The 72,089-nt window shown below is 39.0% G+C and overlaps 3 protein-coding genes and 1 pseudogene across 3 annotated transcripts in view; 1 reads left to right on the top strand and 3 right to left on the bottom strand.

The window, feature by feature from the left end:
- Positions 1 to 3,406, bottom strand: part of LOC142543329 (dihydroorotate dehydrogenase (quinone), mitochondrial-like) — a 4,147-nt gene extending 741 nt beyond the window's left edge. Inside the window, exons 1-5 of the mRNA XM_075650526.1 lie at positions 3,205 to 3,406; positions 809 to 2,829; positions 703 to 733; positions 256 to 393; positions 17 to 54 (exon numbers count right to left, since the gene is read on the bottom strand). Of these exons, the coding sequence (XP_075506641.1) occupies positions 17 to 54; positions 256 to 393; positions 703 to 733; positions 809 to 945 (344 nt within the window). The 5' untranslated portion in view covers positions 946 to 2,829; positions 3,205 to 3,406. The remainder of the gene's footprint in view (positions 1 to 16; positions 55 to 255; positions 394 to 702; positions 734 to 808; positions 2,830 to 3,204) is intronic.
- A 320-nt stretch (positions 3,407 to 3,726) lies between these two features.
- LOC142541663 (epoxide hydrolase 2-like) lies at positions 3,727 to 4,958 on the bottom strand (annotated as a pseudogene).
- An 18,006-nt stretch (positions 4,959 to 22,964) lies between these two features.
- LOC142542023 (uncharacterized) lies at positions 22,965 to 23,282 on the top strand. Its single transcript, XM_075648470.1, has one exon. It carries the CDS (start codon positions 22,965 to 22,967, stop codon positions 23,280 to 23,282), a length of 318 nt encoding a protein of 105 aa, XP_075504585.1.
- Positions 23,283 to 49,796: 26,514 nt separating this feature from the next.
- Positions 49,797 to 50,694, bottom strand: LOC142541662 (uncharacterized). The gene is made up of 2 exons (XM_075648139.1): positions 50,530 to 50,694; positions 49,797 to 50,428 (listed from the first exon to the last, which is right to left on the bottom strand). The coding sequence occupies exons 1-2, from the start codon at positions 50,614 to 50,616 to the stop codon at positions 50,012 to 50,014; spliced, it is 504 nt and encodes a 167-aa protein (XP_075504254.1). The 5' UTR covers positions 50,617 to 50,694; the 3' UTR covers positions 49,797 to 50,011.
- Between the last annotated feature and the right edge of the window lie 21,395 nt (positions 50,695 to 72,089).

Raw genomic sequence — 72,089 nt, 5'->3', positions numbered from 1 at the left:
TAAAAACTGATCTTACTTGCAAATGCCTCCACAGCCAATCAAAGGAATCTTTCCCTAAATGCAGTATTGATTAAAAGTGCTGCACAAGTGTCTAAATAAGCATCTTATGCTAAATATATGCACAAGAAAATGACTAGAGAAGATGGAGCTTGGGTAAAGGGAAAAATGATAACAGATTCAGCAGCAAGAAAGTTTTCATTGACCAGGAAATAATAACTGAAGAATTTTGCTGTCAGGTTTGCAAATACTGATTACCTTTGTAAGAATATACATTTCTTTGAGCATATTGGAAGAAAAATCAAAAAGCGGCTTCCCACTCAACCCACCAGTTTCCTCAGGAACAGGATTGTTGCTTATAGTCTTGGGTCTTTTAATGGTGGTGTTTGATATGCTCTGCAAGTATCAAATAAACAAAATGGTCACAAATTCTGGCGCCTCACAATCTTGCTACAAAAATAGGTGGAAAATCGGAATTTAGTTTAGTCGGCTATTGTTGATATCATCCAAATCATTAGCTAAAATACAAATTAAATAACTGCAAGAAAAAAAGTGTGCCTCGATTCTCAATTTTGGATAGATGGAAATTTAAGGGATGACAATTCAAACTTTAATTGTTATAGATATATCATTTTGATGCAGATAATACTAATTATTGCCAAAAATTGGCAAAATATATTATAATTCATAGCGAGAGAAACATACCATTCCATCTACTCGAAGAGCAAGAGCAACCTACATACACAGAGGGCATATATTTAGAGCCCATAACTCTATATTAAATCGCCTGGAAACATGACACGTCCAAAACCGTGCAATATCTTCAAGATCTTGTTTTGACAAATCTGGATCAATTTTTACAAGCAATGGGGGTGGCCCTTCCTCACCCCATTGCATTTCGTCACGAAACCCCTGAACCTGGTAAAATATATTTGAACTTTGAAACATACCATGAAAGCTGTTTTACTTCAAAACTAAGAGTAGGGTGAGAATGAGCGTAAATAAGATCAGAGCATGAAAATTAACCTGATGCATAATCCTAAACTATTGTGTAAAGTAAATCTATATTCAAGCTAAAAGCGTGCATTAAATAAAGTTTGGATATCTAAATTCAAGCCACAAATATTAAATTTATGAGCTGAATTACCTGTTTCCATGACAAATAGGGAAAGACTGCATATATACAATCTCAAGTTTGATGCAAAGCTCATAATATGAGTACAAGAATTATGTTTAGACACATGTAAAAAGCCCTAGAAATTTCTGGGCCACAATCAGAATCTTCGACCACATGAAAAACCATTGTTCATCTGTTTAATCACATATACAACAAAAGATCTGCCCTGCCATTTACCAATCAAGTAGCAGAAGGGCAGAGGCAAGGCCTTTGGTATCCCTTCAAGTGATGTTTTGGGGCCTGGCAGTTTCTACCCGATAGGCTTTTTCTAAAGTTGTTCTTTGTTCATGGTTCTCAATCTTGGTATTAAACTGTATTTCCGTGACAATAATATGCAGGGAATATTTTGGGGCACATCACTCCAACTCGAAGATATCCCCAGATCCTCAAAAAAATTTGTTAGCTACCTTGAAATAAGATGATGAAACAAATTCAACAATAATCTAGGATGTCGGCATCAGGTGGCCTGTCCTTAGAGGCTTAGACCTGTTAGTAAACAGTTGAATAGATTGCATCAGTTCGCCGATGCAGATAAGAACTCATTTAAAGCCTTTGTCATTTAATTATAAAGTAAACAAGTTATGCGTGGTTCAGATTTCAGAAGGTGGATAGATAAAGTTTGGAAGAGAAGCAGAAATGCCATTCGCTTATATGTCACGACTTTAGAGCACAAAACCAAAAAAAAAACAGCTTAGTCTAAGTTTTCCACGGAACATAATGGCAGCAGGTATCATTTTCCCGGATGATCATTTTCCTTGCAGGGACCAAGTTTTCCTCTGAAAAAATATTTACATGTTAACAATAATTTCCTTTATCCGCTAGGCTCCTACAAAAATGATCTTAAATGGGACATTGATGGACCGAATTCTCAGCGGCGTATGTTACTACTTATTTCTGGATTTCATTATCTGGTGGTGTTAGTCAACATAAACTTGAAGGACTCATTAAGTTAGCCTCACATAAAACAGAATAAGGATAATCTAAGTCAGCCTTATCATCCAAATTGTGGCATACGAGAATTGAACAGCTAGGGGGTTGGAAACATTTAAATCATTAATTCATTTTGCAAATGCCAGAAACTATATTGAAAACATGCATCTTCCACAGAATTCAATCATGAAACCAGAAAGTTGCTTCATCCACAGTACTCGCATATGCAAATCCACCTATCAGCAAGCCTATAGTAGCTCCAGTAAACAACCAACCCTGCAGTTCAAGTGCAACAATCTTAGCATGTAGGAGCCAAAAGAACATGATCAATGTACCCGTGGTCAGAATCCAGCACTAAAAGATCTATTTGAAAGTCCAAGTGTTAAACCAGAACATGAAAATCTATGCCGCGAGATTTATAAAAATATAACATTTAAGTCATAAGAGTTCATTTCACATAAAAGCATCATAGAAAGGTCACAACTGCTCATTTCCTCTAGTGGAAATCAACTGCAAAAGGTAGTGGCTCATTGATCATTGTATGTTAATATTAGGCATCAAACAAGCTTGTCAGCCATAGTATGAAAAAATGCAAAACCTAAACACAAAAAACAAAGCACTAAATTATTCTTCCCCTCTCAAGAAAAAGGGAAGCTCATACCACTAGCTTCTGAAGTTTCATTTTTCAACGTTCAAAATATTATTACAGCCACACACGTTCCAAGCTAAATTTAAGCAACACCACTTCCCATCACGAGATAAAACAAACTCATTTTACATCATTCTACACACGGGCTTTTCAAATTTCATCAAAAGATCACATCACATCTGCAGAAGAAATACTACATTAACACGTAACAATTGGATAGGATGGGAAAAAATATATCTTCTTGGAAAAATGAGGAACCTTTTTCGTGTTAGAGGCGGCGAAGGCTGAGCAGTTAAATTACCATTTAACTGAATATTGTTCGAAAATACATAATGAAAACTTTAGAAACTATGCATTAATAAAATGTTTAACCAAAATATTTATATATTAAATGTATTATAAAATCAAAATATAAGTTAGAAGGGGTCAAATATTAGTTAGATTTCATTACAAAAATTGGCCCTAATTTGACATGAGTGATGCTAGATTTGCAGCTAAATTTGTATAACAATTCTTGCGACAACAAAAATTCAATACAAAAATTAAATTTATCAAAATCTAATTATAAATTCAATAAAAAAAATCTCATGATAGAATAGCAAAATCTTGTAATATAATTGTTGTAAATATCGTTGTACGATATATTTATTGTATAATTAACATTATTCATTTGACATATACCAATTGAGCCGGTTCGCGAACAATTTATTATTTAATAAAAAATTCATAAAGCACGATATTTTTTATTTTTATTATTATTTCACAACTAACAATTTCTCATTGGTAAGAGGGTCATAAAGCACAATTTCTTAATCAAATCGCTCACACAAAATTCGACAATCCGGCTTGATTATCAAATCATATCATGTTAACGACTTACTGCAAACGGGGATCTATTCTCATGTGCAGCCAGACCAGTGAAAGATGTGAAGTTTGAAACAAAAATGTAGTGGGGTGATTTCATGAACTCAACACTTCGATGAAAAACTCCTACTTTATTTCACCAAGTCAAAGTTACAAATGATTATATTATTATAATAAAGGCTTACACAAATATATAGCATATACTATCATGTTTAGAACTGCTTAAGAAAAGTGTAAATGTGTTCATTGATCTCATCTGGCCTTTCTTGATTCACAAAGTGAGCAGCACCTTCAATCACCACAGTTTCCTGCAACAACGGCACGTCGCTCTTGAACCCACCTCCATGTATATGATCTTTGGTCCCCGGCATATGATAGGCCAAGTCTAATTCCCCTACAATGAACTTTGCCGGGACATGTACTCGAGCCCCTGTCCATGGGGCATTCAGTTTCCAATTTCTGCAATTTTCAGTACCAAGCAAGATATATTAGTGCGCTAGACAATGCCCAAAAGTCTTACATCCATACATACAAATAAGTTCATGGCACAAGATCGGGGGTATTGGGATAGGGTGAAGACACACGTACATGCCAATAGCGCGGTAGTAATTCACTCCACCAGTGAATCCAGTCTGCTCGAATTTGCTAACGTATTAGAGTAACTCGTCTTCTGATAACCAGGGTGCTCTTTTAGTATTGTAGTATAATATTTTATCTTTCGGAAAACGCAATGGACCTGGATTGCGGTATGAAAGGATATACTTCATACTTGACAACTTCTTTAACCCCAACACTAGCAAACTCAGCTTCTATATCCCCGGCTTCTTGAAATATTGTTAAATTTAGCCGATTCACAGATGATATCTAAAGTTGAACAAACAAATTTGATGTGAAGATGATACCTGAAATCTTATGATATAATGGTCATCACCCATCATACGAAACAACTCCATCAAATTCATCCGAGGACCCCTAGGAATATAAGCAACGCTCATGTTCACCAAAGCTTTGACCCTGTCGGGCCGGTACAAACACAAATGCCAAGCAATGTAAGCACCCAGTCATGCCCAACAACAAACACGTCTCCTTCATTTGGAGCAATAGCCTCAAGAAGCGAAACCAAGTCACCCACAAGATGGGGGATGGTAAACTTGGAAGGGTCATCAAGGGGTGCCCCGGTGGTATCCCCGTAACCCCTCATGCCCGGCGCCACCGTGCGGAAGCCGCGCGCAGCCATGTACAGCATTTGGTGGCGCCATGAGTACCATAACTCGGGGAAACCGTGCACGAAAAGAACTGAAGGGCCTTCACCCAATTCAGCTACGTGCATCTTCAGGTCATTAATGGTATTATCATGTACGGATCCTTAAAGCATATATATAAATTAACTTATTATAATATGAGATATTAATATAAAAATAATTAACAAAATAACCTTGATATTTTTTTTTTTAAAAAAATTATTGTTCTTGGCGTATTCGAAACAGGAGAGTTAATTTTTAAAAAAGAAGTTTAATCAATATCATTTTTCAAAATTTATATATTATTTAAATTAAAATATAACCTGTGTAATATAAGATAAGTTTCACTTAGATTCAAAATCTGCATTTTAAAACTATTTTTAATATATTTTAAATGTACTTTCGAAATTGAATTTTATTAAATAAAAGAATTGATAAAATAAATTTATCACTTTTACGAGTTATTTGCACCAAACCTCCTTTGAAATATCGAAAATTTATATTTATTCACTGTGAAAGTTAAATAGATATCCTAGATATTAAAATTTATGAGTTATTTGCACTCTGATATCTTTTAAAAAAAATTAGACTGTGCTTAAATCTCTATATATATTTACAGAAAAAAATAGAATTGATTCGAATATCTATAACCCCTTGTGAAAAAAATTGGGATGGGCTACAGCCTAGGACGGACCTATCAGGTCCGTCCCTGGGTATTATCTCATGCTCAATCTTCTCCATGACACTGAATGGTGAAGGAAATTGGAAAAAAGGCACTTAAATAAAGAAGTCTTCGTACTCTTGGTATCTAAAATCTAGGCAGCTTTTACTTTCCTGGCCAGCAACCTTCGGAAGTCAACAACAAATGAACAACGTTCGACGGTGGAAGCTGAAGAATATGACAGCAGAAGTGACGTGGCTGTTTATAAATTGGGCCCAGCCTAAAAGAGTTGAGGGCCAATTAACTGTGTGTTCGTCCGCCCCGGTTGTACTTGGATTCCGGTCCCTTGTTCTTCATGTACACATTGAACTATTAATTAATTAATGAATTTTTACCAATTTTCCTTGAAAATTATACATACATATATGTAAACTTGAACTGTTACACAATGAAAAAAAAATGGCGGTAACATTTATTTGACATGAATGTAACGTACGATAGGTTTCAAACTTGAGAATTTTCAATTTATGAAAAACTCATATGGATCGGGTCAATCTGTATCACGGATATAGATATCGTCCTATGGAAACTCCGGGCTCACCTCATGCTCTAAATTCTTGGATGGACAATGGATCACTCATATTTTTATGTTATAAAAAGCTATTTATATTGTTTGGGCTAAAAATAATTAATTATGGAAGCCCAATTTAATTACAAGCCCAATTAAATTATGGGCCCGTCAAATGAACGGCCTAATTTCTATCAAGACCAACCAACCACAAAGCGCTGATGATGGAACAGATCGTGATAAAGTCGTGGGAAAGATCATGGGTTCACGGGGAAGTGGAGAAGAACCGTATATGCGCTGGGAAGAAAAAGACATCGGCAGACAACTCTCTAGACACAACTCAACTCAGCAAAAACTTGCAAAATACTCTCTGCTAAAAATTCAATAATCAAGCATTAGTTTTCAAGCTTTCCAGTAATTGTTCTAGCATTAATTAATTGTTCTAGCATTCTAGATCTTCTCGTTTTAGACTTCAGCAACAATTTATTATATTTTTCATGTCTTTGATGAATTCCTACAGTTTTGTAAATTCAAAATCATACTAGGGGTTTATTTCCATCAATTTCCAATAGTTTTCTTCGTTTTGGCTTTATATTTGTTTTAGGAGATTAGAACCGACGGTCAAATTTAGAGTTCACGTCGCTTGAATATTTAGAAGTTAGATTTTATCATTTTCACACAAGTTGGTGCAACTTCGCACCTGACACGCTTGCAAATATCAATATTGTGCAAACATATTTTTGGCACGCCCGGTGGGACCGCACTATGCCGCCAAGAAGAAAAGAAAACGTCAGTCAGGAGAGCGGGGAGTCTCTGGCTAATCAAGAGAGAACTCAGGTTCCACAGCCAGAGCAACATACTGTTGAACCACATGCTGAAGAAGTAGATCTGCAGATTCCTACTACGTACGATCAAGTCTCGAACAGGGTGATAGAAGAATTGATTGCTATAAAAATTGAGGAGATCTCACTGGCCTTGTCTAAGGCAATGGCTGACTGTTTGAAGACCATTTTGTGTAAACCGAGTCAGTCTCTTCGAGGAGAGAAAAATACCACTGTCAAAGAGGCTGATCAGGGAAGCAACCAAGTTCATGAATCTGATCAGGGAGTAGGAAACTCAAGGGCCGGTGATCCCCGCCGCCCAGAGTTTACTCTCCCAAATCATCCAGAAAGAAGGTATACACCATCTCACAAGAGAGAAGAAACCTTAGGAGAAAGATCCCAGCCATATCCACGTGCTCATGGAGTGGGGAGCTCGAAACAACTAGTTACTCAAGTGTACAGCGTGACAAATCCTCTATACCAACCAGGAGCTTATGATGACATATCGCACATGGATTATCAAGGAGTGGATGGGGACTTCCCAGGAGGTAATATTGGTTTAAATGCAGGGTTTCAAGCTCGGGGGGCAAATCACTACCATTACTCACTCCCAGCTCGAAACATTCACGTGGTTGATCCAGAAATGGTGAGAGAGGCTGTTCAAGAGCTATATGGGCCGGCCTTGAGGCAGATAGGCTGCCCAGAATTCCACAAACCCTATCCAGATTACATAGACTTGAATAACCCATATCCAAGGGGTTATAGAGTTCATGATTTCAGCCTTTTCTGTGGGGAGGACGGCCAATCAAGCATGGAATATATAGCCAGATTCACCATCCATTGCGGCGAATTAGCCAACTTGAAGAACTTCAACAATCTAAAGTTACGGCTATTCCCAAATTCCCTCACTAGGACTGCATTTGCTTGGTATGCCTCACTCCCCAGAAATTCAGTGATGAATTGGAAAGAGATGTAAAGACAATTTCACATTCAATTCTATAGAACAGAGCCAGAAGTGTGTATTGACGATTTATCCAGAGTCACCCAAAAGAAAGGAGAATCTGTAGAGTCTTTTATCAACATGTTCAAAAAGATGAAGAATATGTGCAAAGTGTTCCTACCGGAGACCGAGATGTGAAGATGGCACAAAAGGGGCTGGATTTTGAATTAAGGAAGAAGTTCCAAGATATGGAGTTCAGGGATTTCTTTGAACTTGCTGCCAAAGTTGCTGAATACGAAGAACTATTGCGGGAAGAGTCATACAAGAAGAAAACTGCTATGGGGTCTTATTATCAGGAGGTGGAAGATGTGGCATTGGCAGAAATTCGATCAGCTGGTTCTTGCACAGTTCCCCTACTAAAAAAGAAGCCAGCAGAACTTGAAAAAAAGAACAGCTCCCAACTCTCCAAAGACATACAATATACATTTGATGTGTCAAAGACCGAGGAAGTTTTCGATTTCTTGGTAAAAGAAAAATTCATCACCTTTCCACCTGATCACAGGATTCCACCCACAGAAGAGCTGAAAGGACGAGAGTATTGTAAGTATCACAACTCCTACAATCATGCTACTAAATCTTGTTGGGCGTTCAAGAACATTTTGCAGGACAGGATTAACAAGGGAGTCGTGAAGTTTCCTAACAAACAGGAGTCTATGGTGGTGGATGATGATCCTTTTCCCCCAGTAGCTTTGGTCAATGTGAATGTGACAGATTTGAGGGATCTCCTCAATGAGAAAAGAAGCCGATCCTTTGCAGTGAAAGAGCGAATAATCAAGAAATGCTGGATCCCAAAGGGTCAACTGTATGAAGTTACTGGAAGGTATAATACCGACCGACTAAGAACATTTCAGCAGGGTTTAACTAGGAATGTTGGCGAAACCGTGGCCTCTAGGCCGATGAACCAACATTTTCTTGAAAGATCAGTGCGTGAGAATCAAAAGTTCAGAGGGGAATCATCTCATGATCAGCACCAAAGGTACTCGGACATGAGAAATACATATGAAGTTGAGTCACGAAGGGTGGAAATAAGGAAAGTATCAGCTGATCAAGGTAGAGAGCGGCGTGCATATGAAATCTCAAAAGGAAAAATGATTGAGAGCAGGGGAGCAAATCCCAGATACGTCCTTCCAGCTAGAGGGGAGTTCAGTGAGTCCTGGGGAGTGGCCCAACACAAAAAGTTCCCTAGGCCACTGACTAGGACTCAGAAGAGACGGCTGTAGAGAGAAAGAGCTATTGCAAGGAGAGAAGAGTAAGCTAAATTGAGAATGGAACCCACAATTGACAGTCCAGTAATCAAAGATCAGGTGGGGAGTAAGTCCAAGTTTGGAAGATCGGCTACTGAGGATAAGTTCGTAGACGATGATGATGATTTGTTAAGTGAGGAGGATGATCAAAGAGGAAAAACAATCAATTTTTGCGTGGGAGAGTTTCACATCACTGTGGATTGTGCCACAGGAGTGGTGATACTAGCCGAGAGATTTAAAATGATGGAAGAAGAGGATGGGGAGTTGATGCCCAAGGAATCAGTGCAAAAGAAAGAGCATGCAAATAAAATCCCTGAAGGGAGTTCAAGAGTGTTTATAAAGGAAGACCACCCAAATAAGCCTAAACAAGTGATACTTAAGAAACCTACACCGGCCATGACCAAGCACATAAGGCCGTTGTACATCAAAGCCCACGTGAATGAGAAGCCAGTGTCTAGGGTCTTGATTAACAATGGCTCAGTTGTGAATGTTCTTCCAGTAAGGATGTTAAGAAATCTGGGCAAAACTGAAGAAGATTTGATCCCTACTGAGGTTTCTGTTGCCACGTTTACCGGGGAAACCCCCAAGACAATTGGAGTACTCCCGGCTGATGTTACTGTAGGGAGCATGTCTTCTTTATGTGCATTTTTTGTGGTAAACTCTTCCGCCAACTTCCAAGCGTTGTTGGGCAGAGATTGGATCCATGCAAACCAGTGCATCCTATCCTCAATGCACCAACTATTGTTATTTTGGAAAGGGGACAATGTGCAGGTTGTAGAAGCGGATGGACATCCGTTTCAAACAAGTGCAAGTGCAGTGGAGGCCAGATATTACAACGGGGATTTTGGGCCTATCAAAATTCGTGGCAATAGCAAGAAAGAAAGCCACTGTACATGCAAACACCAACTCCAAGCTCGGTGTTGGAAAGAATCCTCAAGCCTACTGTTATCGTGCCGCCTAGGCCGATAATTCAACTGCTGATTGAGGAGATTGATGATTGAAACAAATCAAAAGGGAAAAGAGGTAGCTGCAACCTCTATATGGAAGGCGCATGTGCAGCAAGTACTGGACAAATTAGAAGAAGAGGAAGAATGGGACACCTATGGAACTGAGGTTGTCCAAGAAGAAGAATACGAAGAGGATGAACTCCAAGTTGATGAATTTTTGATGACGCCATCTCAAATGGAAGATGGCCAACACGAAGTACAAGACCCGTTGGAAGAAATTAACTTGGGGGAGCTTGAGAATCCAAAAGTAGTGTTTGGGCAAAAATAATTTAATTAGAAGCCCAATTCAATTAGCAGTTAAATTATAAAGCCCAATTTAATGCTGAAGCCCAATTAAATTATATAAGCCCATAACGGATTAAATCATATCAATTCAAACCGATCACAACATGGGAGGAAAGAACTGGAGATCGTGAGAAAGTATTGGGAAAGATCATGGGCTCATGGGGGAGTGGAAAGAAACTGCACAGGCGCTGGGAAGAAAAAGACATCGGCGGAGACACAAAAGGACTCTACACACAACTCAACTCAGATAAAACTTGCAAAATACTCTCTATTAAATTTCAATCTACAATCAATAGTTTTCAAGCTTTCCAGTACATTTCTAGCATTTTACGCCTTCTCATTTTAGATTTCAACAATAAGTTATTATATTTTTCATGTTTTGATGAATTCCTACAGTTTTGTAAATTCAAAATCATGTCAGGGGTTTATTTGCATCGATTCACAATAGTTTTCTTTATTTTGGCATTGCATTTGTTTTAGAAGACTAGAACTGACGGTCGAATTTAGAATTCAAGTCGCTTGAATTTTTAGAAGTTAGATTTTTATCATTTTCACACAAATCGGTGCATTTTCGCACCTGGCACACCCGCAATCTCAAATATTGTGCAAACATATTTTTGGCACGCCCAGTGGGACCATCACTATATCGCCAAGAAGAAAAGAAAACGTCAATCAAGGGGATGGCGAGTCTCAACCAAGCCAGGAAGAGGTTCACGTTCCACTAACAGAGCAGCCGGCCGCTGAAAAGCCGACCAGGGAGTTGGATTTGCATCCAAGTAATGTTCCAGAGATGTATGCTCATATTTCAAACCGTTTGGTTAAAGAATTGACTGCGATGAAAATTGAAGAAATATCACAAGCACTGTCCAAGGCTGTGTCTGATTGCTTGAAGACAGTATTGGGTAAATCGAACCAGTCAACCAACAAAGAGCAGAACATAAGTGAAAAAGAAGGGAACCAAGGAAGCAACCAAGTCCAGGGAAATAACAACGTCCATGAATTTGACCATGGAGTTGGAAACTTAAGGGCTGGCGATCCTCGCCTCCCGGAGTTTACTCTCCCAAATCAGCCTGAAAGAATGTATACACCACCTCACAAGAGAGAAGAAACCTTAGGAGGGAGAGCTCAGCCATATCCACGTACTCATGGAGTGGGGAGCTCGAAGCAACCAGTTACTCAAGTGTTCAGCGTGACCAATCCTCTGTACCAACTGGGAGCTTATGACGACATATCACACATGGATTATCCAGGAGGAGATGGAGGTTTCCCAGGAGGTAATATTGGTTTAAATGCCCGGTTTTAAGCTCGGGGGGAAAATCATTACCATCACCAACTCCCAGCTCGGAACATCCACGGGATTGATCCAGAGATAGTGAGAGAAACTGTTTAAGAGCTGTATGGGCTGGCTTTGAGACAAATAGGCCGCTCAGAGTTCCACAAACCATACCCGGACTACATAGACGTGAATAACCCGTACCCAAGGGGTTATAGAGTTCATGATTTCAGTTTATTCTCTGGGGAGGACGGCCAGTCCAGCTTGGAATACATAGCCAGGTTTACCATTCAGTACGGAGAATTAGTCAACTTGGAGAACTTCAACAATCTAAAGTTGCGGCTATTCCCGAATTCCCTCATTGGGACTGCATTTGCTTGGTATGCCTCAATCCCCAGAAATTCAGTGATGAGTTGGCAAGAGATGGAAAGACAATTTCACATTCAATTCTATAGAACAGAGCCAGAAGTGTGTATTACCGATTTATCCAGAGTCACCCAAAAGAAAGGAGAATCTGTAGAGTCTTTTATCGACATGTTCAAAAAGATGAAGAATAGGTACAAGGTGTTCCTACCGGAGATCGAGTTCGTGAAGATGGCACAAAAGGGGCTGGATTTTGAATTAAGGAAGAAGTTCCAAGGTATGGAGTTCACGGATTTCTTTGAACTTGCTGCCAAAGTTGCTGAATACGAAGAACTATTGCGGGAAGAGTCATATAAGAAGAAAACTGCTATGGGGTCTTATTATCAGGAGGTGGAAGATGTGGCATTGGCAAAAATTCGATCAGCTGGTTCTTGCACAGTTCCCCTACTAAAAAAAAAGCCAGCAGAACTTGAAAAAAATAACAACTCCCAACTCCTCAAAGACATACAGTATACATTTGATGTGTCAAAGACCGAGGAAGTTTTCGATTTCTTGGTAAAAAAAATTCATCACCTTTCCACATGATCACTGGATTCCACCTACAGAAGAGCTGAAAGGACGAGAGTATTGTAAGTATCACAACTCCTACAATCATGCTACTAAATCTTGTTGGGCGTTCAAGAACATTTTGCAGGACATGATTAACAAGGGATTCGTGAAGTTTCCTAACAAACAGGAGTCTATGGCGGTGGATGATGATCCTTTTCCCCCAGTAGCTTTGGTCCATGTGAATGTGACAGATTTGAGGGATCTTCTCAATGAGAAAAGAAGCCGATCCTTTGTAGTGAAAGAGCTGATAGTCAAGAAACGCTGGATCCCAAAGGGTCAACTGTATGAAGTTACTGGAATGTATAATACCGATCGACTAAGAACATTTCAGCAGCATTTAACTAGGAATGTTGGAGAATACGCGGCCTCTAGGCCGAGGAACCAACATTTCCTTGAAAGATCAGTGCGTGAGAATCAAAAGTTTAGAGGGGAATCATCTCATGATCAGCACCAAAGGTACTCGGACAGGAGAAATACATATGAAGTTGAGTCACGAAGGGTGGAAATCAGGAAAGTATCAGCTGATCAAGACAGAGAGCGGCATGCATATGAAATCTCAAAAGGAAAAATGATTGAGAGCAGGAGAGCAAAGCCCAGATACGTCCTTCCAGCTAGAGGGGAGTTCAGTGAGTCCTGGGGAGTGGCCCAACACAAAAAGTTCCCCAGGCCACCGACTAGAACTCAGAAGAGACGGCTGTTGAGAGAAAGAGCTATTGCAAGAAGAGAAGATTCAGCTAAATTGAGAAAGGAACCCACAATTGACAGTCCAATAATCAGAGATCAGGTGGGGAGTAAGTCCAAGTTTGGAAGATCGGCTACTGAGGATAAGTTCGTAGACGATGATGATGATATGTTAAGTGAGGAGGATGATCAAAGAGGAAAAACAATCAATTTTTGCGTGGGAGAGTTTCACATCACTGTGGATTGTGCCACAGGAGTGGTGATACTACCCGAGAGATTTAAAATGATGGAAGAAGAGGATGGGGAGTTGATGCCCAAGGAATCAGTGCAAAAGAAAGAGCATGCTAATAAACTCCCTGAAGGGAGTTCAAGAGTGTTTATAAAGAAAGATCACCCAAATAAGCCTAACCAAGTGATACTTGAGAAACCTACACCGGCCATGACCAAGCACATAAGACCGTTGTACATCAAAGCCCATGTCAATGGGAAACCAGTTTCTAGGGTCTTGTTTGACAATGGCTCAGCTGTGAATGTTCTTCCAGCAAGGATGTTAAGAAATCTGGGCAAAAATGAAGAAGATTTGATCCCTACTGAGGTTTCTGTTGCCACGTTTACCGGGAAAACCACCAAGACAATTGGAGTACTCCCCGCTGATGTTACTGTAGGGAGCATGTCTTCTTTATGTGCATTTTTTGTGGTGAACTCCTCCGCCAACTTCCAAGCGTTGTTAGGCAGAGATTGGATCCATGCAAACCAGTGCATCCCATCCTCAATGCACCAACTGTTATTATTTTTTAAAGGAGATGATGTGGAGGTTGTAGAAGCGGATGGACAGCCGTTCCAAACAAGTGCAAGTGCAGTGGAGGCCAGATATTACAATGGGGATTTTGGGCCCATCAAAATCCGTAGCAATAGCAAGAAAGAAAATCCATTGTACATGCAAACACCAACTCCAAGCTCGGTGTTGGAAAGAATCCTCAAGCCTACTGTTACCGTGCCACCTAGGCCGATAATTCAACCGCTGATTGAGGAGATTGATGATTGATTTGAACAAAAAAAAAAAAGAGGTAGATGCAACCTCTATATGGAAGGCACATGTGCAGCAAGTACTGAACAAATTAGAAGATGAGGAACCATGGGACACCTATGGAATTGAGGTCGTCCAAGAAGAGGAATACGAAGATGATGAACTCCAAGTTGATGAATTATTGATGGCGCCATCTCAAATGGAGGATGGCCAACACGAAGTACAATACCCGTTGGAAGAAATTAACTTGGGGGAGCTTGAAAATCCAAAAGTAGTATATGTGAGTAAGCTACTGGAAGAGCAGTTGAAGCAAGATTTAATCAATATGCTGAATGAATACAAAGATTGTTTTGCTTGGAGTTATGATGACATGCCAGGGTTGGACCAAAAATTGGTCGAACACCGACTTCCACTCAAAGAAGGTTTCAAACCATTTCAACAGTCATCTCGTCGCATGTCAAAAGAAGTCGAGTTGAAAGTGAAAGAAGAAGTTGAGAAATTGTTAAAGGCCAAATTTATAAAACCAATCAGATATACCGAATGACTTTCGAATATTGTGCCAGTCATGAAAAATAATGGCAAGGTCAAAATATGCATCGACTTCCGAGACTTGAACTGTGCAACTCCCAAAGATGTATATGTGATGCCAATACCTGATATGTTGATTGATTCCATGGCTAGGCATGAGTTGTTATCCTTCATGGATGGATTCTCAGGCTACAATCAGATCAAAATAGCAGAAACTGACACTCACAAAACTGCATTCAGATGTCCAGGAGCTGTTGGTACGTTTGCATGGCTTGTTATGCCGTTCGGGCTAAAAACCGTAGGAGCCACGTATCAAAGGGCTATGAACTCGATCTTTCATGATATGATAGGACATCATATTGAAGTGTATATAGACGATATTGTTGTGAAATCCAAACAAGCTGCTGATCACATTGAACACTTGAGGAAAAGCTTCCAACGAATGAGGCAACATGAGTTAAAGTTAAATCCATTGAAATGTGCCTTTGGTGTGAAAGCGGGAAACTTTTTGGGATTTCTTGTACATCAGAGGGGAGTTGAAGTGGATAAAAACAAAGCCAAAGCTATTATAGAATCAAATCTGCCTAGAAACAAGAAAGAGTTGCAATGTTTCCTTGGGCAAGTGAATTACTTGAGGCGTTTTATTTCTAACCTTGCACGGAAGACGAAGGAGTTTTCACAGTTGTTGAAGCTCAAAGACAGCGGGGAGTTCAAATGGGAAGAGTCGCATCGGAAAGCTTTTGATGTGATCAAGAGATATTTATCTAACCCACCTGTTCTTATGCTTCCCAGGTATGGAATGCCCCTTAAATTATACATATCTGCTGCTCATGAATCAATTGGATGTCTACTAGTTCAAAATAATCATGAAAGAAATGAACAAGCCATCTATTATTTGAGTAGATTCCTTACTCCAGTAGAGGTGAAATACTTTGTAATTGAGAAGCTGTGCTTAACATTATAATATGCTTGTACTAAGTTAAGACATTATTTGATTCAATCAAGAGTGTTTGTGGTAGCTAAATCCGATTTGATTAAATATATGCTCAATAGACCCATTCTCTCCGGACGGATTGATAAATGGTCTTTAGCATTGGCCGAGTTTACATTGACCTACTACCCCCAAAAATCAGTAAAAGGCCAAGCTATAGCCGATTTTTTAGCTGACCATCCTTCACTTGATGAGTTTATTGGAGAGCAGGTTGGTTTTCCAGTTTGTGGAGTGGAAGTTCGATGGATCAAGTACAGAAACAACAGCTGGAGCTGGTATTGTGATCACCTCCCCAAGAGGTGTGAAAACCACTCCATCTTTTAATTTGGGTTTCTCATGCACCAACAATCAGGCGGAATACGAAGCATTGGTCATTGGATTGGAAATTCTGAAAGATTTAGGGGCGAAAGAATTGTTAATATCAGGGGATTCTCAGCTGGTACTCAAACAGCTATAAGGGGAGTTCAAATGCACAAGTTTGTCATTGGCTCCGTATTATACCGCGGCATCCCAACTCCTAGATGATTTTGAAGAAGTGTCGTTAGTACACGTCCAAAGACAAGAAAATTGGGAGGCAGACGAATTGGCACAAGTTGCTTCAGGATTGAAGATGCCTCCAGAACTTACACACAGACTAGTGTTGATTCAGAAGAAAAACCACCCTTCAATTCAGCAAAGAAGGATTCAGGTAGACACGTTCAACTTGGATATAAACTTAGCTGGTGACTGGAGGGATGACATGAAACAGGTGCTAGAATCAACCGGGAGAGATATTCCACATGGTTTGAAAATGAGGGCTCTTAATTACGTCTTAGTGGAGGGAGATTTGTACAGGAAAGGTCTAGATGGTCTGCTCCTTAGATGCATAAGTTTCCCAGAAGCATTGGAGATCATGAAGCAAGTTCACGAGGGAGTGTGTGGAGCACATAAGTCTGGAGTGAAGATGAGATGGTTGATAAGGACGTATGGCTACTATTGGCCGTTCGTCCTGAAAGATTGCATCAAATATTCTAAGGGATGCCAGCCATGTCAGAAACATGGAAACATCCAAAGAATTCTGACGGATGAGCTTCACAGCGTTGTCAAACCATGGCCGTTCAAGGGCTGAGCCATGGACTTAATAGGGAAAATCTACCCCGCATCATCTAAAGGCCACTCGTTCATCCTTGTGGCCACAGATTTTTTCACCAAATGGGTAGAAGCAGTACCTTTGAAGAAAGCGTAACAAGGGGATGTCATTAACTTTTTGAAAGAGAATATTATTCATAGGTTTGGAATTCCAGAGTCGCTAACCTCAGATCAGGGAACTATGTTCACGTGCTCAGATATGAGGGACTTTGCAGAAGACTATGGAATCAAATTGACAAACTCGTCCCCTCACTACCCACAGTCCAACGGGCAAGCCGAAGCGTCAAATAAAGTGTTGATAAAGATTTTAAAGAAGATGATGGAAGAGAATCCCAGAGATTGGCCAAGGCTATTATCAGAAACTTTGTGGGCGTACAGAACATCCAAGAGGACTGCCACTGGAGTGAGCCCTTTTTCCCTTACCTTTGGCCATGATGCAGTGCTCCCATTGGAGATTATGGTGCCATCAATGCGAGTGACAAGGCAAAATGAACTCTCCCTTGAACATTATAATGAAGCAATGATCATGGAGTTAGAAGAACTGGATGAGCTGAGAATCCAAGCGGACAATGCTCTGCTATTACAGAAACAGAAAGTTGCGAGAATTTACAACAAAAGAGTTAACAAGAAAAGCTTCCATGAAGGGGAAGTAGTGTGGAAGGTCATACTGCTTGTAGGAACAAAAGATAGACGGAAATGCATATTGGCTATCAAGTCTATATGGCCATCCACACAAAAGATGCATAAATGACAAGTATCTCAAGCCTTATTTTCCAAGTATGAGGGAGGAAATGGAAAAAGCTAGCGAGTGAAGCAAACACGAAGGCTGATATTCAGTGGGGAGTTTGCCTCGGGGCCACTTTTGTATATATTTAGTTCCTTATTTCAAGATGTCATGTGAGGTAGGCCTTAGGGCCACTGAAATAAATATATGTTGTTTATGATTCAACAAAAAAATTGATCGGAGAAAGTGGGAAGTAAGCCACTTTCATTATTTTGAGGGCCCTTTGTTTCAATAAGGAGTCGGCCTTATGGCCACTTATTATATATGAATTCGATGGATATTTCCAATGTTTTTATGGTACGAGAAATCATGATGAATTAGACCATACCGCCATTATATAAATTGGTTGTTTGCATGTGCAGTGACAGACCCGTGAAGTAGGCCTTGAGGCCACTTAGAATACGGCAGGAAAGAAACACACTGAGCGGGGAGTTGAGCTCACCGAGCAGACGACGAGTAATAAATGAAGAACAGAAGAGAACAAGGGCGTTATGCGAACCCCAAAAAGACCCAGAAGTTGACTTTGAAAGAAAAATAGGCTAACCAGCCATTTTTATACGTTTTAGCTTCATGTTGTAGAAGTTTATTTGAAGTAGGCCTTAGGGCCACTATTGTAAATATTTGTTGGTTATAAAATAAAAACGATCAATTCAAGTTGGCCAGGAGGCCACTTTTATCATATTGAATTCATTTTGTTTCAATAAGAGATCAAGGGAGGAAATAATCGCGAGCGGGGAGTTTTAAGCCAACCTATGGTTTTGATTGAAGCTATTGAAATGCGTTGGGTTAAGTGGATTAAGAACGAATAGAAACTCCTTCCCAACATCCAATCCACGACATCACATGCAAACCCACTTTCATTCCACATCCATCACCCAACAACCACAACACCAAACCAACAGTCAACAAATCAAAAGCGGAGTCACCGCATGCAAGAACAGTAAATACACGTGTATGCGGGAAAGGGGTCCGACTGAAGTGCAAATGCATATACGTGTATGTGGGAAAGGGGTCCGACTAAAGTGCAAATGCATATACGTGTATGCGGGAAAGGGGTTCGACTGAAGTGCAAATTCATATACTGTGTATGCGGGAAAGGGGTCCGACTGAAGTGCAATGCATGATGTTAAGGACGAGAGAGTTGTCTTGAGTGAATGCAGTATATAACAGCACGTAATAACACATAAGAGTTGAGAAATACATGTGCTTCAAAAGACGTCGAGGCTGGAATATCGAATACACCGGAAAACTGAGGCCAACCCATGGCCAATCCATGCTACCTGCTAAGAATAAGCATGCCAATGTACTCGAAAAGAATGAACTAGCAAAAGAAGAAACATGGGAATAGCAGCCGAGATGGAATTAGAATCAGTAGATTGCTTGGGGTCAAAGACCACTGCATGCACGCAAGAAATATTCAGAAAACCAATTGCTACTGATGTATAGCACAGGGCCAAACAATGGCCACTTTACCGCACCTACAAAGCAAAGGCTAATGAATGGCCTAACAATACCAAATCCATAATTCCCCACAGAAACCCGACATCAAAAGAGTTAGCCCAATTACATAGATAAACCAATTGTCCATCATTTGGTTTCTCGGATACAAAATCATACAAAGCAGGAAATAGAATTGCAAGTCAATCAAAACGACAAACAATATTCAAGGAATCGAGAAACACTAAACGAAATTCGAGAAGAGGAAAAGAAGATACCCATGGCGTTGGAGAGTGAAATTGGTCGCCCTGATAAATCCACGGAAGCCGCTGCAGCAACTGGGGAAGTCGGCACGGGCATGATTTGCGTGGGATGAGCAGAGGCGCCTAGAGGAGAGTCTAAAGTTGATATAGCGGCCGCCAAGTGATAACCCGAGCCGAGCGGGGCGCTCGCCTTTGCCGAGGGAAACTGACCGGCGCCTATTTGAGAGACCATCGACGATTCAGAGACAGCAAGGAACGGATTGGGGCCAGAAGCGGAGCCGGCGAATGCGACGAACGATGAAGTGGGGACGGCAGTGGAGACACGCGAAGCGTCCGCGGTGTTCGATTCAGTTGGGCGCGCCGAAGATGATTCCTGAGCCATCGTGAAATCTTCAGCAACCACAGTGTAGGGGAGATGACGGCGGAGGCGAGACGAACAGATTCCAAGTAACAGCGTGCTTCCTCACTAACAGCGGAGAACAATCGAACGAAGAGCAGGGAGCGCCGAAGGGGAAGAAGAAAAAGAGGGCCGAATGTTTTTTTGTTTTGGATTTGAATATGAAGGAGGGAAGTCCAAGGGATAGTGAAAAAGCCAAGCAAGAATTGGTCTGGGCCCAAAAATTACAAAATCATTTCACAAGAAGTACTCGCGGGCCGCGCCAAATAGATGAATTAAACTTGGATACCTACAAGCATTTTGGCCCAATGGGCCAATGCTTGCGGGGGGCAATTGTTTGGGAAAAAATAATTTAATTAGAAGCCCAATTCAATTATCAGTTAAATTATAAAGCCCAATTTAATGCTGAAGCCCAATTAAATTATATAAGCCCATAACGGATTAATTCTTATCAATTCAAACCGATCACAACATGGGAGGAAAGAAATGGAGATCGTGAGAAAGTAGTGGGAAAGATCATAGGCTCATGGGAGAGTGGAAAAAAACTGCACAGGCGCTGGGAAGAAAAAGACATCGGCGGTGACACAAAAGGACTCTACACACAACTCAACTCAGCAAAAACTTGCAAAATACTATCTACTAAATTTCAATCTTCAATCAATAGTTTTCAAGCTTTCCAGTACATTTCTAGCATTTTACGTCTCTCATTTTAGATTTCAGCAATAAGTTATTATATTTTTCATGTTTTGATGAATTCCTACAGTTTTGTAAATTCAAAATCATGTCAGGGGTTTATTTGCATCGATTCACAATAGTTTTCTTTATTTTTGCATTGCATTTGTTTTAGGAGATTAGAACTGACGGACGAATTTAGAATTCACATCGCTTGAATTTTTAGAAGTTAAATTTTTATCATTTTCACACAAATCGGTGCATTTTCGCACCTGGCACGCCCGCAATCTCAAATATTGTGCAAACAAGTAGTATATGTAAGTAAGCTACTGGAAGAGTAGTTGAAGCAAGAGTTAATCAATATGCTGAAAGAATACAAAGACTATTTTGCATGGAGTTATGATGACATGCCAGGGTTGGACCGGAAATTGGTCGAACACCGACTTTCACTCAAAGAAGGCTTCAAACCATTTCAACAGCCATCTCGTCGCATGTCAAAAGAAGTTGAGTTGAAAGTGAAAGAAGAAGTCGAGAAATTGTTAAAGGCCAAGTTTATAAAACCAATCAGATATACCGAATGGCTTTCGAACATTGTGCCAGTCATGAAAAAAAATGGCAAGGTTAGAATATGCATTGACTTCCGAGACTTGAATTGTGCAACTCCCAAAGATGTCTATGTGATGCCGATACCTGATATGTTGTTTGATTCCGTGGCTAGGCATGAGTTGTTATATTTCATGAATGGGTTCTCGGGCTACAACCAGATCAAAATAGCAGAAAGGGACACTCAAAAAACTGCATTCAGATGCCCAGGAGCTGTTGGTACGTTTGAATGGCTTGTTATGCCATTCGGGCTAAAAAATGCAGGAGCCACGTATCAAAGGGCTATGAACTCGATTTTTCATGATATGATAGGACATCATGTTGAAGTGTATATAGACGATATTGCTGTGAAATCCAAACAAGCTGTTGATCACATTGAACACTTGAGGAAAAGCTTCCAACGAATGAGGCAACATGAGTTAAAGTTAAATCCATTGAAATGTGCCTTTGGTGTGAAAGCGGGAAACTTTTTGGGATTTCTTGTACATCAGAGGAGAGTTGAAGTGGATAAAAACAAAGCCAAAGCTATTATGGAAGCAAATCCGCCTAGGAACAAGAAAGAGTTACAACGCTTCCTGGGACAAGTGAATTACTTGAGGCGTTTTATTTCTAACCTTGCAAGGAAGACGAAGGAGTTTTCAATGTTTTTGAAGCTCAAAGACAGCAGGGAGTTCAAATGGGAAGAGTCGCATCGAAAAGCTTTTGATGTGATCAAGAGATATTTATCTAACCCACATGTTCTTATGCCTCCCTGGTATGGAATGCCCCTTAAAATATACATCTCTGTTGCTCATGAATCAATTGGATGTCTACTAGTTCAAAATAATCATGAAGGAAATGAACAAGCCATCTATTATTTGTGTAGATTCCTCACTCCAGTAGAGGTGAAATACTCTGTAATTGAAAAGCTGTGCTTAACTTTGTATTATTCTTGTATTAAGTTAGGACATTATTTTGATTCAATCAAGAGCGTTTGTGGTAGCTAAAACCGATTTGATTAAATATATGCTCAATAGACCCATCCTCTCCGGGCAGATTGGTAAATGGTCTTTAGCATTGGCCGAGTTTACATTGACCTACTACCTCCAAAAGTCAGTAAAGGGCCAAGCTATCGCCGATTTTTTAGCTGATCACCCTTCACTTGATGAGTTTATTAGAGAACATGTTGGATTTCCGGTTTGTGGAGTGGGAGTTCAGTCCTGGGAGTTGAAGTTTGATGGATCAAGTACAGAAACAGCAGCCGGAGCTGGTATTGTGATCACCTCCCCAAGAGGTGTGAAAACCACTCCATCTTTTAATTTGGGTTTCTCATGCACCAACAATCAGGCAGAATACGAGGCATTGGTCATTGGATTGGAAATTCTGAAAGATTTAGGGGCGAAAGAATTGTTAATATCAGGGGATTCTCAGCTGGTACTCAAACAGCTATCAGGGGAGTTCAAATGCACAAGTTTGTCATTGGCTCCATATTATACCGCGGCATCCCAACTCCTAGATGATTTTGAAGAAGTGTCGTTAGTACACGTCCCAAGACAAGAAAATTGGGAGGCGGATGAATTGGCACAATTTTCTTCAGGATTGAAGATGCCTCCAGAACTTACACACAGACTAGTGTTGATTCAGAAGAAAAACCACCCTTCAATTCAGAAAAGAAGGATTCAGGTAGACACGTTCAACTTGGATATAAACTTAGCTGGTGACTGGAGGGATGACATGAAATAGGTGCTAAAATCAACCGGGAGAGATATTTCACATGGTTTGAAAATGAGGGCTCTTAATTACGTCTTAGTGGAGGGAGATTTGTACAGGAAAGGTCTAGATGGTCTGCTCCTTAGATGCATAAGCTTCCCAGAAGCATTGGAGATCATGAAGCAAGTTCACAAGGGAGTGTGTGGAGCACATCAGTCTGGAGTGAAGATGAGATGGTTGATAAGGACGTATGGCTACTATTGGCCGTTCGTCCTGAAAGATTGCATCAAATATTCTAAGGGATGCCAGCCATGTCAGAAACATGGAAACATCCAAAGAATTCTGACGGATGAGCTTCACAGCGTTGTCAAACCATGGCTGTTCAAGGGCTGAGCCATGGACTTAATAGGGAAAATCTACCCCGCATCATCTAAAGGCCACTCGTTCATCCTTGTGGCCACAGATTTTTTCACCAAATGGGTAGAAGCAGTACCTTTGAAGAAAACGGAACAAGGGGATGTCATTAACTTTTTGAAAGAGAATATTATTCATAGGTTTGGAATTCCAGAGTCACTAACCACAGATCAGAGAACTATGTTCACGGACTCAGATATGAGGGAATTTGCAGAAGACTATGGAATCAAATTGATAAACTCATCGCCTTATTACCCGCAATCCAACGGACAGGCCGAAGCATCGAACAAAGTTTTGATAAAGATTCTATAGAAAATGATGGAAAATTGGCCACGGCTATTATCAGAAACTTTGTGGGCATACAGAACATCCAAAAGGACTGCCACTGGAGTAAGCCCTTTTTCCCTTACCTTTGGCCACGATGCAGTGCTCCCATTGGAGATTATGGTGCCATCAATGCGAGTGGCAAGGTAAAATGAACTTTCTCTTGAAAATTATAATGAAGCAAAGATCATTAAGTTAGAAGAACTGGATGAGTTGAGAATCCAAGCATACAATGCTTTGCTGTTACAGAAACAGAAAATTGCAAGAATCTACAATAAAAGAGTTAACAAGAAAAGCTTCCATGAAGGGGAAGTAGTGTGGAAAGCTATACTGACTTTAGGAACAAAGGATAGGGAGCTGGGCAAATGGTCTCCCAATTGGGAAGGACCATTCAAAGTACATAAGGTGTTAGACGGAAATGCATATTGGCTATCAAGTTTAGATGGCCACTCACACAAAAGGTGCATAAACGGCAAGTATCTCAAGCCGTATTTTCCAAGTATAAGGGAGGAAATGGACAAAGCTAGCGAGTGAAGCAAAGACGAAGGCTGATATTCAGTGGGGAGTTGGCCTTCGGGGTCACTTTTGTATATATTTAGTTCCTTATTTCAAGATGTCATGTGAGGTAGGCCTTAGGGCCACTGAAGTAAATATCTATTGTTTATGATTCAACAATAAAATTGAAAGTGGGACAATAAGCCACTTTCATTATTTTGAAGGTCATTTGTTTCACTAGGGAGTCGGCCTTATGGCCACTTATTATATATGAATTCGGTTGATATTTCCAATGTTTTTATGGTACGACAAATCATGGTGAAGTAGACCGTACCGCCATTATATAAGTTGGTTGTTTGCATGTGCAGTGACACCCATGAAGTAGGCCTTGAGGCCACTTAGAATATGGCAGGAAAGAAACACAGCGAGCAGGGAGTTGAGCTCACCGAGCGGACAACGAGTAATAAAGGAAAAACTGAAGAGAACAAGGGCGTTATGCGAACCCCAAGAGGACCCAGAAGTTGACTTTGAAAGAAAAATAGGCTAACCAGCCATTTTTATATGTTTTAGCTTCATGTTGTAAGAGTTTATTTGAAGTAGGCCTTAGGGCCACTAATATAAATATTTGTTGGTTATGATTCAAAAAATCAATTCGAGTTGGCCAGGAGGCCACTTTTATCATACTGAATTCATTTTGTTTCAATAAGAGATCAGGGGAGGAAATAATCGCGAGCGGGGAGTTTTAAGCCAACCCATGGTTTTGATTGAAGATGTTGAAATGAGTTGGGTTAAGAGGATTAAGAAAAAATAAAAACTCCTTCCCATCATCCAATCCACAACATCACATACAAACCCGCCTTCATTCAACATCCATCACCCAACAACCACAACACCAAACCAAGAGTCAACAAATCAAAAGTGGAGTCACCGCATGCAAGAACAGTAAGTAAACATGTATGCGGGAAAGGGGTCCGACTGAAGTGCAAATGCATATACGTGTATACGAGAAAGGGGTCCGACTGAAGTGTAAATGCATATATATGTATGCGGGAAAGGGGTCCGACTGAAGTGCAAATGCATATACGTGTATGCGGGAAAGGGATCCGACTGAAGTGCAATGCATGATGTTTGGGGTGAGGGAATCGTCTTGAGTGGATGCAGCACATAAGAGCACATAAGAGCATGCAAGGTTAATCTTACCTGTGTTTCAAAAAGCCTCAAACGACACCAAGGCTTAGGTGTCGAATACACCGAAAAACTGAGGCCAACTCATGGCCAATCCATGATACCTGCTAAGAATAAACATGCCAATGTACACGAAAAGAATGAACCAGCAAAAGAAGATACATGGGAATAGCAGCCAAGATAGAATCAGAATCAGTAGATTGCTTGGGGTCAAAGACCACTGCATGCACGCAAGAAATATTCAGAAAACCAATTGCTACTGATGTATACTACATGGCCAAACAATGACCACTCTAGCGCACCTACAGAACAAAGGCTAATTTATGGCCAAGCATTCCCCAGACCCGTAACTCCCCCAAGAATACCACGCAACTGAGTAAAAGTGGACAACTCAAACAGACTGTCCAAATGAGCACAATCATCTATCCTACAATTCTTAGAAAAGAGTCAAGGCAATACAAGATCCTTCATTCATCCCCTGCACAGCTCAAAACTTCGCATATCTCAAAATTAATTGTGGAAAGCAGGAAGAATGGAATGCAACTCCAACCGGGGTAATAAGCAAATTATCAGATAAACAAAGAGCCAAGAAATACGGAGTGCAATTCAAGAAGAAAGAAGGGATTAACCATAGCAGTAGAAGGTGGGCCAAAACTCGAGTGCGGTGGACGCTGTTTCTTCCCCAGTCAAAATTCCTGCCTCTGCCGCTGGTTTCAGCCCGTTTTCCTCCGATTCCGAGTTATCCATGGGTGTCAAGTGGAGGCGCTGGAGCAGGTTCTCGAGCCATACAGGGAGTTCGGGCGACAACGGCGTGGAGGAAATGACAGTGGAAAAGGGCAAGCGAGCGTCCGAAGGAAGGAGCAAAAGAACTTGAGAACCGCCGCGGTTGAAGAGTAGGGTTAGCGAAGCAGCGTGCGTCCACACTAGCAGCAGAGAGCGATCTGAAGAAGAGGCGGGGAAGAAGAGAAGAGAGCGTGCTGCAGAATTTGAACGCGAAGGAGAAGAAGAAAGAGGGCCGTGAGTCTTGCGTTTGAATCTATGGGAGGGAAGTCCAAAGGATAGTGAAAAAACCAACAAAGAATTTGTCTTGGCCGAAAATTACAAAATCACTTCACATGTAAATGCTTGCGGGCCGCTCCAAACAAACAAGTTGAAACTGGTTTACATACAAGCATTTTGTCCCAATTGGGCCAATGCTTGCGGGGGCAATTGTTTGGGCTAAAAATAATTAATTATGGAAGCCCAATTTAATTACAAGCCCAATTAAATTATGGGCCCGTCAAATGAACGGCCTAATTTCTATCAAGACCAACCAACCACAAAGCGCTGATGATGGAACAGATCGTGATAAAGTCGTGGGAAAGATCATGGGTTCACGGGGAAGTGGAGAAGAACCGTATATGCGCTGGGAAGAAAAAGACATCGGCAGACAACTCTCTAGACACAACTCAACTCAGCAAAAACTTGCAAAATACTCTCTGCTAAAAATTCAATAATCAAACATTAGTTTTCAAGCTTTCCAGTAATTGTTCTAGCATTAATTAATTGTTCTAGCATTCTAGATCTTCTCGTTTTAGACTTCAGCAACAATTTATTATATTTTTCATGTCTTTGATGAATTTCTATAGTTTTGTAAATTCAAAATCATGCTAGGGGTTTATTTCCATCAATCTCCAATAGTTTTCTTCGTTTTGGCGTTATATTTGTTTAAGGAGATTAAAACCAACGGTCGAATTTAGAGTTCACACCTGGCACGCCCGCAAATATCAATATTGTGCAAACATATATATATATATATATGTATATATATATATATCGATCCGGAACTCAAAGAATTATAGTGAAATATAAGAGCATGTTCAATAGTGTGAGAATGTCGTTGTGATGAAGTTGGGAAATCTATTGCATGCTGATGTCAGCAATTGATAATTTCATATCATAGTTATGCGAGAAGGAGATGAAGTTTCAAATATGATGTTGAAATATTAATTTTTTATTTCATTAAATATATGAGTATTTACACACAAAATAAAATTGCATATAATTGAAAAAATTTAAAATTATAAATAATTAAAATTATAAATCTTACACATAATTTTTAAAACATAATAAAAAGATAGCACACATTGAAAATAACACATATAAATATAAAAACACATATAATTAAAAGAAAATACATAATTAATTATCCATATTCATGTAAGCTCCAAGTATTTTTGATCAAGTTCTTAATTTTGAGGCATATTATGCAAATCTCTGTTCCAAATGCCGACACATCACTTCATAAAGATGTAAAACTCTACGGTAGGATCTCTCGAAATAACAATATCCAGTGACGCGTATTCATCATCTTAAGTAGGAAACTTACGATATTAGAGCATATCATCTCTTTCGTCCTCCACAATTATGTTATCGAGAATGATGCAAGTCTTTATTATATAATCCAAATCAATTGAATCTCAAATGAGAGATGAACCTCTCACAATGTGCCAACGTACTTGGAGTATACCAAATGCTCGCTCAACATCTTTTTCCCATGTCCTCTTGATATCGTGCAAAATTTATATGCTTCTGCCAGAGAGGTCGGGGACAGTTTTGAAAAAGACAGCCCAAGATAGATACATAAAATCGTCAAGATAATATCTCATCTTTTACTCGTTCTCGTTCATTTCATACCGCACTGGAGAGGCTTCAACGTTTGCAAGGTATAAGAACAAATTGGACTTCTCCAGCACATTGGTGTCATTATTGCATCCTCGTACACTGAAGTATGCATGCCAAATCAACAATTCTTCTGATGCAGCTGCCTGCAATATAATTGAGGTTCTTTTTGGTGCCCACTGTGATATTGTCTCACCCAAGCTGTTGGAAAATTTTTTCAAGCCTAGTGCATACATTCAATGCTTCCAAACATATCAGAAAATCCTTTTTTTTTAGCATTTTCAACAGTTAGTCGAGCAATATCTTCATATGTTGGTAGCCTCAAATATTGTTCAGAAAATATATCATACAACACCCTGCAAAATATTTTCAAACATTCCAACGTTATCGATACACCTATTCTCAAGTATTCGTTAACAACATCACCTGCTACATCATATGCAAATAGTCTAACTGCAGCCGTAAGTGATAAGTGCAATTTATTGTACTTTTATTACTTGTTTTTAACTTGAAATTTTGTTATTCTTGAGCAGGTTTTATGTGATTTGTTGTTGTTTTTGTTGTTGTAGTTTGGAAGCTTAGAATAGAATTTGGAGTAGCAAATTATTGAATTGAAGTAGTGCAAAAGATAAAATGGCCGAAGTATGACCGCACCCGCGGTATCATATGGACCGCACCCGCGGTCCCTGAAGTTAGAAATAAAAGATTCTGCCGAAGCATGACCGCACCCGCGGTCCTTCTTTCACCGCACCCGCGGTCACTGAATTTCGAGACTGAAAGTTTCTCCGAAACAACACCGCACCCGCGGTCCTTCTTTCACCGCACCCGCGATCCTTCGCAAAACAGAGTCCGAAAAATCTGTAACTTTGTGGATTTCGAAAAGTAGAGGAAAATGGTGTGCTGCGTGGGGAAGCTTGTCTGGACTATAAAAGGCTTCTATTATTCACCATCTAGGGTATTGGGGAGCAAAGGAAAGGAGAGGAGGCTACAAAGAAAGGATTGAAGCTCAAGTTCATCATCCTTGGAAATCTATTGCACATTTCTGGACAGAAATTTCATTGCACTCCAAATCTCTTGTTCTAAGTTCTTCTTTCTTTATTTTTATTTGATATGTCTTGTTTAAGATTCATGTGTTGTTGTGTTATTTTTATTATGAACTAATTCTTATTTCTAGAGGAATGATGGAACAAAACTAGACATCATGTGTTGGGATTTATGAATTATGCTATATAAGTTTTCCTTATTGTTCATTTGTATTTTTCCAATCTTAATGCTTTCATTTTATTGGCCATATCTTGAATGATTCTTATGTTTATAATTTATCACTTGGAAAAGGGAATTTATAAACAAGAAAGGGAAAAATACATCGATGGTATTTATATAGTTCGGGAGGACATATATTGCTATTGAAGCCATTAAAAGAAGTTATTGCTTATTGTGTTATTTAATATTAGATTGTTGACGGGGACGTTACAATCCTTTGTTAGATAATTAGTATCTACTTAGCACTCAGGAGAGGGAGTAGATAATTTAGAATTCTTTGCTAATGTATAATAAGGACATTTATAATATAGCTACACAAAATAACACATGGTGGATAGTTGCGTGAAATCGAACCTCTAGATCTTTTATTTCATAGTTATTTGTTATAAAAAGTTTGGTGTTATAATATAATTAAATTGATTTTCAATTTAGTTATTGGTGCAAACAAATCTGTCAATTGATTTTTCTAAATAAAATTGAGACTATTTTAATTGCAAGAATTAATATACATTTAAATACGTACTCCTCGTGGGATCGACACTTGTACTCGAAAATATATTTTATTACAACTTGACGTTGTGCACTTGCAAGCAATTAAGAAATCACGCGACAAGTTTTTGGCGCCGTTGCTGGAGAGTGTCTATTTTAAATTTATATTAGTATTGTTACCAATTAGTCTTTATTTTAATTTAGAGCTGTTTTTATTGTAATACATTAAACATTTATTTGTTTCTTATCTTTGTTTGACAGTGCATTCGAAGATCGCAAAATCTTGACTTGCTTAGCTTTGATCCTGAGATCGAAATAACCGTAAGAAGATTAAGAAAGGCAAGAAGAGAAGAGATTCGAGCAATGGCTGAAAACAGAGATAATGAAAATCCACCCCCTGCAATACCCATCAGAGATCATTTAGGCCGGTACTAAATGCTTATTACTCGGGCATAGCACGAGGGACTATTAATGCAAACAACTTTGAGCTTAAGCCCGCATTGATAAACATGGTTCAACTGAATCAGTTTGGGGGAGCCGCTACTGTAGATCCTCATCTACATCTCAGAACATTCCTTGAAATTACTGACACGGTAAAAATAAATGGTGTTTCTGATGATATAATTCGATTGCGTTTGTTTCCTTTTTCTCTTAGGGATCAAGCAAGAGGATGGCTCCAATCGCTTCCTTTGGGGAGTATCACTACATGGCAGGAGTTAGCAACCAAGTTCCTTGCTAAATATTTTCCACTGCGAAGTCTGCACAGTTGAAGATAGAGATAAGTACTTTTAGGCAGACTGACTTTGAGCAATTATATGAGGCATGGGAACGGTATAAGGAGTTGTTGAGGAGGTGTCCAAACCATGGTTTTGAAGATTGGGTACAGATTGAATTGTTTTATAATGGTTTGAATGGACAAACAAGAGGCACTGTGGATGCAGCAGCTGGTGGAACGATATTTGCCAAATCACCTGATCAAGCATATGATTTGCTTGAACAAATGACCATTAACAGTTATCAGTGGCCATCTGAAAGGTCAGGAGTAAAGAAGACAGCTGGTATTTATGCCGTGGATCCTATCACTTCACTAACCGCCCAAGTTTCTGCATTGACCACACAACTAGCAGCCATGAATAAAGTGAGCATACCTGACACTGAAGGTCCTTCCGTGGTTGCTGAAGAAACTCATTCTCTTGAAGAAGCCCAATATATCAACAACAGAAACTTTAGTGGATTTGGAGGATATCGAGGTAACCCTCCTCCTAATACTTATCATCCAGGTTTGAGAAATCATGAAAATTTTTCTTATGCAAACAATAAGAATGTGTTGAATCCTCCTCCGGGGTTCAATACATCAAAAGGGGGGGGGGGGGGGGGGGGGTCGTTTGAGGATTTGGTGGGTACATTTGTGGCTGAATCTGGAAAGAAGATGGCTAGAACTGAGTCTCGGCTTGATAGCATGGAGACTCAAATAGGAAACATGGGTGCTACGATGAAATCTTTGGAGACACAAATTGGACATTTGGCTAATGCTTTGAGAGATCAGAACAGGGGTCAATTTCCGAGTAATACGGAAGTTAATCCAAAAGAGCAGTTCAAGTCAGTCACTTTGAGGAGCGGAAAAGAATTGGAGGTTCAAAATCCCAAGGAGATGGTGGAAAATGAGAAGTCAGTGGAAGATGTTGAGTTTGAGGTTATAACAGAGAATAAGGTTGAGGACTCTAAGACAAAAGTTGTACAACCTCCTGCATTTAAGCCTGCCATTCCATACCCTCAGAGGTTCAAAAAGAAGAGTTTAGATGATCAATTTGCAAAATTCCTTGAGATTTTTAAGAAGATACACATCAATATACCATTTGCTGATGCATTGGAGCAAATGCCCAACTATGCCAAGTTCATTAAAGATGTGATGTCTAAAAAGAGGAAGCTGCAAGAGTTTGAGACAGTGAAGCTTACTGAGGAGTGCAGTGCCATCCTACAAAAGAAATTACCACAAAAATTGAAAGATCCAGGGAGTTTTACTATTCCTTGCTTTATTGGTGGTTCTCATTGTAGTAAAGCTTTATGTGATTTAGGAGCAAGTATTAATTTGATGCCATTTTCTATTTTCAGGAAATTGGAGCTTGGAGAAGTTAAACCAACCATTATCACCCTACAGCTTGCAGATAGAAGTCTTACATATCCAAGAGGGATCGTCGAGGATGTATTGGTAAAAGTGGATAAGTTTATTTTTCCTGCAGACTTTGTGATTCTAGATATGGAAGAGGATAATGATGCTCCATTAATCTTTGGGAGACCGTTCCTTGCAACTGGAAGGGCATTGATAGATGTGCATAAGGGTGAACTCACCTTGAGAGTTGGTGGAGAAGAAGTCATTTTTAATATTTATCATGCCATGAGGGGATCAAATGAGGTAAGTACTTGTAAAAGCATTGATGTTATAGACTCATGTGTATCCTTTGACTGTGCAGGAACTAGGGACCCTTTGGAGAGTTGCTTGGTTGTAGCTGCTGAAGCTGTTAGTGAAAACGACTGGGAAGTGAAAGAGCAACTGGTGGCTCTTGAAGTATTGCATAAAGAAAAGAAAACGGATGTGTTGATTGAGGAGTTGAACGTCAAAGAGAAAATAGAGGTAATATCACCCTCTCCTGATCTGAAGGAATTGCCAAGCCACCTATGTTATGCATTCTTAGGAGAGAAGTCGACATATCCAGTAATCATATCTTCCTCCCTTACTATTGATGAAAAAGATAAATTATTGAGAGTATTGAGGGAATATAAAACTGCATTGGGATGGTCGATTTCTGATATTAGGGGAATTAGCCCCACTATATGCATGCATAAAATTTTAATGGAGGAGTCGTATACTCCTTATGTGGATCATCAGAGGAGATTAAATCCGGCAATGAAAGAAGTTGTGAAAAATGAGGTGCTTAAATTGTTGAATGCTGGTGTGATATAAGCTATTTCTGATAGTAATTGGGTGTCTCCTGTACAAGTTGTACCGAAAAAGGGTGGAATAACTGTTGTTAAAAATGAACATGATGAATTAATATCTACTCGTACTGTAACTGGTTGGCGAGTTTGTATGGATTATAGAAAATTGAACAATGCCACCCGAAAAGATCATTTTCCATTGCCTTTTATTGATCAAATGCTAGATAGACTTGCTGGTTATTGTCATTATTGATTCTTAGACTGTTATTCAGGTTATAACCAGATAGCTATAGCACCAGAGGATCAGGAGAAGACTACTTTTACGTGTCCCTATGGTACGTTCACTTTTAGGAGAACGCCTTTTGGGCTATGCAATGCACCGGCCACTTTTCAGAGGTGTATGATGGCTATATTTGCAGACATGGTGGAGGAAATCATGGAAGTCTTCATGGATGACTTCTCGGTATTTGGCTCTTCATTTGATCATTGTTTACATAACTTATCTCTTGTGTTGCAGAGATGCCAAGAAAAGAACCTAGTTCTTAATTGAGAAAAATGTCACTTTATGGTCCAAGAGGGCATTGTCCTGGGACATAAAGTATCATCTAAGGGATTAGAGGTGGATAGAGCCAAGGTGGTTGCAATTGAAAAACTTCCTCCACCAAAGAACATCAAAGGAATAAGGAGCTTTCTAGGACATGCGGGGTTTTATCGGAGATTCATTAAAGATTTTTCTAAGATCACTAAACCCTTATGTAATTTGCTTGAAAAAGATTCCACATTCATATTTGATGATGATTGTTTGCAGGCTTTTGAGAAAATCAAGAGGGCATTGGTGACAGCACCAATCATGATAGTGCCGGACTGGAAAGAGCCCTTTGAGCTGATGTGTGACACAAGTGATTATGCCGTTGGTGCAGTATTGGGCCAAAGAAGAGAAAGGATGTTTAGGGCAATCTATTATGCAAGCCGTACTATGGATGCTGCACAGCAAAATTACACCACGACTGAAAAGGAGATGTTTGCTGTAGTATTTGCCTTCGACAAATTCAGGCCATATCTGATCGGCACAAAGGTAATTGTTTTTACTGACCATGCAGCCATTCGCTACCTATTTGCCAAGAAGGATGCGAAACCACGCTTGATAAGGTGGATACTGTTATTACAAGAATTTGACTTCGAGGTCAAAGATAAGAAGGGAAGTGAGAATCAAGTGGCTGACCACTTGTCAAGACTTGAGCTAGAGGATAGGAAAGAAGAAGGAGAAATACAGGAAACATTTCCGGATGAACAACTTTTTGAGGTAAGTTCAATACTCCCTTGGTTTGCTGACATTGCGAATTTTTTTTCTTGTGGTATTCTTCCTCCAGATCTGAACTACCATCAGAAAAAGAAGTTCTTTCATGATATCAAAATTTTCTTCTGGGATGATCCTTGTGTATATAAGAGATGTGCTGACCAAGTGATTAGGAGATGTGTTGACGGTGTCGAAGCACACCAAATTCTTGAGCTATGTCATTCATCTGCATATGGTGGACATTTTGGAGCGACACGAACTGCAGCTAAGGTATTGCAATCAGGTTTTTTATGGCCTACTTTGTTTAAGGATAGCTATACCTTAGTGAAATCATGTGATAGGTGCCAAAGATTAGGAAACATCTCTAGGCGTCACGAATTGCAACTGACAAATATTTTGGAAGTTGAACTTTTTGATGTTTGGGGCATAGATTTCATGGGACCCTTTCCCCCTTCTTTTGGTCAATCTTATATATTATTAGCTGTAGATTATGTTTTGAAATGGGTGGAAAGCAATCGCCACCAGTACTAATGATGCTCGTGTTGTAGTTAAGTTTGTGCACAAGAACATCTTCACCAGATTTGGAACACCGAGGGCCATCATAAGTGATGAAGGTACGCATTTTTGCAATAAAATTTTCAACTCACTTTTGGCTAAATACAGTGTGAAGCACAAAGTGACACTAGCATATCATCCTCAATCGAATGGACAAGCTGAAATATCCAACCGGGAAATCAAACAAATATTAGAAAAGACTGTCAATACAAACCGGAAGGATTGGGCTATAAAATTGGATGATGCACTGTGGGCTTATAGGACCGCATTCAAGACGCCTATTGGGATGTCTCCCTATAGGCTGGTTTTTGGTAAAGCCTGTCATTTGCCGCTAGAATTGGAGCATCGAGCATTTTGGGCAGTTAAGAAGTTGAACTTTGATTTGAAAGAATCTGGCGATAGCAGAAAACTACAGTTAAATGAAATGGAGGAGTTCCGCAATGATGCATATGAAAATGCCAAGATTTACAAAGAGCAGACCAAGAAGTGGCACGATAAACTCATTGTACGAAGGGAGCTCAAACCAGGACAACAAGTACTCTTGTTCAACTCCCGTCTGAAGTTGTTTCCTGGTAAGTTGAAATCACGTTGGTCAGGTCCATTTTTGGTGGAGACAGTGTACCCTCATGGGGCGATTGAGCTAAAATGCAGTGATGGGAGGACCTTCAAGGTGAACGGGCAGCGAGTTAAGCCATATTATGGAACTGAAGTAAGGCAACTTGACAACATTCCTTTGGGCGGATCGACTTGATGTAAACTTACGGTAGTCGGGCTGAAGACGTTAAACCAAGGCTTATTGGGAGGCAACCCAAATTTTTGTTTCTCTTTTGCAATTTGTTTTCGATTTTGCTTTTATTCTAGTATTCTTATTATAGGTTGTTTATTTTTTTTTAATATAGTGTGTGCTTATATCTTCCCAAAACTAATGAATTCCACTTGTTTTATTCTCAGGACTCAAAAAAAATGAAGAAGAAAAATTTTTTTCCCGAAGGAATACCGCACCTGCGGTACATATAAAACCGCACCCGCGGTTAAGGAAGAAAAATTTTCAAGAAATTGCCGAGAAAGCATACCGCACCCGCGGTTGTTCTTGCACCGCGGCCGCGGTTGATTCATATCGAATTATGCTACATTTGCCGAGAGCACACCGCACCAGCGGTCTCCTGTACACCGCACCCGCGGTCATTGAATACTGAATATCAAAATTAATTCGAGAGCACACCGCACTCGCGGTCTCTTGTACACCGCACCCGCAGTCATCGAAGATAAAAATTATAAGAATTCCCGAAGGAACACCGCACCCGCGGTCTCTTGCACACCGCACCCGCGGTCGATAGTTTTACAAACAAAATGGGGCAGAAATTTTCATAATCGAAGAACACCTCTCTCAAATTTCTCTCCTTCCTTCGAAATCCTTTCTTAAGAACAAATTTTTCACACTCAATTTTTGTTATTTCTTCAACAAATTTACCACTCCAACCTAAATATCTTCATTCATTCCATCAAATATCACTTTTCTTTCCACAAAAATCAACATCAAACCTAGGGTTTCAAAGGGGCTCAAAAATTTCTTCAAATTGGATGGAGCTTTGATTTTATTCTTCAAGAAACATTTCAACATAATCAAGGTGAGCAAATCCATTGCATATTTGTTGAAATTTCGAAATTGAAGGTGTTATTTGCTATGGAAGGAAATTACGTTTAGTGAAGTACATTCTTGGTATTGTGGATATTGTTGATTGGATTGTTGTGTATATTGTTGAGGTGTGCATATTGTGAGTATTAAGTTTGGGGGAGTGCAAGAATCATTCAATTTTGTGAATTGGATTGAGGAGAAGTTGGTGATTGAAAGGTGTTCGATAAAATGCCTCCAAGAAAAAAAAATCTAAGGGTGCATCATCATCTGTGAATTACGATGCAAACAGGTTTTGGGACGAACAAGCGGAGGAGAACTATGGAAAGATTTTGAGCAAGAGCATTATAAAAGAAAGGGGACTTGATCTTAGTTTCCCTCGAACTGAAATTGGACTAATGCTTACTGCTCGACACTGGGATGAGTTTGGCAGGCAGCCACAAGATGCTGTCATTTCGTTGGTGAGAGAATTTTATGCTAACCTCAAGGTTAGGCATGATCAGTTGAAGGTGTTGGTGCGAGGAAAAATGGTAGCCTTTGATGCACATACGATCAATACGTTATATGGTATCCCTCATGTAATGCACGATGAATATGAAGAATACCGGGCTGAGCATGTAAATTATAATAATATTCTTCAAACAATTTGCATAGAGGGAGCGGAATGGAGAATGAGGGATGATGTGCATGTTAGCCTAGCTAAGTCTGATCTCAAAAGTGTTGCCAAAGATTGGTATTCATTTATTTCTGCTAGGATTAAGCCTACTGAGCATACCACCACAGTCATCAAGGAGAGGGCTATTCTTACTTTTTGCATTATGACGGGAAAGACAATTGATTTAGGTCAATTACTTCAGAGTTCGATGCTTGAATATGCAAGAGGTAACTCTCCTAGTGGACTCCTCCACCCTTCTCTTATCACTGCTTTATGCCAAAATGCGGGAGTGACTTGGGCAGTAAATGAAGAATTGTTGAAGCCTAAAAACCCCATTGTGGTAGTTCAACCACATAGGGTAGTTAGAGGTGAACAAGCTGCGGCACGTCGAGCAGAAAGGGAATTTAACAGAAGAGCTGCAGAGAAACGTGCTCAGGCTCAAGCTCAAGAACCACAACCACAACCGCAACAACGAAATAGGAGAGATAGGTTGACCCAGTTGGAAGAAGATATGCAACATCAACGCCAAGAAATGGATGCATTTCGGTTTAGGACCGAAACATTTATGGGATATATGATGGATTTTACATCTGTCTTGGCTCAGCAATTTCCATCGGCTTCAACGTCTGGCAATCCATTCCCACCTCCTCCACAGTGGCCACCCATATACCACCCGCCGGAGTTCCAACCACCACAAGATGACGAAGATGATGAGGATGGCGATGACCACTGACGGTCGTCGCCCGAAGTATGTGTATTCTCCTAATTTTCATTCTTATTTACATCGAGGACGATGCACATGTTTTAGTTTGGGGGAGACTTGATTTATTTTATGTTTGCTTGTGTGTTTATTTTCTTTTCTGTGTTTATTTATTTATTTTGTGTTTATTTATTTTTGTAGTAGTTTGCTTGTGTGTTTATAGTCATGAAAATTTTTATTTAAAATGGCCAATGATGAGAAAAGAAAAATGTTGCATTAAGAAGAAAAGTCATGTATTACATTCATGTTAATCGATCAATTTGAAAAATTTAGAGAACAATCATGAGATTTGGTAAGTTTGAGACTTATAATTTCTATACAACTCTTTGATTTTCATTTGACATCGAAATAAATTTTTGCAAACACATATATGATTGAGGCAATCTTTGATTTTATTTGGGCCTATTTATATTGTTCATAAATATTCATTTGAAGCTCTCTTGAGCCTATATGAAAATAAAAGAATTGTGTTCTTGAAATTTCTTGGAAGCCAAGCACTTTTCTTTTGAGATGCATTGAGACACCATTTTCACGATGATTAGATTCTACTTTGTGTTGGTGAATTGAGATTTTGTCTAGAACTATCCAAACATCACTCAAGGCGAAATACGGACAAATTATGATTTATGAATGATTTAGGTGATTTTTGGATCGATTGAGCCTTTCAAGCTACCAAATAAAAAGAATTTATCATTTGTCATCTCTTTGAGCTTAAATGAATTCGAATGGCACACGTTAATATGTGTAAAAGACCCACATTCGATGTTCTTTCAAATATCCCACATTTACTACCCCGTTGAATATCTTAAACATTAATTTCCTACCTTCTCAAGGGAGTAAGAATTCAAAGGATCAAAGAAATGAAAATTCTCCTACAAAAAAAAAAAGAAAAATGAATGATGTTACATTGATGAAGTTGGAGAAAAAGGGGAGAAAAAGAGATGAAATAAATAAAAAAATTGGAGATAAAAGAAAAAGTGGAGTTTGCAAAAGAAATAAAATTCAACTTACTCCCTTATTTGAACTCCTAATCTTTATTTGTAGCCATGAGCCAAGGCCTAACATTATAACCATTGAAAATCCTATTAACCTAGTCATAGTTGTCCAATATACTAGTGGAGAGTGATTGGGAGGATCTAGCTTATGGACAATCGATAAACACTTTCATTGAGTAAGAATCTTGATCAATTTTACACACACCTCATTGCATCAAATATTTATTGGGTATCCCTTTCTTGAATGAATATTGCTTTGAACCAAATTTTTACCGGAAAAGACCTCTTGATTTGTGTTTGTAAAAATTGAAATTGATTGAGAGTGTTTTGAAACATGAGTTGAAGAGATTAGAAGTTAAGAAAATTAACCGATTGCATGATTTTATCCGGATGAACAAGTGGTTGGATTGATTTGAATTGTGAATGCATGAAGAGTTAGTTAAAATATCTTGAGGCCAAGTTCTTTAAAATATTTCATGACTTGTTTGTTTGTGTTGTTTTGTTTTGCTCGGGACTAGCAAAATCTTAAGTTTGGGGGAATTTGATAAGTGCAATTTATTGTACTTTTATTACTTGTTTTTAACTTGAAATTTTGTTATTCTTGAGCAGGTTTTATGTGATTTGTTTTTGTTTTTCTTGTTGTAGTTTGGAAGCTTAGAATAGAATTTGGAGTAGCAAATTGTTGAATTGGAGTAGTGCAAAAGATAAAATGGCCGAAGTATGACCGCACCCGCGGTATCATATGGACCGCACCCGCGGTCCTTGAAGTTAGAAATAAAAGATTCTGCCGAAGCATGACCGCACCCGCGGTCCTTCTTTCACCACACCCGCGGTCACTGAATTTCGAGACTGAAAGTTTCTCCGAAACAACACCGCACCCGCGGTCCTTCTTTCACTGCACCCGCGGTCCTTCGCAAAACAGAGTCCGAAAAATCTGTAACTTTGTGGACTTCGAATAAAAGTAGAGGAAAATGGTGTGCTGCGTGGGGAAGCTTGTCTGGACTATAAAAGGCTTCTATTATTCACCATCTAGGGTATTGGGGAGCAAAGGAAAGGAGAGGAGGCTACAAAGAAAGGATTGAAGCTCAAGTTCATCATCCTTGGAAATCTATTGCACATTTCTGGACAGAAATTTCATTGCACTCCAAATCTCTTGTTCTAAGTTCTTCTTTCTTTATTTTTATTTGATATGTCTTGTTTAAGATTCATGTGTTGTTGTGTTATTTTTATTATGAACTAATTCTTATTTCTAGAGGAATGATGGAACAAAACTAGACACCATGTGTTGGGATTTATGAATTATGCTATATAAGTTTTCCTTATTGTTCATTTGTATTTTTCCAATCTTAATGCTTTCATTTTATTGGCCATATCTTGAATGATTCTTATGTTTATAATTTATCACTTGGAAAAGGGAATTTATAAACAAGAAAGGGAAAAATACATCGATGGTATTTATATAGTTCGGGAGGACATATATTGCTATTGAAGCCATTAAAAGAAGTTATTGCTTATTGTGTTATTTAATATTAGATTGTTGACGGGGACGTTACAATCTTTTGTTAGATAATTAGTATCTACTTAGCACTCGGGAGAGGGAGTAGATAATTTAGAATTCTTTGCTGATGTATAATAAGGACATTTATAATATAGCTACACAAAATAACACATGGTGGATAGTTACGTGAAATCGGACCTCTGGATCTTTTATTTCATAGTTATTTGTTATAAAAAGTTTGGTGTTATAATATAATTAAATTTATTTTCAATTTAGTTATTGGTGCAAACAAATCTGTCAATTGATTTTTCTAAATAAAATTGAGACTATTTTAATTGCAAGCATTAATATACATTTAAATACGTACTCCTCGTGGGATCGACACTTGTACTCGAAAATACATTTTATTACAACTTGACGTTGTGCACTTGCAAGCAATTAAGAAATCACGCGACAGTAAGCTTCTGAAGTGATGACAACCCAAAAATATCGATTGCATCTCTCATTGGTTTGTAAAACTTCAATAATTCTTAAACAAAAAAAATTTCTCTTCATTCGAAATCACCTCAAAAATCTTTCCCACAGTCATCTTTATATGATATTTCAGCCCTAACAATACGTTATCGATTTTTGTTTCCTTTTGTAGCCACATTTACGGCTTGACTTTGCCATTTGATGCAAAAGGCGGCATGTTCCAAAAATCTATAGCTTGGTTGTCGTATTGTTGTGAATAAAAATTGATCAATCATGAGATCGAAAATTTCATCATCCGGTGATGGTGATTAGTGGAAGAAATTGTTAATTGTTTGAAAGAAATTGAATTGTTTTAGAATGAAAGTGGAAGAAGTTTGATTTTTGAAAGCTATAATGAAGTGAATTTATTGGAAATTGGAGAATATAGCCGTTACTAACCATTGAATATTTCTATGCAATTTTTTTTATTTTTAATATTTTTAAAGGATTTTTATATATTTTTTAACTTTTAAAGGCTAAGATGATCTTGGTCATTGACCTACAATGGACAAATAATCTTAATAACTTTTTTATATATGTTTTAAAAATGTTTAATTATTAATTTTAATTTAATTTTTTTGTTAATTTAAATAATTTAAAATTACCATATTAATATGATAATTAATTTATTTATTTTTTAACATTTTATCGTGTTTAGGACATTGATTTTTTTAAAATAAATAATCAAATGTTTTTTGAATGATTAATTATATTTTGTTCATCAATTATTCTTCGACGTACGTAAAAATTAAAATAAAAAACATAACATTAAATTGATTAATTATATTTTTTTTCCTCAATTAACATAACAGATGATGTCGACCCAATTCCTCAACTCGGATTTCTCGCCCACTGTACTCGCCTAATAAGTTTACCGTGTATTATGGGAATTCAATCCCGTGGCTTTATCAGTCTTGAATTTATGACAAACTCACATATTCAAATGTGGAATCTCAATTTGCGAAAATTCTGGACATCCGCCGTTTTCTAATTTTTGGAGGTTTGTGCCTCATGTGGATCTATTTTCTAGTAATTAATTTTGGATATAATTTTCTTATATATATATATATATATATATATATATATCATGTGAAACGGTCTCAGAAGACTTTATCTGTTAGACGGGTTAATCCTACCGATATTCACGATAAAAAATAATACTCTTAGCATAAAAAGTAATATTTTTTCATGACTGACCCAAATAAGATATATGTTTCACAAAATACGACCCGTGAGACCGTCTCAAACAATTTGTTGCCAAAGATTTATACATGAGTTTTTTTAATTGATTGAACATTGAAAATAAATCAATCGACATATACTTATTTAAAATCTACCATAATTAATATTAAAAATGTTTAAATTCACTTTGAAATTTTATTCACGCAAGAATTTTAAATCATATATCAATTCCAGCACAACCCAATTATAATACCAAAACTCATCTTTTCAATCTATTTAAAATAACGAGTTTATGGTTTTAACGGCAACTTGTGACGTGTGCCAAAGTACAAAACTTAGATTAAACAAACAAACAACATTGGTGGGTGGGTTTTTGAGATAAACGGACAAAAGAACGAGGTTTAATTTCAAAACGTTAGGAGCGTATATGCACATGATCACAGTTGCCGGTAACATGCAACTTTCGTTTTCAAATATTTTCAAGATTTCAATTTCTACCCCAAAGTAGAATTAAAATTTACTACCTTCCAATTTGTAACAGATTGGACACTATTTTTTGGGTGGTGGATTCGCCATCTATGAGTTTATCTCAAATGTAATATATTTTTTTGTTTTGCTATGAAATATGTATGTAGTGTCATATAGGTTGATTTGAGTGAAAATATGAGATTTCATGTTAAAAGTATTATTTTTCACAGTAGACATAGATCGAATCGATCAGTTTCATGAATATAATACACAAATTGGTATTATCTATAAAATCAGTCAATTATGTCCTTTAGAGAACAATATACAAGATTTAAAACATATTCTTTTACTTCTCTCAAAAACAACAATACTCGATCGATCAAGAGTAGCGATCTCACGAATCTTTATCTGTGAGACGAGCCAACCCTACCGATAGTCACAATAAAAAATAATCTCTTAGCATAAAAAGTAATATTTTTTTATGGATAACTCAAGCAAGAGATCTGTCTCACAAAATACGACCCGTGAGACTGTCTCACATAAGTTGTGGCGCCCCAAACCTCGCCACGTAATCATATAACATGTGACGTCATATGCATAAAAATTTTCTTTTCGACGACGTAATAATATAATGCATATACGACAAAATAATGCCATCACCACACTATCTACGTCAGTGTAGTAGAAACAGTTTAATAAATACACACATACAACTCAAATAAGACAAGAACCATATTGTTTCTATTTACTATTAACTACAGGACTGTTTGACTAGACACACCTAGTCCTTCACCACTATCCTGTTTCACGCATAGTCCTGTGACTTGCCCAACAGAAACAGCCCCCAAAGGGTGAGCATATACAACAATTATCATCGTAATACATAACAGTTATATTAACGACATAAAATATAACTGAAATCATAACAGAAATACCGCCTTTGCCGTTTCTGGACAATCAGCCAACAACAATCTCAACAACATCACAATGCAACAACATCGACGATACGTCGCACCCCAACACCGACGACAGCAATATCGTCGAACGAACAACAACATCGACGATACGTCGCACCCAACACCGGCGACAACAATATCGTCGAACGAATAACAACATCCACGATAAGTCGCACCCCAACTCCGGCGACAGCAATATCGTTGAACGAACAACATCAACGTGACAACATCAACGAGACGTCTCCCAACAACGATAACCAACAACATCAACAATAATAAACAACAAATATAATACCAAATCACCCAAATCCAGTGATTTATCGTCGTTCAACACAATAGTATTCATCAATACTAAACAATAACAACATATGCTCATACGTCAACACGTACCTGATAATCGAGTATATATAAAATCTGGTTATTTTACAACATCCGTCAATTTACAAAAACTTTATATCAACGTGTAGCCTATACTTCGTAGACTCCGAATATATAATCAGAATTAATAACAACTGACAAACAACTATCCAATCTCAGTTCAACGATTAAAAATCCCTAATTAAAACAAATTAGGAATAATTCAAAATAACACCACTATAATCTTCTCTACTTCGTTAAAATCACACTATTCAACAATATTCAATTTCAGTATGATTTAACAATTTATCGGATTTTTCCAGAAATCGACGAATTTCAAACATCACCAAAACTACAAAATTTATACATCAAATCGAAGGCCTTGTGTCAACGATCCCAGAAATGAAGTCGGTTCGTCGATTGGATAAACCGATAAGTCGCACGATCGAAAAGAAACTCAAAATGTTATTTCCTCATCTTTTCTCGATTTTCTCACTGTGAAAAATGTCTTCTGCCCAAACGTTGAACATTTTAATACTAGTATATAATATATATTATTTTATTAATATAATATAATATAATATATAATATTTAACATTTTAATACTGGTATATCCTTTTGGACCAGTCAAACACTCAAATTTTCCAAAACTCAAAACATGAAACTTTTATATTTTTGAGTTTTCTACGTTATATCCAAATTTCAAATCATTTGGACTTCATATGACCAACATATATCATATTTCATTTTTTTTTAAATCGTTAATTATTTAGTAATATCATATTACTAAATCAACAACTTGTGATATTTACTTCAGGCATTACATTTCTACCCCCCTTAAATAAATTTCGACCCCGAAATTAAGTAAAAGCAACAATAACATGCGTAAATAAAGATACGTCATACCATCAAAATAAGTAGGGGTAGAGCTCCCTCATATGCTGCTCTGTCTCCCAAGTGACCTCTTCGACACCTCTATGCTCCCACTGAACCTTCACCATCGGTATAATCTTACTACGAAGCTTCCGTTCAGATCTATCCAAAATACAAACTGGTCTCTCAACATAAGACACGTCAGGATCTAACTGAACATCAGAAATATCCAACACATGTGAAGGATCCGGCTCATACTTCCGCAACATCGACACATGCAACACATCATGAATACCAGATAAAGATGGAGGTAGAGCCAATCGATAAGCCAAAGTGCCTATCCGCTGTAATATCTCATATGGGCCAACATACCTCGGTGCCAACTTTCCTTTCATACCAAATCGTACTGTGCCACGGAAAGGAGAAACTTTCAAAAATACTCGATCGCCCTGCTGAAACTCTAAGGGTCTTCGTCTTTTATTTGCATAGGCTGCCTGTCTATCTTGAGCTGCTTTCAATCGCTGCTGTATCAACTTTACTTTCTGTTCCATCTCAAGAATCATATCAGGACCTGTGACTGCAGCTCGATCAACATCATCCCAGTATAACGGAGATCTACAACGTCTCCCATACAATGCCTCAAATGGAGCCATCTGAATACTACTCTGATAACTGTTGTTATACTCAAACTCTACCAATGGAATAGATGACTGCCAAACAGATTTAAAATCCATAACATAAGCACGCAACATATCCTCCAGCGTCTGAATAGTACGCTCAGTCTGACCATCTGTCTGAGGATGATAAGCTGTACTCAATCTCAACTCTGTCCCCATCGCAGTCTGCAATCCTTCCCAAAAATGAGAAGTAAACCGAAGATCTCTATCAGAAATAATAAACACTGGAATCCCATGCAACCGTATAATCTCTCGTATATACAACTGTGTCATCGTCAAGTACGTACTACTCATGCTATAGGGTATAAAATGTGCAACTTTCGTCAATCGATCAACAATAACCCAAATAGCATCAATAGTTCCAGTGCTTCTTGGCAAATGAGTTACAAAATCCATTGATATATGCTCCCATTTCCAATTCGGTACTTCTAAACTCCTCAATTCACCTCCTGGCCTTCTCCTCTCAGCTTTGATCTGTTGACAATTGAGACATCAATGTACAAAATCAATCACATCACGTTTCATTCCCTTCCACCAAAACTGAGAGCGTAGATCCTTATACATCTTCTTGCCACCAGGGTGGATAGAATATCGACTACAATGTGCACGCCGCAACAGGCCCTGGCGCAACTCAGATATATCAGGAACTACCCATCTATCATTCATCCTCAAACTGCCATCATCAGCCACTCGAAAACGAGTATCTTGTTTCCGAGAAACTAACTCCTTCCATTGCTGAACTCTCTTGTCTGTCATCTGTGCCTCACGAATACGACCATGTATATCAGGTTCAGCTAAGAAGGTAGATACCTATATAGGAGTCGTCGAGATATCAAAATCATATCCCAAGGAACAACAAGACATCATCATAGCTGATAAACGACTCACATCCACTGCAGTACAATTCACTTTACGGATCAATGCATCAGCTGTAAGATTGGCTCGAACAGGATGATATTCAATCTCACAATCATAATACTTCAGCAAATCTAGCCATCGTCTCTGTCTCATATTCAACTCTGTCTGTGTAAACAGAAATCTCAAGCTCTTATGATCAGTATAAATCATAAACGAGGTACCATATAAATAGTGTCGCCATATCTTCAAGGCAAAGATAATGGCTGCTAACTCCAAGTCATGCACGGGGTACCTTGTTTCGTGTGGTTTCAGCTGTCTCGAGGCATATGCCACAACATGTCGATCCTGCATCAAAACACATCCCAAACCATGTAATGATGCATCAGTATAAACAACAAACCTCTCGTTTTCCGTAGGGATTGATAACACCGGTGCAGTCGTCAGTCGGTGCTTCAACTCCTGAAAACTCTTTCTCATATGTATAAAAATATACCACCCGCTGATAACAATCAACTGTCGCACAATATCTCCTCAGCACATTAATTCCCACAATACAATCAAAATCAGTCATCTCTAGAATAATCATATCAGATCTCAGCTCATAGCCCTCATAAGAAATAATACCATCTGATATCATAGATAAACTGATATATCAACTCCAGAAGGTGTCGAAACAGAAAGAGGCATAGACAATGGAGACGAGCGCATATGATGCTCAACCACAAACCTCTTCGATATAAAAGTATGCGAGGCACCAGTATCAACAAGAATATAAGCAGGATAAGAACATAAATAACACTTACCCGCTATCATCTCCTCTCGTGCCTCCTCTGCCTGCTCTCGTGTCAAAGCATACACCTGTGCCTGAGGCGGACCAGCTCCCTACATACGTGGCTGTCCTCCAGAAGGTCGTGGTGTAAACTGCTGAGGCTGTCGTCCTCCTCTCTCTGAGGATCTACCTCTAGCACTCCTAGGCTCTCGCTGTCCTTCACGAATAGGACACTGTCTCGCCAGATGACCAACACCGCCACACTCAAAACAGGTGATCTCGGTCTGTGTACACTCTCTGATCAGATGAGGTCCCCCACAACGATAACATCTCACTGCTCTGGACTCTCCTCTCTGCCCCTGAACAGACTGAGAACTGCCCCCACGACTTTCAACACGTCATGAATCAAATCGACGCTTCCCAGATGATGCTGAAGAAGAAGATGAACCCTTCTGATATTTAAAAGACTGTCCATGAGGTCGCAATGACTCCCTAGTCGGCTCTGATAATCGTCCCTGAGCCCCATACTCCTGCATAACTAACTCAGCCATCTCAGCCCTCGTCACTGCATCCTCAAATGATACCGGGTTGTTTGATTGCACACGATCAAATAACTCTAACTTCAACCCTTTCAAGAAATGCTTCATCTTAGCATGAACATTCGTAGCAATATGTGGCACATATTTCAACAATGCAGAATATCGAGTCTCATACTCAGCAACAGACATACTACCCTGTCTCAAATCCTCAAATTCTTTCTCTTTCTTTTTTCTGGCTGCTATAGAAAAATATTTATCAAGAAAACGAGACCGAAACACATCCCAATCAACAGTACGGCCCTGAGCTCTCAATCCGGCCTCAGTCGTCTGCCACCACAATAGTACATTCCGCGAAAGCTGAAATGTAGTCAATCGTAACCAAGCAGACCTAGCACACGGTGCAGTCACAAATATCTGCTCTATCCTCTCAATCCACTCCTCTGCTCGCTCACCGGTCTCAGAACTATCAAATCTCGGCGGAAGATAACTGCTGAACTGTGCCAAAGTCAACTCACCAGGCAATAAAGGCTGATCTGCTGGTGCATGTCCCATAGGAGGAGGTGGCAATGGATTTATCTGTCCAAATCCACTGTCAACCTCGCCTGTTTCCTCGTGTGGATGTACCTGTTCTCTAGCTGCCATCACTGGAAATCAAATTGTTAATCATAACATTTAACAATTACAATCCAGTAATCATCATCACACCTTTCGCACGAAAGTACACGCAACTAAAGAACAATCAATCATATCGAGAAATCATCAATAACAAGTCAAATGCACGGACACACGCAGATAATATCGTCATCCAACTCCCTCATCACAAACCCAACTCTTAACCATCCCAGACATCTAACATATGCTCTGATACCACCAAATGTGGCGCCCCAAACCTCGCCACGTAATCATACAACATGTGACGTCATTGCATAAAAATTTTCTTTTCGACGACGTAATAATATAATGCATATACGAAAAAATAATGCCATCACCACACTATCTACGTCAGTGTAGTAGAAACAGTTTAATAAATACACACATACAACTCAAATAAGACAATGAACCATATTGTTTCTATTTACTATTAACTACAGGACTGTTTGACTAGACACACCTAGTCCTTCACCACTATCCTGTTTCACGCATAGTCCTGTAACCTGCCCAACAGAAATAGCCCCCAAAGGGTGAGCATATACAACAATTATCATCGTAATACATAACAGTTATATTACGACATAAAATATAACTGAAATCATAACAGAAATACCCCCTTTGCCGTTTCTGGACAATCAGCCAACAACAATATCAACAACATCACAATGCAACAATATCGACGATACGTCGCACCCCAACACCGGCGACAGCAATATCGTCGAACGAACACCAACATCGACGATACGTCGCACCCCAACACCGGCGACAGCAATATCGTCGAACGAATAACAACATCCACGATACGTCGCACCCCAACTCCGGCGATAGCAATATCGTTGAACGAACAACATCAACGTGACAACATCAACGAGACGTCTCCCAACAACGATAACCAACAACATCAACAATAATAAACAACAAATATAATACCAAATCACCCAAATCCAGTGATTTATCGTCGTTCAACACAATAGTATTCATCAATACTAAACAATAACAACATATGCTCGTACGTCAACACGTACCTGATAATCGAGTATATATAAAATCTGGCTATTTTACAACATCCGTCAATTTACGAAAACTTTATATCAACGTGTAGCCTATACTTCGTAGACTCCGAATATATAATCAGAATTAATAACAACTGACAAACAACTCTCCAATCTCAGTCCAACGATTAAAAATCCCTAATTAAAATAAATTAGGAATAATTCAAAATAACACCACTATAATCTTCTCTACTTCGTTAAAATCATACACTATTCAACAATATTCAATTTCAGTATGATTTAACAATTTATCGGATTTATTTCAGAAATCGACGAATTTCAAATATCACCAAAAATACAAAATTTATACCTCAAATCGAAGACCTTGTGTCAACGATCCCAGAAATGAAGTCGGTTCGTCGATTGGATAAACCGATAAGTCGCACGATCGAAAAGAAACTCAAAATGTTATTTCCTCATCTTCTCTCGATTTTCTCACTGTGAAAAATGTCTTCTGCCCAAACGTTGAAACTCACGTTTGTAAGTTTCAAATTTATCCAATTTTAATTTTTTTAATATTATATTATATTATATTAATAAAATAATATAATATAATATAATATTTAACATTTTAATACTGGTATATCCTTTTGGACCAGTCAAACACTCAAATTTTCCAAAACTCAAAACATGAAACTTCTATATTTTTGAGTTTTCTACGTTATATCCAAATTTCAAATCATTTGGACTTCATATGACCAACATATATCATATTTCATTTTTTTAAATCGTTAATTATTTAGTAATATCATATTACTAAATCAACAACTTGTGATATTTACTTCAGGCATTACATAAATTTTTGTCATCGATCAATGGATCTAGGAACATACATGATGTTAGTATTATTAATTAATTCCATATGAAGTTTCTTAGCACAAATAAGGCGTACAACCCTTCATCCAAATCCAAAAAACCAAAAAGTAAGGAAAAAAAACACATATAACTAATTACTAATTAAAAAGTACTTAATTTATTTGATCCAAAACAAAGGAAACTTTGTTGGATCAAATTAGTTACACACTGATTAAAAGTGGGGGAAAAAAAGCTAAAGCGTGCTCAGTCATCACGTGACCAAATATATGGGCATGGCGGTGGTCGAAATCCGATGATGCTGCCGGTCCATGTTAAGCTCCCCGAGGCTGATGTACGGGATCTCTACCTCGCCCTTCATAAGCTCGCCGGGGCTCGCCCGGGTGGCGGTCCGGTAAGGAGTCGACGACCCGCTCATGCTCTCAGTGATGTAAACTGGGCCGGATATCGATCCAATGCGGGCGTGCCGGGAACCAGTGCTCTGTGGAGGCGCCGCCCACTTGTCGAACTTGAAGAAAAGCAACGCATTGCGCCACCACCTCTTCTTGGCGTTCTTCTTGAATTTCTTGGAGGAATCGTCTTTGGAGATGGGCTTTTGCAGCTTGAAATGCAAATCTATATGGGATCTTGGTGCCGACTCCCTTTTGTGCTTTCGGGCTTCCTCCAAAACCTTGATTCATTTTCAATTATTGAATCAAAAACCAATATTTTTTTTTGCACAAGATAATGATGAAAATCAATGTTCAATCTCAGCAGAAGAATATATAGTACCTGAAAGTAGTCGATTTGAGCGTCGAAGCCATAATCACTAAAGTGTTGAGGTTCGCAAATGGGGAAAATGGGTGATTTATTTGACATTTTTTGGATGTTTTCTTCACCAAATTCTAGCTCTTGGTATTATTTTTCCCACACTTTATTTTGGGGTTTTAACCTTCGTTAAAATTGAAGTGCCAATATTATTGTTTCATCATTTCATCTATATATAGAAAGAGCCAAGGTTCTAAAAAGCGTGAAGTATTCCGAAGCGCGGATGTCAAGCTCTAAATTTTTCAAGCTTAAGCGAGATTAGCACATGCTTAAGCGTGAAAAAATGTTTTTTATTTTTTATGTAATTGTAAAGATCTCAAACCAATAAATAGATAAAATATGATAAATTTAAGTCTGATACATTAATTCTCATATTTATAAAATCATAAAAATCTCAAAATTACAATATTTATTTGTTTTTGCAACTAGACCCTATTAAAAAATGTTAAATATTTGTCAAATCATTATCAGACATGCTTAATCATAATTAAAATTAAAAATTAGACATCTAAATTATAAACATAATTTATTATTTTAAAATAAAAGACATACCTTCAAAATAAAAAATTTAAAAATAAATAGATGCGATTAATTGTCCTTAAACACACTTAATTAAAAGTCTTAATTACGTTTAATTCAGTCAAACTACATTTTAACCGTTTTTTTTCCGAAGCGGGACATTTTTGTCGAGCTTCAAACTTAAGCTTAAGCGGGCTTTTCAGAACACTGGAAAGAGGTGAATGTGGTTCCAGTTGCATAAACGAGTTGGTAAAGCTTGTGATAATATAAGTTGATATTCTTCGACGTCGTTAGATTGATTCTCGTGTGAAACATATTTCTCACTGAAATACCGAAAATATCGTGGAGATATGCTCTCAGAGTTGATGTTTTTGTTGTTACTTGTATACATAGTTTTACCTTTCTGTTTAAGACAAAAGTTTCTAAATCATATTAAAAGAGTTTACCACCATCCATCGGTGAATGGGTGAATAAATGAAGCTGGTTGTTTTGGTGGGCTAACATTGACATTTGCCGTTAGAGTGGGGAACCCTAGTGGAGTAAATGCACTCACATATGCCATACTACATTTTGTACTTTTTTTTATTTTTCAGCTTTTGCACTGAACTATGTCACGCGTGTAGGCACGCTTCCTTAATTTTAATTGTTAACGATTTAAATTAATATAACTTTAAAATTAATACTTCATCAGTCCTATAAATATATGCTTATACATGTTTTACACATTAAAAAAAATGAATAGTTTTTTGTGAGACGGTCTCACAAATCTTTATTTGTGAGACGAGTCAATTCTACTGATATTCATAATAAAAAATAACACTCTTAGCATAAAAAGTAATAATTTTTCATGGATGACCCAAATAAGAGATCCGTCTCACAAAATACGACCCGTGAGACCGTCTCACAAAAGATTTTACCTAAAAAAAGTATATGAAATATAAATTTTCAGTTTTGCCTTTTATCTTATTTAATGAGTGTTGTAATAGGATAAAAAATTGTTGCAATAGTTAATATATTTAGAGATATTTTTGTAAAAAAATAATAAAGAAAATAATATTAAATATGAAAATTTAGATGAAAAAAAATTAAATGCGACTTTTATATCGTGACTATTAGAATGGTAGTCTAATAATTAAATTTGGAGTTCACTCCTCATATGTATGATGCTGGTCGTAACTCGTGTGCTAGCTAGAGCTCCATCGTAACATTTAGACCCCTCGTTGACTAGCATGCCTAGGGATGGCAACTTTCCCCACGGGTTTGGGCCCCGCGGGAAAAACCCGAAACGGGGATGGGGATCTCCGATTTTTTCGGGTTTGAGTTCGGATTCGGGGATTTTTTTAAATCCCCGATATAATTCGGGGCGGGTATGAGATTACTATTCTCATCCCCGAAATCTCCGAACCCGCCCCGAAAATAATATCGATAATAAAATAATAGTATTATTAATATTAATAATATAATAATAATATTATTTTTTAAAATATTAATAATCTTATTATTATTAATATTGATATTGATATTAATATTAATATTATCTCTAATAATAATAGATAATAATAAGTTTTGGTTCGAGAAAATCAACGAATTCGTTATCGTCTTACAATATTAATATTTTTGAAACGAGGATGGGGGCGGGGATGGGAAATTGATCCCCGAAGTTTCGGGTTTGGGGATTCCCCGAACCCGAAAAAACGGGGATTGGGGCGGGGATGGGGTGGATATGGAATTCGGGGATGGGGATGGGGATGGCAAACTCGTCCCCGCCCCGGCCCATTTCCATCCCTAAGCATGCCAAGCATTTTAGACCACATGACTCGTGCATGTGGGCTAAAATATTAGGTTTTTTTGTGATCAGTGGCGTAGCTAGGTTATTATTTTTATCCGAGTTAACATTTTCTAGAATAAAGTTGAACTAGTATTGAAAAATGGAGTCCCCGGACTAGCGAAAAATTAAACAAAAATTTACGTATAAAAAATAGAGAAAAAAACCGAGTCACTCAGGGCCTGGGCAGAACAACACATAGCTCCACAACTTGTTGCGATTTCCAATCGAATTTAAGATAAGTTTTATCGAGTCTTACATATCCTATGATCAATCAAAATTGTCATTATATAAACATAGGATTCGTGGCAGCATATATAATAATTGCAAAATGCCATACTATGTTGCCTTTCAACTTATTATATATGCTCCGTATTTAGATTTGATATTTGTTCTTAGAATCAGGTGCTACAAGACAACTCAATCACTCGGGCACTACTTGATTGAAATTTGGTTTTGCAAGAACTGAGAACCATGCCTGAATTAAGCTTGAGCGAGTTGTCAACTTTTCACGATATATAGTCTTCTTCCTTTTTTTTTTAATTTAAAAAAATATTGTTCATATATTTTTTATCCTTATTTTTGGGTAAACTAAGATCAGATGGTATTTTATCGACTTACCATTAATATTAAGTTCGAACCCAACAAATACTATTGAGTTTAAGTCAATTTTTTTTGAGCTGCAGGGTGCAATCGTAGTGTTTACTTGACATGTATGATTTAACAGGACGATTTTTCAAATTGATAATTGGTGATACCCCGAGAAATATCCTATATTCTCCCGGATCATCATCAGTTTTGAGCCCAGATAGCTGAGCTCTCGGGATATTAACAACAGATTACCCGGGCACCCAGGAAGCTTGAGTAGCAAGGATATTTCCGTTTGGGCGCCCGGGAGGATAGAACTCGGGCATTCCAGTACAGGGGACATGATTTAAGTCATAAGTATGGGGCATCATGGACTGATCATCATTAAGCGATCCTTTAGCGTGTAAAAAGTGATCGAACTCAATCAAAACAAGCATGTGTTGTCAAACCTAGCAGTGTCAGTGAAAGCAGAAAGCGTGTGCAGCCATACCCTCATGAGTAGTAGTTGGACACTGAAAACAAGGTCATCATTAACTTTCTTATTATAAATATCAGGTTGGTTTAACATTAAATATTCTCATTCACTTATATATCGCCTACACACATATTACAAAATTTTCCATATAACCATTGATTAACTTGAGTGTCGGAGTGGTCATGTCAGAGAATCTTCCGGCACCCATTAACGTTTTTTCTCCCTTGAAAGTGCAGGTTTAGGTGCCCGGGCAATCATCTCCAGCTCATCAACTCGACCCAGTGCAATCGTCCACCAAGCTCTTACCCGATTCACCTGGTCATCATCATTGGATCCGTCTGTGTGAAATTTCGATCTAAGACGTTGATCATGGTTTTTACAAGAAAATCCACGAGAAGGGATAATGCCGGGAAATAGTCATCTGACTCGGAAGTCCCTCAAGAAGGTTAGTTTCAACCGACCTTTGTATTAAAGAAAGAGAAACTCACTCGAATCATAGCAGCAGCTGTCCAGAAGGCTGTAGCAGAAAAAGTACCCCCCTGTGACAACTGAGCACAGTGCAAAGAGGGGGCAAGAGACAAATCTCCCCCTCCAGGAAAAATTGAAGAGGCAGAGAGCTCGCCAGAATGCTCTAGGACCCCCACTATGGCCAAGGAGCTACAAGACTTAAGGAAAAAGGTTAAGAAGCTGGAGGGGCAAGCTGGATTTTCGTATGTTCCTCGAGTCCATCCGAGAGGATGTCCTTTCTCTGCCCACATTATCAATGAGCCATTGCCCGCCCATTTCAAGTCGACGAGCTTCAGGGAGTATGATGGAAGTTCTGATCCAGAGGAACACTTGACTCGATTCGAGAATATAGCCATGCTGCACTATTATGGCGATGAGATTAAGTGTAAGACATTTTTAACCACGTTGGTAGATGCTGCCCAACGATGGTTCGAAAGATTGGAGCCTCGGAGTATACGGAGTTTTGAGATTTCAAGAGGGTCTTTTGCATCATTTCAGTAGCAGTAAGAGATACAAGAAGACTTCTTTCAGTCTGTTTGAAGTCAAGTAGGGCCGAGATGAGTCGCTGCGGGCCTACATTCGCAAATTTAACAGGACGTCAGGCACTGGAAATACCATCATGTGCTCCTGAGGCGTAAACTACCGCCTTCATACAGGGGTTGCAAGATGGCTATTTCTTCAGGTCATTAGTAAAAAGATTACCCCGAGACTTCGAGGATTTATTGTGCCGGGCGGAGAAATACATCAACATGGAGGAGGCGGAGTAACAGAAGAGGGAGGCTGGGAGAAGAGAAAAAGGCGAGAAGTTGGGGAAGCCAGAGGAACGGGTCCCTAAAAGAATTTCTCTTGGGCGTTTTTCTCATTACGTTCCCATGAAGAATTCAAAGAGTTAGGATGTTCATCTTTGTGATGAGAAGGAGGCCGATATTCCAATGCATCTGCCTCCCCCTGTTCAGGGAGCTGGTAAGAAATTTTGTTCATTCCATAAGAGTGCCATCATGACTATAGCGAGTACAGGCAACTAAAGAGGGAATACCTTTGGAAAAATCCTGAAGAAACCAAACCAACACCTAAAAAAGTTAAGGGACTCCCCTGGGCATCCCGGAGCTCGGATCCTACCTTTCCAGCTCGGGCTCCAAGTTCCAAACAGGTCTCAGATACTAGAGACATGCCTCATACATCAGGAAGGGCCCGAGAGGATAAAGATCAGAGGAAATCCCCCACCTTGGGGGTGATAAAAATGATTTCATGAGGATCTACAGACGGGGACTCCAACAGGGCGAGGAACGTTTGGAGCCGAAGAGAAATTTTGGGAGTAGACAACTCCAAAACAAAGGAGGATCTCACTATTAGCTTCGGTCCCGAGGATTTACAGAGCATCTGCTAACCTCATAATGATGCTATGGTAATCCATTCCAAGATTGCCAATTACGACATCAGAAGGGTGTTTGTCGATTCAGGTAGCTCTGTCAATGTTTTATTTCAGGAGGCTCTGGATCAGATGGATATGAAGAATCACAATTTGGAGCCCGTGGAGACAGCACTCTTTGGGTTTTCCGGTCACACCATCCATTCCCGAGGGGAAATCATGCTCCCCATGTTAGAGTAGGTGCACGTCGAGCCAAGTGTTGGCCGAGTGTTCACAATGAAACTCTATGTATAAACAATCTTTATTTTAATAATATTTGAAATTATTATTTTGGCACATCTTTATCTGTATACCTATGCTAGTTGCATAGATAAAGCCATTGAATATACAAATAGTAGAAAGAATATGAGATGCTCATATGATGAGTATCATGAAACTCATATTTGGAATACTGTATATTCTAAACAGTTCCTAGTCGATTCAGCCGCCGCTAAGAAGGATATAGGCCGTTCGAGTTCGAGACTAGTATCTGCGATGTGAGTACCATGTTTCATTGGTAGGGGACATTGTGATGTCCGAGCATGCAGATAGGTGCTCCTTGTAGAGTGCACTGAACAACCCTCCATAAAGGACTTTCCAAGTGGTTCTCACTTATCGAGTGGAAACGTCCAAGTTTATGGTTGTACACCACTAGTCCTTATGACCCGGGACAACATTGAGACTCTATGTGCTAGCATTACACTTTGACTTGTTTACCGACTCTCAAGGGGTCATCAGGTGGCAAGGTTGGGTGTTTTGTCGAAACATATAGGAGTCAATGCATTGTAGTCGGGGATTCACCGCTTACCTTCGGGTATGGATATCCTATGTGTATGTAGTATGAAATCTCTGATCAGAGTATGGTGGTAATTAAGAAAGGGGTTTCATAGATTACACCATCGATGCAACTACGACATGACACATAATATCGATTCATTGACAACTCTCGATATACCAATGGTTGTCGAATCGGTCGGGATATATGAGTTGAAGGGACCGTACTGTATGCTAACCATAATTGAATGGTTCTTGCAGGCACTATCATTTGATACCTAGGGAATCATGTAAGCGATGCTGCTAGGCATTTAACATGATTGGTTGGGTACTATCAAACTTGAGTTCCGATGTTCTTGTTATCAAGGAGTTGATAAGTAAGAATGGAACAATTGGGGTATGCTCGTATAAGGACATGTTTAGTCCGAATCACATGGAGATGTGAACCCACGGCTAGTTGTATCAATGAACCATTGAGGGTCACACAAGTGCTAACTTTCTAGATCCCGTTGAGAAGTAAAATAGTTCAATGTGTTGAACGGCTTATAAATGAGTTTATAAGCGTAAATAAAAATAGAAGTATGACTTCTATAAGGAGAATGTAACTTTTAATTTGAGGAAGTGTTCCTAAATTAAAAGTTGGGCAAACGAGTAATGTATTTGAAAATTGTGATTTTCATGAACATTATTATGGACTAAATTAAATTAATTCAAGTGTTGAATTAATTAAACACTAGTGGGCCTAGTAGAGTCCAAATAATTAAATTAATTCTAGTGTTGAATTAATTAAATAACATTGGGCCTTGTAGAGCCCAATTAGAAATAATTATTAAATTAGTGGGCTTGAGTAAAATCAAGTAAAGTTTAATTGGGCTCAAATGTGTTTGAGACATTTAAATAAAGTCCATGAGCCTTGTAATAGTTACAAGCCCAAGTCACATTGCATGCTTGGGAGGTGAAGAGTTGGGGATTACTTTAGATTAAAATATTGGCATGGCATGCACATGCTTCCATTAGCTTTTCCCACAACCAAGACAAGTCATTCACTCCCCACATTCCATCCTTTTTGGCCGAAATTTTACATCTCAAATTCTCCCAATTTTTGTTCTTCAATTGTTGAGGAAATCCTACACTTCTCTTTGAAAAATCCTCTTATTTTTCTAGTGCAAAATAAGAGGGGTTCTAGCTAGTTGGTGGTGGGCCTAATTTTGGAGCAAGGAGAGCTTGAACATTGTCTTTCCATACAAGAGCTAAGGTGTTTACACCTTAGTTGGAGCCTTCATCAATCCATTGTGATTGATAGGTATATTTCTAAACACACTATGAACGTCATATTTTTGTGTTTTTGTATTTGCTACACACTAGTATTGAGGTGCTAGAAATTTTATGCTAGAAAATATGATTTTCGAAAATTTTGTTGCTTCCGTTGCGAATTCGGGCACCTAAAATTGATCCCTTTCAAGTGGTATCATGAGCTATGGATACTATTTTGTGTAGCATATATATAATATTATATTGAGGTCAATTTCTAACCGTATGATGCAAATTTTCGCATCAAATCATGGCCGGTTTTGGGGACGACTTTGGGCAGCAAGTTGCTGCTCATTTCGGGCACCTCGGGCTGCCCAAGGGGCTGCCCATTTTGGGCAGCAAGGGCAGCCCCTTGGGCTGCCCGAACAGCCCCTATTTTCAAATAAAAAAATTTTTTTGTTGGCCGGAATCCCGCGACGGAGCTCCGGCGACGGTGATGACGACTAGGTTTTCCAAAAGTGTTTTGGATTATCAAAGTGTCATGGGCCTTGAAGTTGTTGGGCCATGAGATGGCTAACATATTTGTGAAATTTAAATAGGCCAAAATGTTTTTGGTGAAAAATGATTTTTTGGGCCCTTAAGTTTAAATTTACAAAAGTTGCGAATATTTTCTCATGAAATAAATAATTGAAGTTAGACTTTAATTATTTATAGTAAATTGTGATTTACAAGAAATTCGGTTATAAATAAATTAATTAGAAGTAGACAAAGGTGTTTGTATACTTTGTTAATTTAGTTTATAATCGTAGCGGTTAGTGATTTGATCAAGATATATAATATTGAATCAATTAATTATTGTGATAATTAATTGATGGTGTATGATATGTGATATTATGCATGAAAGATGATCAAAAGCCCAAGCCCAATTTGCTAGGTGTATGCTAGGATATTTTGTGTTGAATGATTGTAATAATTATCAAATTTAAAATGGGCTTGGTTTATGGCCCGTTCCCACCCCATGAGATGTATCCTTATTTGCCATGGATATTAATTTGTAAATATTAGTATAGTGGAAGATCAAGATTGGAAGATGATGGCCTAGGATTGGACCTAGGCCCGTGCTTAGCTCACACGAGCCATTAGTTTTGGGGCGATTGATCATCCTTGTTTTGTTTACTGTTTATAATATATGCATGATATGTTATAAATAATGAGTATGTGCGTTATTATTATGATAATAACAAAGTTGCATGAATCCGGCAAACATACGATCAAACATGGCGAGCTTTTAAATAAAATTAATGATGAGACATTCCAAAATTAAAAACTCTCATTTTGAATAAGATTCAAAATTAATATCAAGCCCGAAAAGGGAAATTATAAATTTGTTTATAATTTCCATGTCTTCCATCGACAATGGGTGCATGATGAACGCTACCCGTGCTCGGGGCTCGGCTCATATTATTGGGGGGGCCCTAGGTGCCGGAAAGCTGTGACATCCATTGACATGGTGATTTGAACTACGTGGAACTCCCATGATTTCGGCTCATATTATTGAGGGAACTCATGGCGACCATCCATTAAGGTTCAACATCGGTGGGTAAGGCTTGACACGTAAAGATGAACGACGTCATATTATTGGGTCCTAATCAAACGTGAGACAAAAGTTTACGTAGAGGTTTGCATGGAGATGCAATTGGAAACTACCTTTTAGGAATTGTGATTGGCTGATATTATTCGAGATCATAATTCGCTAATTGGACCTTGCGTACCTACTGAGGAAAGGAGTTTCCCGTTTTCACTAGAGGGTAGTGAAAGATGTCAAAACAGTGGGAGTAAAAAATTTATGAAGTAAAAGTCCATACTTCATATCTTACTAAATATTTTAGAATAGTCATTAACATTTATCTGTTTTACTTTTCAATACTTTTTGACAATGTCTTCGATTCGCAATCCGCTATCAGTAATACTCGACAAACACGTATTAACCGAACCTAATTACCTCAATTGGCTAAGAAACTTGAAAATCGTCTTGAATTCGGAAAGGATAGCATATACACTGACTAAGTCGCGCCCTGTTGAGGCTCCGACTGACTGCACTCCTGAGGAATTGCAGACTTACAAGGAATGGTATGACCATGACTTGAAAGCCGAGTGTTATATGCAGGCTTCCATGAATGATGAGAAGTCGGTTCTTTATGTGGATTCTTCATCTGGTACGAAGATTGGTCCACATGGGAAGAGAAAGAAGCGTTCTTTCCAACGTCCCAAGAAGAACGTGCCCTTGCAGAGGCAATCTCCGAGTCCCGCTGTGGCAGCCATACCAGTGAAGGCTGACAAGACTGTTGACATATGTCATTACTGCAAGAAGCCTGGACATTGGAGGCGTAACTGCAGAGAATATCTTGCCCAGAAAGGTTCTGGAAATGGTATGTTCTACATTTAAGTAAACATTTCAATTAACTCTACTTCTTGGGTATTAGATATCGGTTGTGGCTCACATCTCTGTAATGAGTTACAGGTGATGGGAAGAAGTAGAAGTCTTAGTGAAGGTGAGACCTTCTTGAGAATGGGCAATGGAGCAAGAGTTGCTGCCAAGGCCATAGGAGATGTTTACTTATTGTTGAACAATGATTTTAAGTTGATTTTAAGAGATGTTTTGTTTGTACATGATTTGGTGAAAAACATTGTTTTCATTTCTATGCTAGATAAAGATGGATATTCTTGTTTATTTAGCAAAGGTGTTTGCAACATTTATAAGAATGAATGTTTAATTGGTACTGGAGAACTTGAAAACGATCTCTATAACTTAAAATTGAAAGATATTCCACTAAACAATGTCCAAGCTATAACAACAACAAACAAGCGAAAACAAGATACTCTAAATTCGGCACAATTATGGCATGCTCGATTAGGACATATTTTCCTAAGAAGGATGAACAAGCTAGTGGGAGTGGGCATGTTTGATATGTCTGATATTAATACTCTCACGACTTGTGAATCATGTCTAAAAGGAAAGATGACCAAAATTCCCTTTAAGGGCCATGTGGAGCGAGCCAAAGGGTTATTGGATTTGATCCATACCGATGTGTGCGGTCCGCTTAGCATCACCACTAAGCATGGACATGCCTACTTCATCACCTTTACCGATGACTTTTCGAGGTATGGGTATGTGTATTTGATGAAATACAAGTCTGAAGCCTTTGAAAGGTTCAAAGAATTCAGAAGTGAAGTAGAGAAGCAGTTGGGACGAAGCATCAAGACACTTCGATCGGATCGAGGTGGTGAGTACTTGAGTGCCGAGTTCCAAGAGTATCTTAGGGAGAATGAGATTCTCTCGCAGTGGACTCCGCCCGCTACACCGCAGTTGAATGGTGTTTCGGAGCGTCGTAACCGGACTTTGATGGACATGGTTTGGTCTATGATGGGGTTCACGGAGTTGCCGCCATCCTCTTGAGGATATGCGCTTGAGACAGCGGCACTGTTGTTGAACAATGTCCATTCAAAGGCAGTTGACTAGACACCATATGAGATATGGATGGGCAAGCCTCCCAAATATTCTTATCTTAGAATATGGGGGTGTCCTGCTTATGTGAAGCAGGTAGTGGGAGATAAATTGGATAGTTGATCCATTTTATGTTACTTTGTGGGATATCCAAAGAATTGTGTTGGATATTACTTCTATCATCCCCAAGAAACAAAGGTGTTTGTTTATAGGAATGCAATCTTTTTGGAAAAAGGAATTTCTATTGGATAGAAAAGGGGAGATGATAGAACTCGAAGAGGTTCGAGAGACACCCACCATTATAGAACCCACACCCGAAGAGCCAAGAGAGGAGATACAAACTCCTAGAAGATCCGAGAGAGTCTCGAGACCACCTATGAGGTATGGTCTGCTTCTTGAAGAGGGCCATGATGAGCCTAACCATGGATGTGATCCAAGGACTTTCAAGGAAGCGTTATCTGATGCCGGTTCATCCAAGTGGCTTGAAGCGATGGAATCTGAGATGAATTCCATGCATTCGAACCAAGTGTGGAATCTCGTGGATCCACCTGAGGAAATTGTTCCCATAGGGTGTAAATGGATTTACAAGAGGAAACTTGGGGCAGATGGGAAGGTATTGACCTTCAAGGCACGATTGGTGGCAAAAAGATATACTCAAAGATAAGGAGTTGACTTTGAGGAAACCTTTTCTCCAGTTGCAATGTTCAAGTCTATAAGGATATTGCTAGTCCATAGCTGCATGGTATGACTATGAGATATGGCAGATGGATGTCAAGACAGTCTTTCTTAATGGGGATATTAAGGAAGAGATTTACATGTCTCAACCTGAAGGGTTTACATCTGTCGAAAGTGAGCATATGGTATGCAAACTTCATAGATCTATTTATGGTCTAAAGCAGGCATCTAGGAGTTGGAACCTTAGATTCGATAGTACAATCAAAGGGTTTGGTTTTACTAAGAATCCTGAGGAACCCTGTGTGTATAAAAATGTCAGTGGGAGTGCTGTGACATTCCTGGTGCTTTATGTTGATGACATTCTACTCATTGGGAATGATGTAGATGTTGCAATCAACTAAGATATGGTTAGCGAGTAAGTTCTCGATGCAGGACTTGGGTGAATCATCTTTTGTATTGGGAATACAGATCTATAGAGATAGATCAAAAAGATTGCTTGGTCTCACCCAGTCCACATACATTGATACCATCGTGAAGTGGTTCTCAATGGATGAGTCCAAGAGAGGACATCTACCAATGTGTCATGGCGTGTCCCTATCCAAGTCTATGTCTCCCAAGACTGATGCAGAGATAGCAGCGATGACAAGCATTCCTTATGCATCTGCGATTGGTAGCATCATGTATGGGATGATATCTACAACTTCCTGACGTGGCTTTTGCACTAAGTGTAGTGAGTAGATATCAATCCAACCTTGGTCTTCCACACTGGAAAGCTGTGAAAGATATCCTCAAGTATTTGAGAAGGACCAATAAATTTTTCTTGGTCTATGAGGGTGGAGAACTGAAATTGAAAGGCTATACCGACTCTAGCTTCCAAAGCGATATCGATGACTCTAAGTCAACCTCTGGGTTCGTATTCATGCTCAATGGTGCTGCTGTCTCTTGGAAGAGTTTCAAGCAAGACAGTAATGCGGATTCCACCACTGAGGCCGAATACATTGCTGCATCAGATGCAGCAAAGGAGGCTGTTTGGATAAGGAATTTCGTCCAAGAGTTAGACGTCATTCCTAATGGAGTTGCTCCTGTCCCGGTGTTGTGTGACAACACGGGAGCTATAGCTCAAGCGAAGGAGCCAAGGTCTCATCAGAAATCCAAACACGTATTGAGAAAGTACCACATCCTCTGAGAGATTTTGGAAAGATGAGATATCTCGATTGACAAAGTCGGCTCCGCAGATAATGTTGCTGATCCGCTAACTAAGCCTTTACCTGGACCATTATTCGAGTAGCATCGCGAATTGATGGGTTTGAAGCATATGGTTAGTTGGCTCTAGTGCAAGTGGGAGATTGTTAGAGTAGGTGCACGTCGAGCCAAGTGTTGGCCGAGTGTTCACAATGAAACTCTATGTATAAACAATCTTTATTTTAATAATATTTGAAATTATTATTTTGGCACATCTTTATCTGTATACCCATGCTAATTGCATAGATAAAGTCCTTGAATATACAAATAGTAGAAAGAATATGAGATGCTCATATGATGAGTATCATGAAACTAATATTTGGAATACTGTATATTCTAAACAGTTCCTAGTCGATTCAGCCGCTGCTAAGAAGGATATAGGCCGCTCGAGTTCGAGACTAGTATCTGCGATGTGAGTACCATGTTTCATTGGTAGGGGACATTGTGATGTCCGAGCATGCAGATAGGTGCTCCTTGTAGAGTGCACTGAACAACCCTCCATAAAGGACTTTCCAAGTGGTTCTCACTTATCGAGTGGAAACGTCCAAGTTTATGGTTGTACACCACTAGTCCTTATGACCCGGGACAACATTGAGACTCTATGTGCTAGCATTACACTTTGACTTGTTTACCGACTCTCAAGGGGTCATCAGGTGGCAAGGTTGGGTGTTTTGTCGAAACATATAGGAGTCAATGCATTGTAGTCGGGGATTCACCGCTTACCTTCGGGTATGGATATCCTATGTGTATGTAGTATGAAATCTCTGATCAGAGTATGGTGGTATTATGAAAGGGGTTTCATAGATTACACCATCGATGCAACTACGACATGACACATAGTATCGATTCATCGACAACTCTCGATATACCAATGGTTGTCGAATCGGTCGGGATATATGAGTTGAAGGGACCGTACTGTACGCTAACCATAATTGAATGGTTCTTGCAGGCACTATCATTTGATACCTAGGGAATCATGTAAGCGATGCTGCTAGGCATTTAACATGATTGGTTGGGTACTATCAAACTTGAGTTCTGACGTTCTTGTTATCAAGGAGTTGATAAGTAAGAATGGAGCAATTGGGATATGCTCGTATAAGGACATGTTTAGTCCGAATCACATGGAGATGTGAACCCACGGCTAGTTATATCAATGAACCATTGAGGGTCACACAAGTGCTAACTTTCTAGATCCCGTTGAGAAGTAAAATAGTTCAATGTGTTGAACGGCTTATAAAGGAGTTTATAAACGTAAATAAAAATAGAAGTATGACTTCTATAAGGAGAATGTAACTTTTAATTTGAGGAAGTGTTCCTAAATTAAAAGTTGGGCAAACGAGTAATGTATTTGAAAATTGTGATTTTCATGAACATTATTATGGACTAAATGAAATTAATTCAAGTGTTGAATTAATTAAACACTAGTGGGTCTTGTAGAGCCCAATTAGAAATAATTATTAAACTAGTGGGCTTGAGTAAAATCAAGTAAAGTTTAATTGGGCCCAAATATGTTTGAGTCATTTAAATAAAGTCCATGGGTATTGTAATAGTTACAAGTCCAAGTCACATTGCATGCTTGGGAGGTGAAGATTTGGGGATTACTTTTGATTAAAATATTGGCATGGCATGCACATGCTTCCATTAGCTTTTCCCACAACCAAGACAAGTCATTCACTCCCCACATTCCATCCTTTTTGGCCGAAATTTTGCATCTCAAATTCTCCCAATTTTTGTTCTTCAATTGTTGAGGAAATCCTACACTTCTCTTTGAAAAATCCTCTTATTTTTCTAGTGCAAAATAAGAGGGGTTCAGCTAGTTGGTGGTGGGCCTAATTTTGGAGCAAGGAGAGCTTGAAGATTGTCTTGCCATACAAGAGCTAAGGTGTTTACACCTTAGTTGGAGCCATCATCAATCCATTGTGATTGATAGGTATATTTCTAAACACACTATGAATGTCATATTTTTGTGTTTTTGTATTTGCTACACACTAGTATTGGGGTGCTAGAAATTTTATGCTAGAAAATATGATTTTCGAAAATTTTGTTGCTTCCGTTGCGAATTCGGGCACCTAAAATCGATCTCTTGCACCACATAACTATGGGATCCGGGGAACTAAGGAAGTCAGTAATGACTATTTTCACCGTGGTTAACGAACCATACTCTTACAATGTTATACTAGGTAGACCGGCCGTGAATGCCTTCAAAAATCAGTGGCTTCTACCTATCATCAGAAGATAAAGTTCCCAGTGAAGGAAAAGATCGGGGAGGTGCAAGGCGATCAGCCTTCTTCTCGACAGTGTTATGCAGAGACAATCCGAATTGAGAAGAAGAAGGCCATGAAGGATAGTGATAACAAGAGTTCGGGAGGGGAGATTAGTGTGGTGGAAAAAGCAGGCCATCATAGAAGAAGAACAGGAAGAAGTGACTTTGATCCCTGGACTTCTGGGGAAGACTGCCAAAATTGCTCAGGATCTGGATCCTTCCACCTAGACACAATTATTGGAGTGCTTACAAAGGAATGAGGATGTTTTTTCCTAGTCCCCAACAGAGCTTGTGGGCATCCCAGCCTATGTAGCCGAGCACAAGTTGAATACCCTGTCAAGCGCCAAGCCGGTGGTACAAAAGAAGCGGCACTTTGGAGCAGAAAAGATTAAATAATTACATATCAAGTGGGGGAGCTTTTGAAAGCTGGCTAGATTCGGGAAGTTCAATTCCCAACTTGGCTCTCCAATGTTGTGCTGGTCCGAAAAGCCACGGGTAAATGGAGAATGTGTGTTGACTTCAGATATCTAAACAAAGCATTCCCCAAAGATTGTTATCCTCTGTCGAGGATTGATCAGCTAGTAGATTATACTTCTGGCTATGAGTTGTTGAGCTTTGAGGATGCCTAACAGGGATATCATCAAATTCCCCTAGCTAAAGATGAGCAGGAAAATGTTAGCTTCGTAACTTCTGGTGGTACTTTTTGTTACACTGTTATGCTGTTTGGTTTAAAGAATGCAGGAGCCACATACCAATGCTTTATGGATAAGATATTTCAAGAACAACCAGGGAGGAACGTTGAAGTCTATGTGGATGATATTTTGATTAAATCAGAGAAGACAACATCCCTTATTTCTGATCTCGAGGAAATATTCTCAACCTTGAGAAAGTATGGGTTAAAGTTGAATCCATCCAAATGCACCTTTGAGATCCGGAGTGGAAAGTTCTTGGGCTTTATGGTAACAAAAAGAGGAATAGAGTTTAATCCTGAGAAGGTCAGAGCCATCGTTGAGATGACATCTCCTCGATCAGTAACAAAAAGGCAAAAATTGACGGGGAGAATTGCTGCCCTGTCTCGTTTCATTTCCCGATCAGCACACCGGAGTTATCCATTTTCCAAATTCTAAGAAAAGCTCAAAAGTTCGGATGGGACGACAAGGCTGAGCATGCTTTCCAAGAATTAAAGAAACATCTAGACGGGCTGCCCATCTTAGTAAAACCCGGACTAGGAGAAAAATTGCTGATCTATCTATCGGCCACAGATTGTGTTTTCAGTTCGGTCCTTATTCAAGAAGAAGGAACAGATCAGAGGCCGGTCTACTATGTGAGTCATGCGTTGAGGGGGCTCGAGTTGAGGTACACTGAGTTGGAAAAAATAGCATCTCTCCTAGTGATAACTGCAAGGAAGCTGAGACATTATTTCTTATCACACCCTATTGTGGTCCTTACCAACAGTTCCTTGTGGAACTAACCCGTATATCTCAGGAAGACTGGTTAAATGGACAATCGAGTTGGGAGACTATGACATCACGTATCAGCCAAGAGTTGCTATAAAGGCCCTGGCTCTATCTGATTTTCTCACAGAAATGGCACAACCAGGGCAAGAGGAGGTATGAAGAGTATTTGTGGATGGGGCGACAAGTAAAGAGGACAATGGAGTAGGAATTTTTCTCGTTTCACCTACTGGGAAAAAAGTGGAACTGGCTATGAAACTGGACTTCCAGGCGTCAAATAACGAAGCTGAGTATGGGTATGTGGTAATGGGAATGAAAACTTCCCGGGAGGCTGGAGCCACCCGGATCATTATCTATTCAAATTCTCAGCTGATCATCCAACAGATTAAAGCCTTATATGAAGTACGTGAAGGAAGAATGAAAGGGTATCTGAGGGTTATTCAGGGGCTATCTGAATGTTTTACTGATTGGAGTGTGGAGCAGATCCCTAGGGAGGAAAATGCTGAAGCTGAATTTTTGGCCAAAATGGCTTCTTCTTTGACAAATGAGGGAGAAGGGGGTGTTATTCAAAGTACCCGACTATTTTCATCCATAGAAACTAGCCTGGTCGTTATTCAGGGAGACTCTTGGATGACCCCTCTACTCAACTACTTTCTAAGGGACCAATTACCCGAGAATCCCCAGCAAGCTCAACGAATTAAGAGGCAAGGACCCCACTTTAGTATTATCAGTGGAGAATTATATCGACGATCTTTCCAGGGTCCTCTGTTAAAATGTCTGGCCGGGGAAGAGGCTGAATATGTTCTAAAAGAAATTTATGAGGGCTGTTGTGGGACCACCTTGGTTCTATAGCACTCACCAGGAAAGCATTCTTGGTTGGATTTTGGTGGCCCACTATGAGCACTGATGCCCGGGAAGTGGTCCGAACTTGTGAAGGATGCCAGAGACATGGTAATTTCAACCATAACCCGGTTTCACCCATGAAGCCTATTCGCGTGTCCCGTCCCTTTGATCAATGGGGACTGGATATCATTGGTCCTTTCCCGATGGCCCGAGCACGAAAAAAGTTCTTGTTGGTGGCAGTAGATTATTTCTCCAAATGGGTGGAGGCCGAATCATTAGCCAAAATTACTGAAGCTGAGGTACTAAGGTTTTTATGGAAAAACATTGTTTGCAGGTTTGGACTCCACATAAAGCTGCTATCAGACAACGGCCGGCAATTTCAAGGAGGAAAGATTACATACGGGTGCAAAGAAATGAAAATTATCCAATTTTTCACATCAGTTACCTATCCCTAGGCCAACGGACAAACAGAAGTCACTAATCGCGTAATTGTTCAAGCTTTAAAGGTCAGGCTGCAAAGAATTGGGAAGGACTGGGTAGAAGATTTACCCAGTGTTCTATGGGCTTACCGAACCACTCCACGGACTGTTCCCCGGGAAACTCCTTTTAGTCTTGTTTATGGATCCGAAGCCATGTTGCCAGCAGAGATCGGACAAACTTCAGCCCAAATTCAAACTTACCCGAGAGAAAATGACATGGCCCGGGCTCAAGAGTTGGATCCAGTAGAAGAAAAAAGGGAGAGGGGTGCTATCGGAATGAAATCGTATAGGGGAAGAGTTGTCAGAGCCTATAATCAGCGAGTACGACCCTAGGAGTTTCAAGTTGGTGATCTGGTCTTAAAGAAATCCAATCCAGCTGGAGAAGTAAGTAAATTGAAAGCCAAGTGGGAAGGACCTTACAAAGTAATCAAAAAACTCAGTACATGAGCGTTGTATTTAAAAGTTAAACAGGGTCGATCTTTGAAAGACACTAGAATGCTTTTCATTTGAAAAATATTATGCTTGAAATGTACCTATTACTTGAAGTGACAATGAAGTTCTTTTCTTCTCAAAAAGTGTGTGAAACATTATTTCTAAACCCGGGCGGCATGAAGTCCAGGTAATCTATTAAAAACCGGGAGGCATGAGGCCCCGGTACTTTATCTAGACCCGAGAGGCATTAGGCCTCGATAATCTATTAAAACCCGGGAGGCATGAGGTCCCGTACTCTATTAAAACTGAGAGGCATGAGGCTCCGGTACTTTATCTAGACCCGAGAGGCATGAGGCCCCGGTACTCTATTAAAATATGGGAGGCATGAGGCCCCGATACTCTATTAAAATTTGGGAGGCATGAGGCCCCGGTACTCTATTAAAATCGGGAGGCGTGAGGCTCTGATACTTTATCTAGACCCGGAAGGCATGAGGCCCCGATAATTTATTAAAATCCGAGAGGCATGAGGCTCCGATACTCTATTAAAACCAGGAGAAATGAGGCCCCGGTACTTTATCTAGACCCGGGAGGCATGAGACCTCGGTAATTTATTAAAATCTGGGAGACATGAGGCATCAGCACTTTATTAAAACCCAGAGGCATAAGGCTCTGGGAGTATTCTAATTGTTGAGGACAAAAGAATCCGACTACTTTTCAAGACCTAGAAATTTTTTTCAAAGGTTTTGATATTGAAAAACAAAATTCTTGGAGAAGGGACCAATCGGCCGATAACACTTGGAGATTTCCTGGATTCTTACAAAGTTTACAAGGTATTTTATTGATAATTAAATGTGTTAACAAAAATAAGAATGGGCAAAGAAGTTTCCATTAAACAAAAGCCCGAAGGCTGAAAATAAAATAAAAAAAGCAGAAAATAAAAAAAGTACAATCCTACTCTACAACTGGAGGATCTTCCAATTCTGTCACTAAAGAATCATTCCCCATGCCTCGACAGGACGTGCATCTTCCTCTCCTGCCTCTTTATTCTCTTTAGGTAGCGAAGCAATGACTAAGTCAAAATCCGGGAAGCTCTTATTATCTGCATGAATAAGTCCCGTATTTAGGAATTGATCCCGGCTGATGGATCCGGATCGTTTGAGCACCCATTACATATGATGCTTCAAAGACACGAATATTCTCAATGAGTTACAATAGCTCGTGTTCTAAGAATATATACACCGATGAATTAAATCGAGTTTGGTTACAAACTAAGCGGAAAATACTCGAAGTAATTCTTCGTTAATAAAACTGATTGGTTTTATAACTTTTGCAACTGAATAAATGAAAATTACATGGGATCAGTTATGGTTTATATCAGTTCAATTATGGACAGAACAGAACTGAACTAATATCAACTAAACTGATCGAATCAGTTAAGAACAAAAACAACCAGTTAAACAGAAATAACACAAGATATGTTTATGGATGTTCGGAGACTGAACTGCTCCTATGTCACCCCTTCTACCTCCTCGGGTAGGATCCACTAGAAGACTTTGATTAATTACAACAAGTGTAATAACCCACCCAACTTAGGACTTACCCACTGACTAACTGAACTCCTAGTCTAGACTGAAGGCATCACCTTCCAGCCAACACTTGTTTAACGTCTGTGTGTCTGTACGTCTTTGTGCAAGATGGAATTTGAGTGGTGGTGGGGTGTGTGTGTGTGAGAACTGATATCTGAAAACTACCCGAAAGTGTTCTCACACACTGAGGGAAATATGCTTCTTAAACTAAGCTGATAACTCGTTGAAGTGTTCTCTCTGGGCTGATTGCTTCTTCAAAGATGATAAGCATTGTGCGTGCCCTCTGTGTATTTTATCTTTTCACTCGTCAACTCTCATCATCGTCTTCACTGAGCTTCAGCTTCTATATATAGGCGTTTGGCTAAACGTACACTGACACTCAGTGAATGAACCCGTTGCAGTTTGAATTTGTTCCCCCAAATAGATATCTAGAACATTTGGCTTTAAGTGCTGCTGCAATGTCTCTTATTGTACCTTGATCATACAATAGCTTTTGTACCTTTGTGCATAGCTGGATTAAGCTTGTCATGTCTGCAAACCGGTTCGCTACTAACTGATGTTCTGAACTGGTCAGTTTAACTGGTCTTGAACTGGTGATGTAAAATCAGTTGACTCGTCAGCTGAACTGATTTCATTGATTCAGTCGAACTGGTCAGTTTTGCTCTTCATCAGTTGAACACTTAATCAGCTGGCCGGGCTTCTGAAGGTCTTCTGCTGAACCACCTATCAACTGGACAGTCAGTTGAACTGCTCTTGATACTTCAGTTATACTGGTTCAGTTCGATCAATCAGTTGGAACTTTCAGTTTGCGTCTCGATAGCTTCAGTTGAAGCTTGGTAACTGATCAGTTCGAATCCTGATCAGTTTCAGTTTCTACGCACTTAGGTAAACTCATTAGAAACAAATAAACAAGTTTTGTTAACAATAAAATCAGGATTGCGAAAATGAAATATTCCAACAATCTCTCCCTTTTTGATGATCACAAAAACGTGAACAGTTAAAGCGATTTGAAATAAAATTTAAACCGTCAATAATTCTTTTTCTTTGTGAGAATCAACAACGTTTAAAAACATTAAAGCCAATAAAAGAACTTTCAGTTCGAAGGATAGTAGAAAGAAAAGCTCTCCCTCAACAACTGAATAAAATGATTTGAAAACAATTTTTCATTTCGAGGGATAACAAATTTAAAATCAGTTTTAAAGAATAACTCCCTTTCAAGAATTGAATCAAAAACTCCCCCTCAAAAATTTAATCGTCGGGCGATTTTAAAAAGAAATTAAATCAATAAACACTCAAGCAGTTAAGGCAACATATAAACTGGAAAAATCAGTTCAGTTACATGAAACTTAACTGCATACACGTGATGTTAATTTAATCCATTAAGCGTCCCTTTTATTAATATAAATAACACCATCTTATGTAAGGGAATTGCTACTATACTTAGAAAATATCAAATAACATCAAGTATCAGTCAGTTTATATAAAATAGAACTGAGTGTACCAACAATTGGTTGCCTAGAATGCTTGGAATGCTGCATCGATTTTGAGTTTCTCTTGCCATAAGAACAACTAATTGCCTTGGACTTGATCACTGTGCTGGCTAATTGGTCTAACTGATACAAACTGGACTCAACTGATGCTGAACCGCAATGATCAACTACTAGGATCTGATATGGCAATGAAGCGGCGGCACTTCTG

The sequence above is a fragment of the Primulina tabacum genome, chromosome 4 (assembly GCF_025594145.1).
Source record: "Primulina tabacum isolate GXHZ01 chromosome 4, ASM2559414v2, whole genome shotgun sequence".
Lineage (NCBI taxonomy): Eukaryota > Viridiplantae > Streptophyta > Magnoliopsida > Lamiales > Gesneriaceae > Primulina > Primulina tabacum.
This window is presented reverse-complemented; position numbering and strand designations above follow the sequence as displayed.

Excerpts from the sequence above, each read along its gene's own strand:
- LOC142542023 (XM_075648470.1), top strand. The coding sequence starts at position 22,965 with ATGAGGGCTCTTAATTACGTCTTAGTGGAGGGAGATTTGTACAGGAAA.
- LOC142541662 (XM_075648139.1), bottom strand. The coding sequence starts at position 50,616 with ATGTCAAATAAATCACCCATTTTCCCCATTTGCGAACCTCAACACTTT. Across the intron at positions 50,429-50,529 it reads CTCAAATCGACTACTTTCAG|GTTTTGGAGGAAGCCCGAAA; the intron begins GTACTATATATT and ends AAATGAATCAAG.